This window comes from Bicyclus anynana, chromosome 25, assembly GCF_947172395.1.
Source record: "Bicyclus anynana chromosome 25, ilBicAnyn1.1, whole genome shotgun sequence".
In the NCBI taxonomy this organism is placed as follows: Eukaryota; Metazoa; Arthropoda; class Insecta; order Lepidoptera; family Nymphalidae; genus Bicyclus; species Bicyclus anynana.
Window position 1 is genome coordinate 5,323,378 of NC_069107.1, and position 72,089 is coordinate 5,395,466.

The 72,089-nt window shown below is 37.5% G+C and overlaps 3 non-coding genes across 3 annotated transcripts; all 3 read left to right on the plus strand.

Moving 5' to 3' along the window:
• The first annotated feature begins 29,766 nt into the window (after positions 1 to 29,766).
• Trnap-ugg (transfer RNA proline (anticodon UGG)) lies at positions 29,767 to 29,838 on the plus strand. The gene has a single exon. It is a non-coding gene; the product is annotated as a tRNA-Pro (tRNA).
• A 91-nt stretch (positions 29,839 to 29,929) lies between these two features.
• Positions 29,930 to 30,001, plus strand: Trnap-ugg (transfer RNA proline (anticodon UGG)). Its single transcript has one exon. It is a non-coding gene; the product is annotated as a tRNA-Pro (tRNA).
• An 82-nt stretch (positions 30,002 to 30,083) lies between these two features.
• On the plus strand, positions 30,084 to 30,155 carry Trnap-ugg (transfer RNA proline (anticodon UGG)). The gene has a single exon. It is a non-coding gene; the product is annotated as a tRNA-Pro (tRNA).
• Positions 30,156 to 72,089: the final 41,934 nt, after the last annotated feature.

Consider the following 72,089-nt stretch of genomic DNA (forward strand, 5'->3'; position numbering starts at 1 on the left):
AAGAACCAAAGTCACCGACATAGCTCAACGAGTTGCGAAGCTGAAGTGGCAATGGGCGGGGCACATAGTGCGAAGAGCCGATGGACGTTGGGGTCCCAAAGTGCTGGAATGGCGACCCCGCACTAGCAAGCGCAGTGTTGGCCGACCCCCCACCAGGTGGACTGACGACATCAAGCGAGTCGCAGGGATTCGCTGGATGCAGATGGCTCAGTATCGTGATGTTTGGAAGTCCCTACAAAAGGCCTATGTCCTGCAGTGGACGTCCATCGGCTGATATGATGATGATGATGATGATGATTAGATGTGTTACTAGGTCATGAAAAATGAGGCGCTCAAAATAGGAAATTTCCACATCTCAGTTTTGTAGCCTTTTATTCGGATCACTCTTTGCGGTGATTTTGTAGGGACGTAACCGATCTATAGAATAAAATTATCATTGTAACCTCCTAAACACTTTATCTGTTTATAATATTAGTATGTATTTTATTTGGTTTGGATTTTTTTTAATACGTAATTGGTGCAAACGTCAGCTATTAAAAAGTTGTTATTACGAAACAAGCAATGTAAAAGAAATTTGAAGCAATAAATCAAATATATTCGTATCTTTACGGGCAATAAAGCCAGTGACCCACATAACAGCTATAATATTACGCGGCTAATGCAGGCCGTGACCTCACTTTGCTATTAGTGGAGAAGGAAATTTATCTTAGCTAGCGTGCGATGATAAGACCGGTGTTAGTTGTAGCTTTTACCATTATACACGTGAAGCAAGAACTTACCTATATGGAAGGAATATTATCTTTACTAATATTATAGTGTTTGTGAGGTTGTAGGACAATGATATTTTATACTAGAGATGGGCCAATAACGCATCAATACTGAGGCGGACAAATGTGGAAAATTTACTTAATTTCATTTAGTCGCTTATTAAATAACGAACGTTATTTAAACAAATAATACCTAAATATCGACTACAATGTCGAGTTGTGAGTTCAGGAAGTGTAAAAACTATATATATATATATACATAAAATTGTGCATGTTTCCGCTCAGTGGTGTAGCTAAATTCGGATCACTTTTTGCGGTGATTTTGTATGGACGTAACCTATCTATAGTATACAATTATTAATTTATTTATTTATACTTTATTTGTACACCACAACATAAGAAAAAACAAATATTAAGACAGAAAAAATAGTACAGAAGTAAGATACAAAATGCGGCCTTATCGCTACGTAGCGATTTCTTCCAGGCAACCTTGGGTTTAGGAATGTGCAAAAACACGAGAATGCAGGTTGTAGAAATAAAATTAAAAAAAAATATCATCGTTGTAGGGCATAATCTCTGGATCTACTAAACCGAATTCGAAAGATATATTCTCGCGTTTCATCTCCAAAAAAATATAGTCTGAAATTGGACACGCTTGCCTAGAAGACGACCACGCTTGTCATTTTCACGTAGTAATTCCTAGTACTTCTAGTTTGAATTACTTAGTAGTTCCTTTTCTGAAGTCCATTGGAAAGTATTAAAAGTACCAGATGTTTGATGGAGCGTGCTATAATTAACCCGATAATTGTTCAATTTGGCGCGCAAAGTGGGTCGACCTCATTAGAGCTTTTTTTTGAACCCCCAGACGGTAATGAAGTATGCTACGGTACGTTATGCCAGGGTTCTAAGCTTACCTACTTACATGGATATACGTATCTACCATTCGTTGTGGATGTGCGCAGTGGTATTCGCGGTGGATTTAGAAAACGGACGTTCTGGGATCGATCCCCGGCTGGGTCTATTGAGGTTTTCTTTATTAATACAGGTCTAGCTGGTGGGAAACGCACACAGAGAAACTTGAAGCATAGCTCGCTCCAGAGTCTTTAAGTCTTTGAGTCTTCTGTATTATTATATACATACTCGTAGCCTCAATAGCACAGTGGTAAAACCGGAACCAAATTTGACGGCCTCCGTTGGTCCAGGTCTGGCTGGTGGGAGGCTTCGGCCGTGGCTAGCTACCGGCAAAAACGTACCGCCAAGGGATTTAGCGTTCGCTTCCTTCTTAGACTGCATCATCACTTACCATCAGGTGAGATCGTAGTGAAGGGCTAATTTGTAAAGAATATAAAAAAATTCATTACCGAGAGGTGGTGGTTCGATCCTCGCTCGTTGGACTATTGTCGTTCCCTGACGGATCCTACGGATCTCTGGCTCATCATCATCATCATCATCATCATGGACGCCCACTGCTGGACATAGGCCTTTTGTAGGGACTTCCAAACATCACGATACTGAGCCGCCTGCATCCAGCGAATCCCTGCGACTTACTTGATGTCGTCATTACACCTGGTGGGAAATCGGCCTACACTGCGCTTATTAGTGCGAGGTCGCCATTCCAGCATTTTCGGACCCCAACGTCCATCGGCTCTTCGAACTATGTCCCCGCCCATTGCCACTTCTGCTTCGCAACTCGTTGAGCTATGTCGGTGATTTTGGTTCTTCTGCGGATCCCTGACTACTCATTATCAACCTATATTCGGCTCACTGATGAGCTCGAGTCTCCTCTGAGAATGAGAGGGGTTAGGCCGATAGTCCACCACGCTGGCCCAATGCGGATTGGCAGACTTCACACACGCAGAGAATTAAGAAAATTCTCTCGTATGCAGGTTTCCTCACGATGTTTTCCTTCACCGTTTGAGACACGTGATATTTCATTTCTTAAAATGCACACAACTGGAAAGTTAGAGGTGCATGCCCCGGACCGGATTCGAATGCACACCCTCCGGAATTTGAGGCAGAGGTCATATCCATTGGGCTATCACGAGGATCCCTGACTATTAAAATGGTCAACGTATTAACGTACGTAAATCAAAGTGTGATACCAATGAAATTGTTTTTTTTAATAATATTTGCCATACCATTTTAATAGTCAGGGATCCTCGTGATAGCCCAATGGATATGACCTCTGCTTCAAATTCCGGAGGGTGTGGATTCGATTCCGGTCCGGGGCATGCACCTCCAACTTTCCAGTTGTGTGCATTTTAAGAAATTAAATATCACGACGTATATATAATCAAAGGTATTACAGTTTTATTTGTATAAATAAAGTTGTATCTATTTAGCTGGCACTGCGTCGATGCTATAATGACGGGATTGAAGCCCCTGAGCGGGAATGGATGCAATTTATTTGACGCGCTCCGCTGGGTCACAGGTTACGCTTTGAAGTGCACTGATGAAGTAGATCCACTTGTGAGCGGTATATGTATCGTTTGTACGTGTTGACAGATACAAATTGTTCATATATATGTGAACAAGCGGACGTCCGCGACTTCGCGTGGAATTTTTCACAAATCGCTCGGGAACCATGGATTTTTTCGGGATAAAAGTAACCTATGTGTTAATCCAGGCTATCGTCGTCGTCGTCATCAACCCATATTGGGCTCACTGCTGAGCTCGAGTCTCCTCTCATAATGAGAGAAGTAAGGCCAATAGTCAACCACGCTGGCCCAATGCGGATTGGAAGACTTCACACACGCAGAGAATTAAGATAATACTCCGGTATGCAGGTTTCCTCACGATGTTTTCCTTCACCGATTGAGACACGTGACATTTAATTTCTTAAAATGCACACAACTGAAAAGTTGGAGGTGCATGTCCAGGACTGGATTCGAACCCACACCCTCCGGAATCGGAGGCAGAGGTCATATCCACTGGGTTATTTCAGCTAATTCGGTTCAGTAGTCGAGGCGTGAAAAAATAACAAACAGTCATATCATCAAAATCATCAGTTTTCGAAACCATGGATTTTTTTCGGGATAAAAAGTAGTCTATGTGTTAATCCAAAGTAGAATCTATTTTCATTCCAAATTTCAGGCAATTCGCTTCAGTAGTAGCGGCGTTAATGAGTTACAAACATCCAAACATACATCCATATATCCATATAAACTTTCGCGTTTATAATATTAGTAAGATTATAATCTAAATATGTATATATTATAGGGTACTGGGGAGTATTACCTAATATTTTTTGGAAGTCGGTTAAAAAGCGACAAAACACTCATCTCGAAATGGCTTAAATCCCTTGACGTACAAAGATGAAATTTGGCAGAGAGGTTTATACTTAGACGGCCTCCGTGGCGCAGTGGTATGCGCGGTGGATATACAAGACGGAGGTCCTGGGTTCGATTCCCGGCTGGGCAGATTGAGATTTTCTTAATTTGTCCAGGTCTAGCTGGTGGGAGGCTTCGGCCGTGGCTAGTTACCACCCTACCGGCAAAGACGTACCGCCAAGCGATTTAGCGTTCCGGTACGAGGTAGGTAGGTAGGTAGGTTCTGCCTTCCGAACCGGTGGTAGAATCTTTACAAATAGTTAACTGACGTATCAAAAGTGCTTGTATACTGAGCCTACTTGAAATAAATGAATTTTTGATTTTTGATTTTTGAGGCCGTGTAGAACCGAAAGGGGTGTGGATTTTCATCCTCCTCCTAACAAGTTAGCCCGCTTCCATCTTAGACTGCATCATCACTTACCATCAGGTGAGATTGTAGTCAAGGGCTAACTTGTAAAGAATAATAAATAAATAAAAATAGTAGACTTCTTCCACGCTCTGCTACTATGCATAATTCCCAGTGAATAAGGAGACAAAGTAGACCATAATTATGCTACTCTCTGGTAATGTAGATTTCTACTGGTGAAAGGATTTTTCAAATCTGTCTAGGTCTCGGTAGTTTTTGAGTTTATTCGTTACAGACTTAGATATGTTTAAACATTACACATTAAACTTAGATATGTTTAAACATTAGACATTAAACTTAGATATGTATAAACATTTGACATTACACTTAGATATATTTAAACATTAGACATGACACTTAGATATGTTTAAACATTAGACATTAAACTTAGATATGTTTAAACATTACACATTAAACTAAGATATGTTTAAACATTACACATTAAACTAAGATATGTTTAAACATTACACATTAAACTAAGATATGTTTAAACATTACACATTAAACTGAGATATGTTAAAGATTAGACACATAGGTCATCCACTGTACCAACAAGGCAGAAGGCGTTGCTTAATACTAAATTTTAATGGAAAAAAACATTTAAACCGCGTAGAAATACACCAAAATCCAAATTCCCTCTAGTAATCCGCTTAATTCTAATAATTGTTAGCGTAATCTGTCCCTTTATACTGTACACCAACGCGCCCTTTAATTAAGGGAATTGAGATAAAAACCGTCCTAAACCTTCCCCCTGGGCAGTGAAAAATTAGTTTTGGATTTATTACTGCGGACGTCCGCCATTGGGGTACTGGGAAAGCGTGACGTCGATTCTTGCTGCTCACGTCATTTGCATTATTGAATCATTAACAGCCTATTTTAACGGCCCACGAGAGGCCAGGCCTCCTAAATAAAGAAGAGGGGATATGGAGCTTAGATCCACCATACTGCTCTTATGAGGGTTGGGGGGTTTTTTTTTAATTTTTTTTAAAGTGATGATGCAATCTAAGATGAAAGCGGGCTAACTTGTTAGGAGGAGGATAAAAATCCACATCCCTTTCGGTTTCTACACGACATTGTACCGGAATGCTACATCGCTTGGCGGTACTTCTTTGCCAGTAGGGTGATAACCAAGCCACGGCCGTAGCCTTCCATAAGCCATATCTGGACCAATTAAGAAAACCTCCATCAGTCCAGTAGGGGATCGAACCCAGGACCCCCGTGTTGTAAATCTACCGCGCATACCACTATGCCACGGAGTGATAAGATTTGTTTCGAATCCATACGGGTCCCTTAGTCATGAGCTGGTTCTTGCAACGCGGCGCGTGCTGTCACTCGCAGCGCGCGTTGAGAGATGATTGGAGGAGGTTGACATATTTTGCCCACTTAAGTGGAGGAGGCGAAAAGATGAAAATTTACTATAAAATTGTGATACTTACCAGAACCAACCTTACTAACTTACAAACACACTAACTCACAAACTTTACCTCTTTATAACATTGGTATAGGTTCAAATTCAAAAAATCAAAACTTAGTACTTAACTTAAGGTCTAAATTAAACTACCATCAAAAAGTAACGGGTATAAGAAAACAAGTAGGTAATTTGTAAAAAAAAGCTTTTGTAATATAAGGAAAAGCGCTTACAAGATAATATCAGAGTAGTGAAATTATGGAGGGTTTCAACCCTTCCCGCCTGTGGATATTATAATAGACTAGCTAATGTTCACGACGATGCTTGGGTTTAGATTAATTTATTATCAAAGATGTCAACAATACAACATCGGATTAAGCGACTAGTTTCGAACCCATATGGGGCCCTCTTTCATGAGCTGGTTCTTGCAACGCGGCACGATTCAAACTGCGACGCGTTGGCGCGTGCTGCCGCTCGCAGCGCGCGTTGAGAGAGGAGTTGAGAGGTGGGAAGTGAAGTTTTCGTTACACTCTCCGATAAGTCGTGAACGTCATTTTGATTGGACCCGTCTTCTTGTAAACAAACTGAAGTAACTCTATCTTGCTCCAAGTTTTTTATTAGCGATATCTAATGATAATAAGTGGTTTACACGCCAATGGCAGTACCTGCCCATGATCACAATCAAAATTTGGGTGACAACTAATTTGGATTTAGATTGAATACGTTACGGAGTCTGTCCAACTGGTTTGGAACCCATACGGGGCTCTTATTCAAGAGCTGGTTCTTCCAATGCGGCACGATTCAAACTGTCACGCGACGGCGCGTGCTGCCTCTCGCAGCGCGCGTTGAGAGAGGAGTTGAGAGGTGGGAAGTGAAGTTTCCGTTACACTCTTTGATATTTCGTGAACGTCATCTTGATTGGACCCGTCTTCGTGTAAACAAACCGAACTAACACTATCTTGCTCCAAATTTATTATTTGCGATATCTAATGATAATAAGTGGTTCACACGCTGGCAGCACCTGCCCATGATCACAATTAAAATTCAGGTGACGACTAATTTAGGTTTAGACTGAATGCGTTATACCTTCGTGAATCGTTGACGCTCGAAGATGCTTGAAACTCAAGATATAGGTGCTTGAAAGACCTTACAAAATGCTTATGGTCAGCAGTGAACGTCCAACAACTGATTATGCTAATAATGATGATAGAGGTTTAATTTTTGAATCTTCTAATGTTCAATACCTCTTAAACTTAAGGGTAAATTATACAAAACGGTTGTAAGGCCTGTCGTGCTGTCATTATTATCATTATCAGCCGATGGACGTCCACTGCAGGACATACTCCTATTGTAAAGACTTCCAAACATCACGATCCTTAGCCACCTACATCCAGCGAATTCCTGCGATTCACTCGATGGATGGATTCCACCTGGTGGAAGGTCGACCAACATTGCGCTTTCTAGTGCGGGGTCGCCATTCTAGCACCTTGGGAACCCACAGTCCATCGGCTCTTCGAACTATGTGCCCCGCCCATTGCCACTTCAGCTTCGCGACACGTTGAGCTATATCAGTGACTTTGGTTCTTCTGCGGATCTCCTCATTTCTGATTCGATCACGCAAAGATACTCCTGGCGCAGCTCGTTCCGTCGCTCGCTGTGTGACTCTGAGCCTTCTTATGTCGTGCTGTAGCCTGTATGGATTAGAATGTCGGGCGGTAAAAGGGACCGATAGAAGAGGAATGCATGTGAACGTATCTTGAGATGGATGTGTGGTGTGACAATAATGGATAAAATAAGGAATTAATTTATAAGAGGAACTCTGAAAGTGGTGGCAGTGACAGAAAAATTAAGGAGTAAAAGTTTAGCTTTGTTGGATGGACATGTATTGCGGAGGGATGAAAGTCATATTATCAGAAAAATGTTGAATTTACAAGTGGAAGGACACAAGAGGAGAGGAAGGCTAAAGAAGAGATGGTTGGAGTGTGAGAAAGGGGACTTCTGTGTAAAGGGAGTGGATAATGAGTTGATGAGTAATAGAGACGAACATTGACATATTTTGCCGACCCCACTTAGATGGAATAAGGGAAAGCAGAAGATTTACTAAACAGTTAATCAGTCAATTTGTCAGTCACACAGACAATCAGTCAAAACAAATCTTTTATATGTAGACGGCGGAAAAATGTACCACAGTATGATACATATGTAAAATTTGATGAAGGGCGGCAAAGGGTTAGGCTTAGGTTCGGGCGGACGTAGATTTTTATGATAACTGGACCCTAGGGGCAGCCCAAGATATTCTTCACTTTTACTAATGATTTCTTTCTTTTGTAACTTGGCTGGTCAATTATTATAGATAGAACTAGCGGACGCCCACGACTTCATCCGCCCTTAGATCTCCTTAATTCGGCCCTCTTGCAAAATCCGTCCTTAGTGATCATCTACAAACTGTAAACTACCTCCCTGCCAAATTTCATCTTTGTACGTCAATAGGTTTTCGTTATTTCCTGATGATTTCGCATTTCTATAAGATAATGTAACAAAGATAGGTGGAGAGTGGTATGCACAAGATTTGTAAGTAGATTTGCATCCAGAGGTACATCCTCTGGACTTGCCTTGCCATTTTACTTTTTTTATGTTTAATGTAATATTAAAAAAAAGAGATGAGTTTTGTGAAGGAGTAACAAACATATACACTTACAAACATAAATTTTGATCTAATAATATTAGTGTGATTAGATAAGACAAGCTTTGTTTAGATTTAGATTTCTTTTTAAATTTAGTTTCAGCTTCACGTTATTGCTCGCAAATGATTCGACAGATTTTCCCCTACGTCTGTTAAAAATTCAATTTCCACCCCAAGGGTACAAAGCTTATATTATTTTCAATTATATACAGATGTTAGAATATACAGCATTTTAAAAAAATATATTATTTTTTTGGCTACAACGTAACACGAGGAAAAAAATAATGTAGCTGTGTGTATTTTCTCAAGTTTTACTAGTACTTAAATCTAACTTCGCCAAAGTATACAGGGTGCTTGGGAGTATTTGCGATAACTCTAGGGTTATATTTTTTAAGGAAAATTAATTAAAAATATCTAAGGAATATGTGTTCTATAAAAAAATTCAACCGACTTCAAAAACATAAATGTTATCGCCGCGTTTGCCACTTTTAAATTCACATGTTTTTAATAAATAGTGTAGGAAATAGTAGTCTGTGACGGATGTGACATCGATCGATATCGTGTTGGCTTCAGTGTGCTCGTGGCGTTCGAGCCGTCCACATCTCTTGTTGTGTAATTCTTTATGGGTTACTTGGGATAGGCGGGGAGAGTGACTTGAGTGGAAAAGGGGAGTGTTTGTTAACAGTCAAAGGATCCTTTAACCCTACACACATCGTTCACAAGTACGTGACTCTACTGAAGGTCATTTACTGCCATTCTAGGGTCTTATTTTGGTTACAGTTTGATTTGTTAATACACTTCTCCTGACAAGTGTTGTGAATCATAACCTTTGTTCGACATTAGTTTTCTTATATTTGTAATCACTTTTGAGTCTTATAATATAAAACATACTGACTAAACTTAAAAATGAAAAATAATATCATTCTAAGTTCTTTAAATCATATTATGTACTAACTGATGATCAGTTTGAAGGCGTATATGATGAAAGTTGTAGCTAAATAGCCAGTAAATCAACAAAGCAACTGCCCTCAGTATAATCTTGTTAAAAAATAATAATAAAGGGCCATGAGTGGAGAATCGACCGTCGAAAATTTAATTCGTTTCAAAGTTGCCAGCCTAATTCGTTTACCCATACGGGAAATTAAATAGATGGGCAATTTGACAACCCCATTAGTGGGGTGTAGGGTGCCCTAGGAGTCAGAACTAGGGTCAGATTTATGCGACTGTAATAGTTTAGCTTTGAGTTTATGGATGACTAAGTATAATCGTAGTTTGTTGGATTTGATGTATTACCACCACCACGAGTTAAATAATAATTAATAATTGATGTGCCTATTGAAAACCATACAGCATTGTCTTGAAGATCGCATTTGTGTACCTTACCTTTCTATGGTCAGAACATCGATACATACTTAGTTCCTTCAATCTACTAAAAGAGGTGTAGTTGTTTCATCGTGCTAGCCAGTGTGTAAGCACTGACATTTTAGCTCATAGCATTGTGTACTGTCACCGCGTACACAAAAAAATTTGAAATAATATCTTATTTTTCTAAAAAATATTATTTTATACGATTTACAAATACAATAATACAGCGGTAATAGTGCATATTTTATTATTGTGGTTCGATCAATTGAGTTTCTTAATGTAAACCACGTGCACGAAAAATGGCGCACGGAGCATGGAGACAACGGAAGCCAATCCTTCTGTTGGTTCGCACTCAATGGCGCCTGAGAGGAACTCCATACAACGAGGATACTTCGAGTTTCAACAGCGGTTCTAACAGTGAGCAGGAACGAGAGAAACCTCAACAGGAAAAACGAAAACTGACCTCACAGGTAACGGTCGATCCTCGGATCGACGCGTTATGCGAACAGGTGAGTTTGCTCACTAATTCTATTATGCATCAATCCTGTGTGTCTAATATGACTTTGAATCAGAATGATAGACCTACTGGTTGAAAAACCAAATGAAAACAATAACGATTTCTTAACAAACCCGTCGATAGCATGAAAATCCTTATATTTAGGTTTTTTGTAAGACTGACCTGGACGATAAAAATATTCTACAGCCAGGTAAAACGCTTACGTCGTTTAATCGAATTGCAACATTTTTATTCACCTACATGGCAACATATAGGATATACGAAAACGTTAACAGATATGTTAGCTACACCACTACTAATGTTCTGCTATATCAAAGAGAGCTATTGCAATCGGGTTTACAAGAAATCATCGGTTGGGCTAACATAAATCCAACCTACCTAAATATACCCTAAACATAACCCTCTTTAATAAATTTACTAAAACTTATGGAAAATCGTCTTTGTCTTACAAGTTATCCGAACAAAGTTTACATATAATTGTTTGCGATAAAAGAGCCGAATGTATAGAATCAAGGTGCAATAGTTATGATAATAAATTCTGGATAAAATTATCCAAGCGGCCCTTTGCAATATACCCCTAGTGGAGTGTTCTCATTTGATAAAACAAAATTGGTATGCGCTTATTCTCTTGGTGGCCCACATTTCTGGCTATCACCTCCGCAATCTTCTAACAATAGAAAACAGCTGAAGAGAAAATACAAAGAACATACATTTATGGGTACAGTCACAAAGTAAAAATAACTTACACGACACCTATAAGCAACAAAAGACAAAGCAAATATACAAGGGTAAAAGAGAGTGCTAACAAGCAAAACATAATACAACTAAGGAAGCAAATAATAATAATAATAATATCCGATAAACTTCAGAGTTACTTTCAAAAATCGGTGGCAAGTTCTGGGCGCGAACAGTTTTTAACTTCAATAATAACGGGCTTTCGAATACCCTTATACAAGAAACCTCTTCTTTCAATGCCCACAGAAACAATAATGCGTCAATATGCAACCAAGGCGTCACCGGCCATGACGAAAGTGATACAAGAATTATTAGACCAACATATACTGGAAGTAGTTCACAGGAAGATACTCAGCTCTTTCTCAAAGCTTTTTCTCCGGAACAAAAAAGGTGGCGTCCGAGAACTAAACAAATTTGTAAAAACAAAACATTTCCGTCTGATCTCTCATGCTTCAGTTCCCAGCTTTATACAACCTGGAGACTGGATGATAAAGCAGGACATTTCTCAGGTCTATTTCTACATACCGGCTGCATAATCACATCGACCATTCCTGAGAATCAGCTACAAAAGGCAATTGTACCAGTTGACATGTCTACCTTTCGGTCTGGCGCCAGCACCTCATCTTTTCTCATCTGTAACATGTTGGGTTGCGGAAACCCTACGTGCGAAGGGCTGTCGGGTTCTGGCATACCTAGACGACTCCCTTCTGGTCAATTATGACCAATCCAAGTTATGTCTTCAGGCTGCGGAAGCCGTGAGGCACTTGGAACATCTGGGCTGGCTCTTCAATTACCAAAAATAAATCTTAATACCTACCCAAGATCTGGATTACCTTGGTATTCATTGACAGACCTCCAAAAAATTCAATATCGTTGCCCACAGTATAAACATTCTCAACAAAGCCCTGAGAAATTCGACGTTGAAAGGTCGCATCACCCTTCGCGAATTACAACGGTTGGTGGGCCAATTAAACTTTGCCGATTTTGTGATTCTCAGACGCAGACTAGACGGTCGCAATATTCAAAGATTCCTCAGAAGTTTCGACAGGAAATGCCCCCGTCTATAACAACTGATTTCACAAGTAGTGGAACAGGAGATAAAATAATGGCTCGGAGCCACATGACTCAAGTGGCCAGTACATCTACAACCTGCATCCCACTTCCTGGCAACGGATGCCTCAGATTCAGGTTGGGGTGCTCAATCAAAACTACTGTCAGGAATTTGGTCAGCTCAGCTAAAAACGATGTTGATGAGCTCCACAAAAAGGAGCTGTATGCAGTTATAACGGCGATCAGAAGGAACACAAAGGTTCTACAAAATCCCCATGTTCAATCAGACAATCGAACATTTGAAGCGTACGTTCGGAAGGAGGGTGGATCAAAGTCATTGGACTGTTGAATCTAAAGTTCGATCTCTTACACATGACAAACAAGTTTCAGATCACGTTATCAGCTTATTACCTTCCATTCCGCTACAACATTATCGCAGACAGACTGTCTCGCGAAAAACCGCCCGCCGAGTGCCATCTACTTCCTCAAGCAACAAAGGAAATCTTCATAAAATGGGGACGACCCGAGATAGAATTGTTTGCTACACAACATTGCTGTGGTATCGAATTACGTCTCGATAGACTGCAGAGATCATAGACATACTACATAGATGCCTTCAGCAGACCGTGGAGACATCAACTAGCACGAGTGTTTCCTCCTTCAATTTTATTGCCAAAAGTACTGACACATCTAAACAATGTGACAGGAACGTCGCTAATAGTGGCACCCGAGTGGCCGCTTGCTTTTTGACTGCAGAATCTGAAAGCTAGAGCATTAGATCACCCACACGAACTACAAAGCCTACCAAAGACCTTGATAGATGCCACGTCACAGTGTCCACCTCAGGTGCACACATTGACCCCGAAAGTCTGGACAATTAGGGGTGGGGTGCCCAAATAAAAGAATGGTCTACTCAGGAAAGAAAAAAGTTAAAGACAATCAACCTTGTCAACCTACTTACCAGCCATCAGAAAATGGTTAAACTGGTGCGAAACCTCCCAAGTAAATCCTAAATCTCCCCAACCTGCAGAGTTAACAAAATGTTTGATATATTATTTTTTTAAATGAGAAACTATCTTATAGCAGAATCTTAGTAAATAAATCCGCTGTCTTAATTTTCATAATAAAACATGCCCTTAAGGCTATTAGTAAAGCTAAACCTAAAGTCGCTAAGTCAATTTCCATATGGGATCCCGAGGTTGTGCTCAGATGACTTTCATCACAAATCCACCTAAAGATACCCTTTTTGAAATGTCTAGGAGAACGGCTACATCAGCGTGGTGTCTTGCAACACAGGTTTTGTACCCGGTGCGAGCACCGTTCCCCACATTATCACATAATGAAATTGTAACCTAACACAGTTATATTGTTGTACATATCATGGTGTGGAGAGGATAAATAAAATTTCAATTTCAATTTCAGCTACGGTTTTGTTGCTAGCATCGGGTCGTAGAGTTCACGACTTTACTTTGCTAAAAATTGCAAAAGATAGTTTTTGTGATACTGGGGAATATATATACTTAATACCGGAATTTGGTTCAAAAAATGATTCTCACTCATATAGACAATCGGTATGGAAACTTTCAAACATAACGACATATAGATATGCCCAGTAACGTTAGTCAGGTCTTTGATTGTTAAAAGTAAGTCTAAAATAGGCAAAGTTGAGAACTTAAATAATCTCTTTATTACATATTACATACAAGGTATTACACCTAAAGCTGCTTCTCGTTCTGTAATAGGGAACTGGGGTCAAACAGTTCCTATCCAAAGCGGCATTGACGCCTCCCCAGGCAGTTGTAGATAAGTAGTAGCATCTTTATGATGGTCAGATTACCAGCCGATTGACGATATATTATTGTGCGAAAACTGGAAATCATCAGTCACATTTTTTAATCATTATTGACGTGAAATTGATTTTCCTAAAAATAAACATAATAAATATTTTTAAAACGTTCAGCGCGGTGTGATTTTTATCAAATAAGTGTTACGCTTTTGATCTTAGTTTATTTTCATACAATTAAGATTGCTTAATATTTTGGTTCTTTTTATTATCGTACGATTTTTCTTCAAAAATTTAATTCAACTGTAATAATACAAACGCTGGTACAATTTTTTTATTTTACATTTGTAATCAAAGTACATAAAAATTGATTTATTTTAAGTAGCAAAACCATGATAAAAATTATAAGCAAAAGTCAAATACCTAGTTAAATTAACAATTAATTTGATGTCAGATCTTACTATCGACATCATCATCATCATAGCATTGTGTCTATAATATGTTTCACCAGCAGATAACAAACACGTCTTCAAGACAATGCTGTATGGTTTTCAATAGGCACATCAATATAACGGTTTTACATAACAATAAAACCGATATTATGTGCCGAGAGGAAAACCATACAGCATTGCAGGAAGATCTTCCTGGTGAAGACTATGAGCTAAAATGTCAGTGCTTACACACTGGCTAGCACGATGAAACAACTACACCTCTTTTAGTAGATTGAAGGAACTAAGTATGTATCGATGTTCTGACCATAGAAAGGTAAGGTACACAAATGCGATCTTCAAGACAATGCTGTATGGTTTTCCTCTCGGCACATAATATCGGTTTTATTGTTATGTAAAACCGTTATATTAATTAAAAACAAATTATCTACGAAAATTTAACTGTTTTGGGCTGTTAGAGAAGTAAAATTAATGACGAGAAATCTTTTATTTTTTAGTAAATCAAAATCACCAAAAAAGTGTTGATTTAATGATTGATTTGATTCGCGAAGGTTACTGAGCGTGTCTACTGGCAAGGAATTATAGTGAAACAAGTCTGAGTTCGAAATAATATTTAATCGAATGCAAAGGTAAAAATAAATAAAATAATAAATTACCAGATACTTTACTTTACATATTTTTTAGATTAAATTACATAACTTTGTGCCCGCCCATTGCCACTTCAGATTCGCAACTCATTGAGCTATGTCGGTGACTTTGGTTCTTCTGCGGATTTCTGATTCGATCACGCAGAGATACTCCTAATATAGCTCGTTCCATCGCCCGCTGTGTGACTCTGAGTCTTCTTATGAGTTTTATTTTGGTCTTTATTACTTATTAAAATAAACGTCAAATCAACTGAGAAATGTCATCTACCTACTGTATGATATCCGCGAAGGGTTGTCAGCAGGCACCGGATGACATTTATTACATACTAGCAGACGCCCGCGACTTCGTCCGCGTAAAATTTAGTTTTTCACAAATCCCTCGGGAACCATGGACTTTTTCGAGATAAAAAGTAACTTATGTGTTAAACCAGAGTAATATCTATTTCCATTCCAAATTTCAACGAAATAGTAGTTTCGGCGTTTAAGAGTAACAAACGTCCATACAAACTTTCGCGTTTAAAATATCAGTAGGATGAACAATTAAAAGAGTAACTCTAAAAATTAAAGAGTTTCCATACAAATTTTCAACCCCCAATTCAATGATTCAATTGGTCAATTTGACCCCCTTCTATTTTTATTTTAGGGTCAAAAAGTATCCTATGTATTGCTCCAAGGTCCCATTTACGATCATATCAAAATTCATCTTGATCGGTTCAGCCGTTTAGCCGTGAAAAGGTAACAGACAGAAAGACAGAGTTACTTTCGCATTTATAATATTAAATATAGATAATATATTGAATCATAATTTCGTATATGCCAACTAAAAAATACGTCAAAGTTAGTGAATTAGCCTGCTAATCCAGTTAACAAGGATTAGAATGATTGCTGGACCGATTTACAATACGTTCGTTACACTTAAACCTTTTATCTATCATTCAAATGATTGTAACATTGCAATAAAAGGTTGTTACGAATTCAAAAGGTAAAGCCTTAAATTAACAGGCATCGAATACAGATAAACCTTTCGGGTTGTATTTAACAAGGTGGGGAGATCGCAATCTTTAATGGGTGCGGTCCAATTGTGAATTTATTTGATTTAATTTGAACATTCCTACTTTAAGACTGTGCTAAAGACTTGATCTATGAGATTTTGTCCGAAATACGGATATCTGGTCGTCCTAGCTTTGCACGGCGTTTCTTTTCTATTAAACCGTATTTTATTGTAGCGCCGATAATAACTACCAAATATCAGAATAACTATTATAACACTATAATAATAGTAAAAAACGAAATTGAAATTTTAACACTCAATAAATCATTGTTTTGTTTACTGAATAATAAGAAAAGAAACATCGGTCTCTTTTTCGTACCGTCGCAACGAAAGAGCGAGCTATATTTTTGACTAGCTGACGCGGCGCGGTTTCGCCCTCGTGGTTCCAGTTCTTGTAGGAATACGGGGATAAAATATAGCCTATAGCCTTCCTCGATAAATGGGCTATCGAACACTGAAAGAATTTTTCAAATCGGACCAGTAGTTCCTGAGATTAGCGCGTTCAATCAAACAAACTCTTCAGCTTTATAATATTAGTATAGATATTGCTGTTGGTCGACATATTAATATGCCTTTTTTATTATATCTTTTACGGTAGTGGCGTAACCATAGCATGGCAGAGTTCGCTAAAATTCCACAGGCCCATGGAACTCTTGGGCCCTAACTAATGAATCATCTATGGACCTCCGATGGTGTCTATATCCTCATCATCATCATATCAGTTGATGGACGTCCACTGCAGGACATAGGGCTTTTGTAAGGACTTCCAAACATCACAATACTGAGCCACCTGCATCCAGCGAATCCCTGCGACTCGCCTGTCGTGAGTCCACCTGGTGGGGGTCGGTAAAACTGCGCTTTCTAATTCCTAGTCGACATTTGAGCACCTTGGGACCCCAACATTTATCGGCTCTTCAAACTATGTTCCCCACCCATTGGCATTGCTGCTAGTGGAATGATTTTTTAGTGATGACAACAAAGTCAGGACTCCTAATATTAGTATTTGTATAAATTATTATTTGCATCTTTAGTTTATGCTCAATCAAGGGTATCAAATCTCTACTTAAATACCCGGAGCACTAATACCTACTGAAATAGTCAATTGGCAACAAAGTCTAACGATCCAAAATTTAAGCTTCAATAATATTGTACTGAGGACATTTACTTGAATGATACAGATGTATTCAAGGTCCCTAATGTATTGATACAGATGGAGAAAATATTAATTGGTCTGGCTATATAGTTTGTTACGACCTAGCCAACATAGGTACTGAATAAGAAGTAGGTATATCAATAGCAACACTAAATCACTGTCAGTGCAGTGCACTTATAGATGCAAAAATGCACTGCCTGTGGTCTCATCTCGAACTAAAGAAGAAATTTTCTATTTTGTACGCACAGTGCCTACGCCAGTTAATGACCTTGTGCACGCCACTGATCACTATGCGGCACCCATCATCAATGGCGGTACCATAGAATAGGTACAGACGGTCCTTTTTACCATGAATAAGGTTAATTACTATACTACCAGCAAAGTAAAAATTCTACTTAAAATATCCTTACTTCTTACCAATATTGAATCAGAAGTTCATTATAAATGACTCATTGATTTATATTGCTACTAGCGGAGGCCCGCGAATTCGTCTTCGTGGAATTTAGTTTTTCACAAATCCCTTGGGAACCATGGATTCTGGGATAAAAAGTAGCCTATGTGTTAATTCAGGCTATAATATATCTCAATACCAAATTTCAGCTAATTCGGTTCAGTAGCCGAGGCGTGAAAGAGTAACTAACATTCATATCATCAAAATCATCAGTTTTCACAAATCTCGGGAAACTATGATTTTTTCGGGATATAAATATGCCTATGTGTTAATCCAGAGCAAAATCTATTTCCATTCCAAATTACAGCCAAATCGCAGCAGTAGTTGCGGAATTAAAGAGTAACAAACATCCAAACATCCATACAAACTTTCGCGTTTGTAATATTAGTAGGATTATCCGCTAAGACTTTGCAGCTGAACGTTAAGTCAATATCTTCTGAGGATGTTTCGATTTCAGGGTGAAATGTAGAGGATTTTCTATCGGATCTGGGTGACTTATCGTCGGTTTTTGCGGAAACTACCAAAATAAATCAATTAGTCACAGTTAACTTATCCAGGCAGGCAGGCTGGAATCCTGCATCTGCGTTGAAATTATTTACAGTTTGACACTGCGACTTGCGATTCTATAAATAATCTAAGAAAGTTTCTATTAATAAATTTATATAATACTAGCTGACGCCGCGCGGTTTCACCCGCGTGGTTCCCGTCCCTGTAAGAATATGGGGATAATATATAGCCAAAAGCCTTCCTTGATATGTGGGCTATGTAACACTGAAAGAATTTTTCAAATCAGACCAGTAGTTCCTGAGATTAGCGCTTTCAACCAAACCAACATAATATTAGTATAGATTTTTAAATCGCCATGTTAAACGCAGAATGCAAGTCCACCACAGTTGCATGCATCAATGTAAGTATACAAAACTTAAGGCCGAGGACACACAATTTCGCAGACGACGCTCTAAGCATAATCCAATATAACCTCTAATATAACACTTATTATGACAAAGCGTCTCGACGCCCGCCGTCCATAAATTAACCAGCGGGGAGTGTGCAATCGCCCTAATGCGATTCAATTTATCTGCGTTTTAAATACATTACTCGCAAATAAAGTTTTTGCGTATCCTCTCATTTGAAAGCATTAATAGAGATGAATAGCGCCTGGACAGACGCCAGATCGACCGTGGGTTATGGGCGCTACCATCGGTTTCCAATTACTCACGAACGTAAATGATTCGAGTCCTGTGATAATCAGTGAAGTGTTAATATAGATTCAAAAATGCATTAGGCAATGCATCCGAGAACTTCCGAGTTGCGAAGCTGAAGTGCCATTTGGCAGGGCACATAGTTAAAAGAGCCGATGGACGTTGAGTTCCGAGACGCTGGAATGGCGAAAACGCATTGCAAAATGCAGTGTTAGTCTAGTACTAGAGGGATCAAAAACATCAAGCGGGTCGCAGGGAGCCCCTGGATGCTGTCGACTCGAAACCACAATGTTTGGAAGACTATGCAAGAGGTCTATGTCCATCAATGGATGTCCATTCGCTGTTTATGATGATGACGATGATCATGGAGTTTTTCATTTTTTACAATTTGTATGCATTGTATCTCCTCTAAAAAGTTCTTTAGCGTTGATTGTGATTTCCATTTATAAGAAAGAATATTGTATGGTCCTTCTTGTTTTATTTTTCTGGTAACTTTTGTCTTTTTTTTGTTGTACTTAAATCAAAAGATTTTCCGCGAGACATATCTTCCAGATGATTTTCGAGTTCGAGTCGAGTTCGATAGAAAACAGTAGGTGTTTTAGTTCAATGCCTTTGTTAGGGGATGCGGAGAGCTTGTTAAATTATTTCATGTGGCGCTAGACACATCCGGATGGAACTTTTGCGAGTGGACGATTAACTTTGCGTCTAGACAGGCGAAAAAATGCACGAAAATTAAGCGTTTAACGGAAATATGCGACTATATGAAATTTTGACGGCCTCCGTGGCGCAGTGGTATGCGCGGTGGATTTACAAAATGGAGGTCCTGGGTTCGATCCCCGGCTGGGCAGATTGAGATTTTCTTAATTAGTCTAGGTCTGGCTGGTGGGAGGCTTCGGCCGTGGCTAGTTACCACACTACCGACTAAGACGTACCGCCAAGCGATTAGCGTTCCGGTACGATGTCGTGTAGAAACCGAAAGAGGTGAAAATTTTCATCCTCCTCCTAACAAATAAACCCGCTTCCATCTTAGATTGCATCATCACTTACCATCAGGTGAGATTGTAGTCTAGGGCTAACTTGTAAAGAATAAAAAGAAATAAAAAAAATCGAATTAATTTAAAACACTCTAAACACTCTTACTTAACCTCCACTTTAATTGTGCACCTTTACAGAATTATAGTGAATAAAATGCATTCTATTTTATACAATAAAACTCTAAAATGCAACAAATAAATGTAAATAAAACAAGAGCAATTGCTACGGTAAAACAAACAATAATTTGTTCTAAAGAAATTATTTGTAAATTCCAGACAATACTTGTACCAATGATAGTAATATAAGCATGTCAAAGTAATGACGTCATCAATATGTAACCGCCCGCCGCTGATAGGTGGACGACCGCCATGAATATAGGAGCGTACACCGGACAGCGTTCTGAATTTAAATTGTTTAGTAAATTCATATAAAGTTCCAAATTTACAAGAGATCGACCATTTTTCATACCAGTTTTGATGAATGACTTGTCAGACTCTGAAGACTCGATACAAATCTATGTTGGATCACAGAATACATAGTTAGACCACAGATTAAAGAGTTATAGACAGATAGAGCGCAGGGAACACAGCAGTGATGCTGCCATTCCAAATAGAAATTCAAAAACGAATACATTCTCGAGTCAGTACGACATAAAGCGTCGCATCAGCAATGTTCAATATTATTGAAAAAAATAGTGTTTTATACTTTTAAATATTTTAAAAACTGTTCAAAAAACTAATGTAATTATTGACTATTTAGTCTATTATGATATCAATTTACGTAATAGTTGTTAGTGTTAAATCTTGAAATACAAATTATGAAAAAAGTTTGCTTATGCGGATGTCAAGGAGACGCGTGACGTTTGTTTTTTTTATGATTTTCACCAGCCTCACCGCACTGCTTGTAAAGGCTCATTCTGTATCATTCTTTATTCTGTGAGTTAGACAAGGAATTTTCCATTTCTTACTTATTGTGCATACCCTAGTTAAAAACCCTGTGCACGCCACTGCGTGGTGTGTCTATAATACTCTAAAATCCCTTGTGCTACAAGGATGCCTAGTCTTGCATTATACTGATGTTGATGAATTATCTTACTAACCAAATAACTTAAATTGGAACAATCCATTCTGGGCAGGGTCGTCTTTTCGCCGTAGAGATGAGTCCCTCACTCATGAGGCGCCTCGTTTGAGGTACTCGTGATTGCAAAATGAAAGAGTTCCTCAAATTTCAACATTGAACCACCTCACTTTACTCTTCAGTCCTCACTTGAAAATTGACATTGACAAATTGAGTATTGACTTAATACACGATGTATAGACGCGAGTACGAGTGAGTATTGAGTCGAGCGATTGAATGCACTAAGTGAGCGAGTGACAGTGAATCGCCATTGTTCATATTTCTATTTATCTTATGAACAACCACCTGCTTATTTATTGCGTAGTACATTTCTCTATGTAATAATAAAAATGTTTCTAAAATAAAATAAAATAAAATTCTCAAGTAATAATTTATATACAACATTTTTTAATTATTTAATATTATTTCTGTAAGCATTCATAATTTAATTTGACGTATGATATTGAATTATGAACCCTAAAAACATGAGTATTAGATTTGTAATCTAGTGTCATTGATTCGTATTTCGTTTATTTTTGCAGTCAAAAAATAATAACTGAAAGAAAAGATGTGTGGGAGAGAGACGAAAAAATCCTTATCGCAAGTTATAGGAATTGACGCCCCCGTCCGCCCCTCGCCTCGCCTCCGACATTCCACTGAATATCGGCCATCGGCGAGTTCGGCGCGTCGCGATGCATTGCGTACGACTCCTCGCCTCAAATGAGGGGTCCTCACGAGGTCCTCGCGAGCACCTCACCTCGTCCTCCCTCAACCTCATGTAAAAATAATGAGTTACCCATCTCTATTTCGCCGTGGGAAACGATAAGCATTATACCCTGAACGTATGAGCCTTTATTCACAATTTAAATTTTGACTTATAATTATCATTACAACAAACGGTACCGCGGGGTAGCATACTACTAACGCCATCTAGAATTACATTTGAGAACTACGAAATTAGACACATTCCATACACTATTTAAGCAGCTCTAAAACTCTAAATTTGATAACTGGTCTGACAGGCAATATTTTATTACAATAATTCCATCAAAATGCAACTGACCAATTTAATTTATTTTAACAAAATATATCCATATGATTTTGAATCGTTATTATTTGATTGATAAACTGATGGATTGTTAAAATATTTGTATGAATTCACAAAACATGCAGGAGTAAGCAATTATAATTCCAAATTCTAACGTACATTTTTATTTTAGAATTATTCAAGCATAATATCTTCTTTATGTTACCATGTATTCACCTGTATGATAAAGTTTGAATTTGGAATAAACGTAATGGTCCTTTGAATGGATTTAACGGAATTTCTATAGTTAGCAATTTTTGCATATTAAAAAACTTGTTTATATGAGTATTTTTTAAATAAATATCTGTTGAATAAAATTATACTTATAACAATCTTGATCAACCTCCACTATGCATATTTACAGTACAATATTGAATATAATGCATTCAAAAATAAAACTCTAAAATGCAGCAAATCAATGAAAATAAAAAGATACAACTACATGTAATTTCTACGATTTTCCCTCCAAACTTATCTTTCGTTCTATTAGTTTAAGTCAAATTTAACGTTAGAAAGATGTTCTAATTTAGTTTTAAAGATGTGATCTACACATCAAAAAACGAATTTCTGAACGAATAATACCCATTCATATGATTCTGATGCATGATCTGTTAATCCCAAATGAAAATTTTCGAACGATGTTCGAAATTCAAACACGCACGTTTAATTTCAGTTAGCAATGATTAGCGATGTGATTGATACGTGACTACTGACTGCCGGCCTCTGATGAATTGATCAATGCTATCGATATTAATATGAACGTTGAGATCTTTAAAAATAACATATTTCACAGAGTAACAAGAAAAGCCTTGACAACTGCATATACAAATTTTTTTCATTATTTGTATTTCTAAATTTAACACTAACAACGATATCGTAAATTAATATTATTATAGGGCTCAAAAGTGATTACAAATGTGATAAGAAAACTAATGTCGAACAAAGGTTATGATTCACAGCATTTGTTAGGACAACTTAATTAACAAATCAAACTATAACAAAAATAAGACCCTAGAATGGCAGAGAATGACCTGGAGTAAAGTTGCGTACTTGTGAACGATGTGTGTAGGGTTAAAGGATCCTTTGACGGATATCAAACACTCGCCTTTTCCACTCAAGACTCTCCCCGCCTATCCCAAGTAATCCATAAAGAATTACACAGCAAGAGATGTGGTCGGCTCGAACGCCACGAGCGCACTGAAGCCAACACGAGATCGAGCGACGTCATATCTGTTACAGACTACTATTTTCTACACTATTTATTCAAAACATGTAAATTTAAAAGCGGCCAACCGCGGCGATAACAATATAATAATCAATAATTGCCAATAAAAAATACTCAATCTTCTTTAGTTTTTGTGAACAGTTTTCAAAATATTCAAAGACGCCATTTTTCTTGAATAATATTGATAATTACTGATGCGACGGTTCCTGTCGTACTGACTCGAGAATGTATGAAATTTGTATTTGTGACGGGTACAACACCGGCGTGTTCCGTACGCTCCATCTGTATATTATTGATTAATCTGTGATTACAAATATTAAAGTTCCAAATTCAAATTTCAAATTTTTTAATTGACATATATTATTCTACTGTTAAAATAGTTGTGTGCATTTTAAGAAATTAAATATCACGTGTCTCCGTTAAATATCACGGTGAAGGAAAACATCGTGAGGAAACCTGCATATCAGAGAATTTTCTTAATTCTTTGTGTGTGTGAAATCTGCCAATCCGCATTGGGCCAGCGTGGTGGACTACCTATTGGCCTAACCCCTCTCATTCTGAGAGGAGACTCGAGCTCAGCAGTGATCCGAATATGGGTTGATAATGATGATGATGATGACTATTAAAATAAGTAACTGATTTTATGAGTACCTCTATAACTCGTGATAAGTATGCAAAAGTGAAAATGAAATGATACACTTATTAGTGAATAAGTTATATATAATAGCTATTATTACAATTAATTAAGTTTGAAACATTACAACGTGCACAAGATTGGGAACAAAGAGAAAGAGTCATAGACAATACAACCGACTATAGACAGCGAATATATATTTTTTTTTAATTTTGAATCTATTATATTTGAGTTACAACATTTTTAGACAACCAAATATCATTATTGTACATCTACATCATCATACATATGTACATCATCATACATATGTATAGCATTGATTAATATTTAACATCGCTAAAATTCAAACTTTAACCACCAGTTAATCTTGACACATCTGTAACGGCTATTAATTTCAAAGTAAATAGTTGTGTATTTGAAGTTAAACAGACTACGGCACTGGACTGATTGATCGGAATAAGCAATGGCTGACGTGATGACGTCATCAATATGTAACTGCCAACGCCGGATTGACGCTATGAATATTAGAGTATAGCGGGTTGTTTTTAATTAAATATTAATAGTTTCATTTATACAAAATATTATTAGACGCCCGTGATTCCGTCCAAGTGACTTTCAGTTTTTCACAAATCCTGAATCGGTATGCGAGAAGAATAGAATAGAAAGTAGCTAGATATCGTAGCTGGACATAAAGTAGCATAGTAAGTTATATACACAGAGTAACCAGAGAGAGTCTTAACAAACTGCGTGCTAAAGCCAGTCCAACTCATAAAAAAAAAAACAAAAGTCACGCGTCTTCTCACACGTCTCCTTGACAAACGTTTTTCGGGCTCAAAAGGGCTAGAACCCAGAGCTGTAAAGCTTATTATTAAAAAAAAATTTTATAATTTGTATTTTAAAATTTAACACTAACAACAATTACGTAAATTAATATAATAATCAATAATAACCAATAAAAAATACTCCATCTTATTTCTTTAGTTTTTGAGAACAGTTTTTAAAATATTTAATATATAGGATATGACGCCATTTTTTACTTTTTTACTGATGTGACGGTTCGTATCGTACTGACAAGAGAACGTATTCGATTTTGAATTTCGTATCCGTGACGGGTACGACACCGTCATGTTCCGTTCGCTTCATCTGTATATTATTGATTAATCTATTATATATACATACGTACATAAAATTATCCTATCTTGATCCTCAAGACCTTAAATTTTATATTAAGAAATCTATTTATTCAAAGGATACATAGTTAAGCAAAGCTCATTATTGTACCTAATATTATTAAGCCAAATCGGCAGTAAGCCAAGCGGGCATATTAGTTACTTAAACTTAACTGTGGTTGGTCGAGCGACAGATATTGATGACGTCATCGCTCAACGCGCCAATCAGCGGTGAGCGCCGGGCGAGTGATTTCAGTTCTAGTTCCAAATTCAAATTAGGAAGTTTGTAGAACTATTTTACAAACTAATTCTTCGGTTTTAACAAGGTTTCAAGTACTGAAACATTGGTTCATAGTTGAAGACCGGGCGCTAGAGGTAAGTGAGTATGCATAATATGAGTAAAGAATTTAAGTGAAGAAAAGGTTAAAGAATAATAATGTGTATCTTGCTGGTAAATTTTTTGGTCCATTTTTCGTAAAGTACATGATTTAAAATCATTTTATTGTTTATTTCCGTAATTATTTATAGATTTTTTTTATTATTGGTCGTGTTGAAATGTTTGTTCTCTAGAATATTTTTTAACAATATGTTTTAAGATTTAACACTTTCGTAATAACAATAAATTGATATGATAAGGAATAATAATCCTCTAAGGAGATCTTTCGAAATGGTGATAACAAAAATTAAACCCTGGCTCTGTTCGTAGTGGGCTCTTCACGGACCAAAGTGTGTTTGGGATCCTCTTAGGCTTTTTATATTAAAATATTATCAAATTTTAAACGAACATATTAAGTTCATAATGGAATAAACCATTTCCTTTATTGTCTACTATCTGACGCCGCGCGGTTTTACCCGCGTGGTTCCCGTTCCCGTAAGAATACTGGGATAAAATATAGCCCATAGCCTTTCTCGATAAATGGGCTATCTAACACTGAAAGAGTTTTTCAAATCGGACCAGTAGTTCCTGAGATTAGCGCGTTCAACCAAACAAACAAACTCTTTAGCTTTATATTATTTGTATAGATATTTTACTTAAAACTAAAGAACCAATCATTACATTTTCTCCAATATTGCAAATAAACTAATTTTACTTAATTTAATTAAAATCTAACGAACGAAAAAAGTTTTGCCGAAACAACATTTGCACTAAAGTCTCTTGTTTAATAATATTATAATTATATTCAAGGGATTATAATATTAAGATGTCTGAAGAAATCGCTACTAAGCGATAAGGTCGCCTTTTGTAAACTACTAATTACGTGTAATGAAAAAACTTGACACTTGGCTGCCAGACACAGCCAAACAAACACAGTAACTAACACGGTAGAGTCCTTTTCGTGAAAGAAGTCCCGCGGGTAAAACACAAATGACTACTAAACTAATTTGAAGGCGTGCAAATTTATAATAAATTACCTGTGGATGTGAAGAATGCCAAATCGATAAACACATTTAAAACTAAATTAAGAAAATATATACAGTGGTATTACCACTAACACTTACACTGTGGTAACGATTTCGCACCGAACATCGTACATTTCTGTAGGTAGAACAAAAAAAAACATGTTTGCTTTCAGCTGATTGTAAAATATTTAATAAGATTTATTTATAGTTGTTTCTCTGTAAGTGAATGTAAATTCTTTAAGAGAAATCAAGATTCTTTGACCACAAATGACAATAAGACCGCCATTACCAAATGACAATGGGCGCCATTAAAGCATTAGCGCTGCGTTTGGGAGACTTCTTTTTTGAAAAGGACTATAAGTCCAAACATCATCCGAGTCAGGTGTCAAGTATCTTCTGTAGTAGATAGTATTCAAAACATTTGTTAATAAGATGCATGCATTAACAAAAACATTCCATTTACTTTGGACCCAAAACAAATGATTTCATTTGACGCCAAACATATTCCACTCATTTTCCAAGGGACACCTAACGGCTCGGAAAAATTCCAACCATAGACCGAGACAGATATACAAAGATATTACGTGTTAGAAGAGGACGGTTATATTTTGTGTGTTGGGGTGTAAAGGGAAAATGGTTTGACTGCCATATTGATGTCATACATTGTGCTTAATAGTAGGAGAGCTGAAGAGGGGACTTTTGCAGTTATTCGAGCGCGTCAGATGAATATAAAGGAATATACCTTGCACGTTGTTGAGTACCTCCACCAAGTATGAGCCTTTTTGACGGCCTCTGTAGCGTAGTGGTATGCGCGGTGGATTTACAAGACGGAGGTCCTACTAGGTTCGATCTCCGGCTGGGCAGACTGAGATTTTCTTAATTTGTCCAGGTCTGGCTGGTGGGAGGCTTCGGCCGTGGCTAGTTACCACCCTACCGGCAAAGACGTACCTCCAATTTAGAGTTCCGGTACGATGCCGTGTAGTAACCGAAAGGGGTGTGGATTTTCATCCTCCTCCTAACAAGTTAGCCCGCTTCCAACTTAGACTGCATCATCACTTACCATCAGGTGAGATTGTAGTCAAGGGCTTACTTGTAAGGAAAAAAAAAAGAAAAATATTGGTGGGTACGTTTAAGGCAACCAAAAAAAAACTTACTTCAGAAATACTCAACCAGCACGTGAGATTAAGATAAAGTAGGTGAGTTGATAGCTAAAAGGTGTGCATTTCGTAATACTGACGATTTGAGCGTAACGTAATGAAATGGGAGGGTTTTAAAATTACAAAATAAAACTTTTATATTTTAGTTTTCGAGTTACGAGCGCTAAAATAAGTAAAAAATTAATTTTTACTTATTTTGAAGGAAATAACCTCCTAATTAATCGATAAAATTTTCTGTCAATTTCAGTAAGCCAAAGTATTAAAAATTGCTTTTAAAGTCTGTAGTTTTTTTTCTACCGCTAAACCTACCCTAAAGCCATACTCGAAGATACATCGATACATACCCTCATTTCTAATTTGTTTACTAACAAAGAAATTAGAAATGAGGGTAGAAAACCCATGTCCCCCATTTCGAAACGTTTTTATTTTAAATTATATATTTTTTATTATAAAATATTATTTAAAATATATTAGCTATATCTAATTGATTTAAGCTTAAATCACATTTATTTTCATTAATTTAAGAACAAGTTAATTATAATTATTATTAGATGTGAAATGACTAGCGATTTGTACCCTCATTTTTAATTTGTTTGTTGGTAAACAGTATTCCTCGAGTATGGCTTTAGTATAATTCTTAATTCTTCCTATAATCTACCAAATATTGCATTTGCAGTCCCCATGAAGCTCAAATAACTGCAAATTTAGCATCCCGGGCTCCCTTAATGTCATACATTGTGCTTAAATGTGAAGCAGATGTGGTGGGGTCCTCTTAAGTTAGCGTCGAGATATTCTCTCTACTATTATGTTGGATAATTTCGTAAAGAGGTGTGGCTTTAAACAAAGACGGGCTAATACAACATTTACAAAGTACCTTAGCTAATGTTACATGACATTTTCAACATAGGGAAATTCATTTTCCATGGGTGGATCATTTCTTTAGGGGGGTATTGTTTTGGGCCTGCATTTATGTTTAGATATCTGCTATTTGAAAAAAAATATCGACTGACCAATTTTTTAGAATAAGAACTTTTTATAGAAGACTAGCGGACGCCGCGACTTCGTCCGCGTGGAATTCAGTTTTTCACAAATCCCGCGGGAACCATGGATTTTTCCGGGTTGAAAAGTGTTTATCCAGAGTAAAATCTATTTCCATTCCAAATTTCAGCCAAAACGTTTCAGTTACCCGCAGCGTAAAGGAAGAATAAACATACACACTTATACATACACTTACTTACAAACTTTCGCCTTTACAATAATAGTGTGATTTTAATATGATTTTAGAACCCTCGTAACTTTAATTTTAAGTATTCGACTTTCATTACCATTAAATCACGACAACTTCACGTTTCAAAAGTGCTTGTAAACTAAGCCTAATTGAAATAAATGAATTTTGAATAGAATTTGAAAGAGATTGTATTCGGCCTGATCTGGCCTAGATAGCCTAACTACTTAGATCCACCGCCTCTTAATATTTTTTTCATTCTTTATAAGAAAAAATGTATGGAAGATTTTAGTATGTACATTTTTTTTTTTTGGAAATTCAGTAACTAGCGAACGCCCTGCGCTTTCACCCGCATAGTTCCCGTTCCCGTGGGAATACGGTGATAAAATATGACATTCACAAATAATGTAAAATAATTTTCAAAATTGATTCAGTAAATCCAGAGATTAGGTACTTCTACAATGGCACAAACTTTACCTCTTTATAATATTTGTATATAGATATATAATACAAACCTCTTTGTGACTGTACTATTATTTGTAGCCAAGGGTGCCTGTATATATATTATAGAATTTTGTTAATGACTGGTTAAGGTTATTTATTCAGTTTATTATATTTGTTCAGTTGGTTTTACTAATTATCGCTTAATTGTAAATCAATTAAGTACGAGTAGGCAGTAATTTACTCAATACTATTGTTAATTTTTAAGTAAATACATAACGGCTCGTTGGTCTAGGGGTATGATTCTCGCTTTGGGTGCGAGAGGTCCCGGGTTCAAATCCCGGACGAGCCCTGTTTTTTTTATAGATATTAAATAATTTTAACATTTACTTAATGATCTATTTACAATGTGTCAATACTTACTTTACACAAGGCAATCTATCGGCTCGTTGGTCTAGGGGTATGATTCTCGCTTTGGGTGCGAGAGGTCCCGGGTTCAAATCCCGGACGAGCCCTGTTTTTTATAGATATTAAATAATTTTACTTAACATTTACTTAATAATGTATCAATACTTACTTTACTTTGGGCAATCAACCGGCTCGTTGGTCTAGGGGTATGATTCTCGCTTTGGGTGCGAGAGGTCCCGGGTTCAAATCCCGGACGAGCCCTATTTTTATAGATGTTAAATATTTTTCATATTTACATAATGATATATTTAAAATGTATACTAGGCCAATCAATCGGTTCGTTGCTCTGGGCCCTAGAGCAACCCCCTAGAGTATAGGTGTACGATTCTCACTAAGGGTGCGAGAGGTTCCAGGTTCTAATCCCGGACGAGCTTTATTTCTTTGTACTGCACACCATTTGCAAAATGCATTACTTCCATAGTAGGTTGAGGGTTAATAAATGGCACAAGGTCTAATTCTTCGATAGACATCAACATTATATTGTAATTTACGTCTACTGTTCTCCATCAGTAGTGTGCACAAGGCTTTTAAATAGGGTAGGCACTGTACGTACTAATGGTACAAACAAATGGCTTTTTTTCTCTCCATACAAGTTCATAGTAAGTCGTCGGGGTTAGTCAGTGGATTGTTGCATCTATGAAGTGCATGCTACGCCAATTACTAGCGGCTTCCTGCAACCTTTCGACGGCCTCCGTGGCGCAGTGGTATGCTCGGTGGATTTACATCACGGAGGTCCTGGGTTCGATCCCCGGCTGGGCAGTTTGAGATTTTCTTAATAATTGGTCCAGGTCTGGCTGGTGGGAGGCTTCTGCCGTAGCTAATTACCACCCTACCGACATAGACGTACCGCCAAGCGATTTAGCGTCCCGGTATGACGTCGTGTAGAAACCGAAAAGGGGTGTGGATTTTCATCCTGCTCCTAACAAGTTAGCCCGCTTCCATCTTAGACTGCATCATCACTTACCATCAGGTGACAATGTAATCAAGGGCTAACTTGTAAAGAATAAAAAAAAATGACTTAGTTCGTGATGGGAGACAATTAGGTATCTCAACATACCATGAGTAATTAAATTACGGCTGATTTTTTATTCATGCCTGTCTCTTGTCTACTTATCTAGAAGTTTTCGTACTTTGAGCGTCCGAACTTTATAGTAGCGGAGCCCGGGATGCTAAACTTGCAGTTACTAAAGCATCATGGGAACCGATTTGATTTGGTATATTAAATAATAGGAAGAATAAATGTTTATATCATTTTTTCGTTTACAGCGGTGGGGAAAAAAATAACAGACTTAAAAGATAAATAATATTAATAATACTTCGGCTAACTGAAATCGTCAGAAATGATTAGCGTTTATTAGTATATTTCCTTCAAAATAGAAAAAAATTAACTGCGTTCGTGGCTCAAAAACAAAAGCTTTATTTTGTACTTTGGAACCTTACCATTCCGCAAAGTTACACTCAAATCGATAGATTTTCGAAATGCACACCTTTTATCTATTAATTCCTTTTCCACTCAAATCACTCTCCCTGCCTATCCCAAGTAACCCATAAAGGGCATGTACACAAAACTGCGATGCGACATCGCATCGTAAAAACCTACGAGCTCGCACAACGCATCGCAAGAACTTGCGAATTGATTGATTGACGCGCATTCCTGCGATGTTTCGTCACACTTGTTGACGCCATTTTTAGCACGGTCTCCTAAGCAATAACAGAAGTGCACACTTCTTTTTACGATCCATGTCACGACCTAGTTTTCTATTCAAAATACGTTCAGTACGGTTGATGGTTGTCGAAGGAATGGTCACCCTGGGAGTTGCCTTGCCGCACGAAATCGCATCGCAGCAATTCGTGTCGTAATTTTCTGCGTTGCGAATTCGCGTCGCGTCGCATCGCAGTTTTGTGTACAAGCCCAAAGAATTGCACAACAAAAGATGTGGACGGAAGATGAATATCGTATGTTTTTTTTAAAGAGCAAGTGTTGAGTTTCTTGCCGGTTTCTTCTCAGCAGAACCTGCCTTACGAACCGGTGGTAGAATCATTACAAATATACAACTGACGTATCAAAAGTGCTCGTAAACTGAGCTTACTTGAAATAAATGAATTTTGAAGTTTGATGATGCAGGAAATGCGGTACGTACGGCATCTAATGTGCGATCAGCTTATAGATACACATAATGAAGTTGCGGAGACGTTTTATTCATTCAACAGTCGCGTCTCCTACTTATCTAAGAGAGAACCGTTCACGCCCGGCAAAGAACTTTATTGAATAACTGACCTATAAGTTGCAAACTTGTTCCAACTAGTTCAAACTTGTGCGAACTTGGACAACGTGCCCGCTGTCCTTCTATGCATAAACAATGCTTTTTGAAGGCTCTTGATTGCTTTTTGTGATAACTTAATCAGAAGACATTGTTTATAGTAGGGGAGCCCGGGATGCTAAATTTGCAGTTACTCGAGCGTCATTGAGCCCGATTACATTTGGTAGATTAAATTATAGGAAGAATAAATGGTTATTTACTTTTTCCGCTTTTAGCGGTGGAAAAAAAAACTACAGACTTTAAAAACAATTTTTATTTTGGCTTACTGAAATTGTAAGAAAATTTTAGCGATTAATTAGGAGATTATTTCCTTAAAAATAAGTAAAAAATTAATCGCACTCGTACCTCGAGCACTAAAATCACACGTCATCAACCCATATTCGGCTCACTGCTGAGCTCGAGTCTCCTCTCAGAATGAGAGGGGTTAGGCCAATAGTCCACCACGCTGGCCCAATGCGGATTGGCAGACTTCACACACGCAGAGAATTAAGATAATTCTCTGGTATGCAGGTTTCCTCACGATGTTTTCCTTCACCGATTGAGACACGTGATATTTAATTTCTTAAAATGCACACAACTGAAAAGTTGGAGGTGCATGCCCCGGACCGGATTCGAACCCACACCCTCCGGAATCGGAGGCAGAGGTCATATCCACTGGGCTATCACAGCTCAGCACTAAAATATAAGGGTTTAATTTTGTAACTTTGAAACCCTTCCATTCCATTACGTTACGCTCAAATCGTCAGATTTTCGAAATGTGCAGTTTTTAGCTATCAACTCACCTACCTTATCTTAATCTGACGTGCTGGTTGAGTATTTATGAAGTTAGTTTTTTTTTTGGTTGCCCTAAACGTACCTACCAATATTAAGGGCTCATACTCGGTGGAGGTACTCGACAAAGTGTAAGGTATAGTCCCTTATGTTTATCTGCCGCGCTCGAGTAACTGCAAAAATCCCCTCTTCGGCTCCTCTACTATTAACTTAAGAATGAATCTATAAGTTTGAAGTTTTAAACCCATGTAAAGTATGTGTTTTATTTACTCGATGCTGACACTTTGTATTCTATACCTACGTATAGCCTAGTGGATATGACCTCTGTCTCCGAACCCGAAGGGTGTGGGTTCGAATCCGATTCGAATTAAGAAATTAAATATCACGCGTCTCAAACGGTGAAGGAAAAACATCGTCAGGAAACCTGCACATCTAAGAATTTCCTTAATTCTTTGAGAGTGTGAAGTCTGCCAATCTGCATTGGGCCAGCGTGGTGGACTATCGAACATTCTGAGAGGAGACGAGTTTTAAAACTCTGTGTCTAATAGACACAGAGGGTTTAAAATCCGCCTGGGAAGCAGGGAAGGAGGTGACGTGATGTGTCACTTCACTTCGTATAAAGAAAGATTTAAGGAAATCCTGTAAAGAAATTAAGCTAGTAACACACTTATAATATCAAACTAATGTTATCGCCATATTGCAACGACTTGCGGTACGGGCGGCTTCAGTGTGCTCGTGGCGTTCGAGCCGTCCACATCTCTTGTTGTGTAATTCTTTATGGGTTACTTGGGATAGGCGGGGAGATTGACTTGAGTGGAAAAGGGGAGTGCTTGTTAACAGTCAAAGGTACTTTAATAATAATAATAATTGTTTATTTGCAAGAATACAACATTCCACTAAATTAATAGTGTGCAAATATAAAAAATACAAATAGTCACAATTACTAAATTAAATGAAATGAGATTAAGAAAAAGATAAATACAGTCACAGTTACTAAATTAAATTAAATGAAATTACAAATAAAAAAGAAAAAATAACATCAATAGTCATAATTACCAAATTAAATTAAAAATGAAAATAAAATAAAGTTACACTTGCAATACAATATACAAAATTCATTATTTTTACAATTAACATTTTTACAATTATTATTTTAATAGTTCTTTGACATTATAGTAGGTTTTACTTATCAACCAGTCGTATAATTTTCTTTTAAATTGTGCCATAGGTAACGCTTTAATATCTTTCGGAATGCGGTTAAATATTTTGATACACATCGCAGGACAATTCTTTAAGTATAATTTAGTTCTAGGAGAATAATTCAGCATCAAGTTATGAGGGTTTCTTGTATCACTATAGTGCAAATCAGATTTTTTACAAAAGAGGTACTCATACTTTTTTATAAAAACGCAGATAGTGAAAATATACATACTTGGCAATGTTAACACATTCAGTTTTCTAAACAATGGTTTGCAAGTGTCTAGAGGCGCCGCACCACACATTGCTCGTACACATTTCTTTTGGGCAACAAATGCCCTGTTGATATCGGTACCATTTCCCCAAAATGGCAACCCATATCGTAGGGTGGAAGCCTTTTAACCCTACACACAACGTTCACAAGTGCGTGACTTCACTCAAGATCATTCTCTGCCATTCTAGGGTCTTATTTCGGTTAAAGTTTGATTTGTTAATTAAGTTGTCCTGACAAATGTTGTGAATCTTTGTTCGACATTATTTTTCTTATTTTTGTAATCACTTCTGAGTCTAACTAAACTAACGTGTGACGTGTGACTAAAACTAATGTGTTACGTTTTACCAATTACAGTTTAATTTCACATCTAGCTTAGAATTAACAGCGGATTAAAAGAGGAAATGAGTTGTCGTAGTAATAAGTCATCAGCGAGAGCGCGCGGTTGGATGTTGTTGTTATGCGGAATTGCCGCGTGACGCCCGTAATTTATTGATGACGTCACAATGAGCTCCTGCCACGTAATTAACCGTTAGCTAATCGTAGTTGCATAAGACCTTAAAGAGGACCAAATGGGAACCAAAATTTTACCTCATTCATTCATCCATCATCAGCCTTTTTTTAATAGGACATAATTCTATCAGGCTTCTTTTGAAGGAACAGATAAAGAAATCAACTTAGGTAGTTAAGCTAGTACCATAATTAAGCTTAATCCTACGTTCTATAAATTGCAGTGTAATAACTTCTAGCTTAGAATTAACAGCGGATTAAAAGAGAAAATGAGTTGTCGTAGTAATAAGTCATCAGTGAGTGCGTGGTAGGATGTTGTTGTTATGCGGAATTGCCGCATGACGTCGGTAATTTATTGATGACGTCACAATGAGCTCCCGCCACGTAATTAACCGTTGGCTAATTGTAATTGGCTTAGATTGTAATGAGAACCAAAACTGGACAGACTAAAAAGAACAACTTTTAGCTGGTGGGAGGCTTCGGCCGTGGCTAGTTACCACCCTACCGACAAAGACGTACCGCTAAGCGATTTAGCGTTCCGATGTCGTGTAGAAACCGAAAGGAGTGGATTTTCATCCTCCTCCTAACAAGTTAGTCCGCTTCCATTTTAGATTACATCATCACTTACCATTAGGTGAGATTGTAGTCAAGGGCTGACTTGTAAAGAATAAAAAAAAAAACTACTTTTTAGTCGTCAGTGTTAAAAAGAGGAAAGAGTAGTGATGACCTACAGATCCGAGACTTGGTCGCTAACTACTTGTAGGGGCCTTATTAGAAGGCTCAAAGTCACTCAGCGGGCGATGGAGTGAGTTATGCTCGGAGTTTCTCTGGATGATCGAATCAGAAATGAGGAGATCCTCTGACAAACCAAAGTCATTGTCATAGCTCAACGAGTAGCAATGGACAGGCCACATAGTTCGGAGAGCCGATGGACGTTGGGGTCCCAAGGAATGGCGACCCCGCACCGGAAAGCGCAGTGTCGGTCGACCCCCTTACTAGGTGGATCGAAGACATCAAGCGGGGTGCAGGGAGCCGCTGGATGCTGGCGGCTCGAGACCGTTGTTTTTGGAAGTCCATGCAAGAGGCCTATGTCGAGCAGTGGAATTCCATCGGCTGATGATAATGATAATGGTGATTAAAAAGGGGTGTTAGGTATAAGTATAATACACAAACATTATACTTGTGATACGTATATCTGTTCGTGTAGTATAAAAAATCTGGTGCATACCTAATAATATTTAAGCGTACGTACGGAGGGACCAGCGGCAGCTACTTGATTTTATACTACGTTTTTTTTTTACAAGTCAGACCTTGACTGCAATCTCACCTGATGATGCAATCTAAGAATGAAGCGGGCTAACTTGTTAAAAGAAGTATGAAAATCCACACCCCTTTCGGTTTCTACACGACATCGTACCGGAACGCTTGGCGAATAACGAATAATATGTGGCGAATCGCTTGGCGGTACGTCTTTGTCGGTAGGGTAGTAAGTAGCCATGGCCGAAGCCTCTCACTAGTTAGACCTAGACCAATTAAGAAAACCTCAATCGACCCTGCCTAAGTATGTTAAGTTAGGAGCCGTGATAGCCCAGTGGATATGACCTCTGCCTCTGATTCCAGAGAGTGGGGGCTCGAATCCGGTCCGAGGCATGCACCTCCAATTTTTTAGTTGTGTGCATTTTAAGAAATTAAATATCACGTGTCTCAAACAGTGAAGGAAAACATCGTGAGGAAACCTGAATACCAGAGAATTTTATTAATTATCTGCGTGTGTGAAGTCTGCCAATCCGCATTGGGACTGCGTGGTGGATTATTGGCGCCTCTCATTCTGAGAGGTTACTCGAGCTCAGCAGTGAGCCGAATATGGGTGGATAATGATGAATGATGCAAAGTTTAACTAAATTTCTAATTTATGTAAACAGCCTATTTACATGCTTCAATTTATTTATGTAACGAATTCCTATATACCTACTCCAATTACAATTAATAAACTAACCGTTAAAATTATAATGTATCTACATATATTTGTAATTTGCATTTATAATCTAAAAATGTTCCGCGCAGACTTTTCTGCATTTCTCTATTTGAAGCCAATTTCTATTAAAATGTCTTGACCATAGATTACTTTTTTACAACAAAGAGCATTTTAATTGTAAGTATGATTGCTGTATACCGAATAAGGGCATTAAGATATTAAATAAGCGAACGCGGCGTTGAAATTTAATTATTAATTTACTAAAATCAGTAGCATATAATTATTATGTTGATTCATCATCATCAAGTCCTTTCTTTTATCCTACAATTAAGTCAATTTTCTCCATTCGTCTCTATTACTCGTCAACTCAGCATCCACTCCCTTTACATACATGTCCTCTTTCTCACAAACCAACCATCTCTTCTTTGGCCTTCTTCTCCTCTTATGTCCTTCCACTTGCATATTCAACATTTTTCTATTAATATGACTTTCATCCCTTCGCAATACATGTACTTACCAATACTAATCTTTTACTCCTCAATTTTCATGTCACTGGCACCACTTTTAGAACAATTATTATATTATTTAATGATACCAATTGATAAGTTACTTTGACAAGTAAATCGTCAACAAACTTTTGTCTTTACACATCTACACTATACTATATATGTTTTTCTCAAGTTTGGTTTTGTCAGGTTTTCCTCACTAATAATCATCATCATCATCATTTTTACTCTATCATTTATTTATATGTCCTTTGTAAATTATTAACAATGTCAATACAAAACACTATTAAAAATTTATAAAAAGAAAAGCAACCGGTGGTCAGGGCTCTAGAGTGAGGAACCTCCTCACAATACGCGCAATGTCAAGAATCATTGCCTTCTGTATCCGACCCTTGATCCAACAGTTAAGTGAAAGCTTCTTAAGGTGTTGGTCGAAGCTTTTCACTATAAGACCATTGACTGAAACAACTATCATCATCGCTATTATCAACCCATATTCAGCTCACTGATGAGCTTGAGTCTCCTCTCAGAATGGAAGGGGTTAGGCCAAGAAGTCCAATAAGCTGGACCAATGCGGATAGGTACAGTGATAATAATAAAATTAATTACACAATTCAAATAACTTTGAATACTTTTTGTGGTGCGTGCTGTATCAGATGAAGATGCCCTTGAAAGGAAGCCAGAAGTCCTACGTAATGTGCTATCAAAGTTTTATATCATTCGTATTGTATATCTACTTTGTTATATCAATGTGCTGACTTCGAAGACATCTATACAAAGTTATCGCTTGTATTCTGACGTGCGATTCAAGTCATGTCTACATACGGGAGTTCATACATAACCGCCTTCTGTTTTTGGTCAAAGCGCAGATCTCGCGGAGATCCCAATCAAACAGGACCTCTATTTGGCTGTTCCCTGTTACCAAGTTACGTCTTCTTCAAGTATGTAACTCGTTAAGCCGTTTGATCGGCTGCCTATTGAACGTGCAACAAATATGGTGGTGTGGAAAATATGTTGGAACGCAAGAAACGCATTTTATCACTTTTGTTTATTTCTAAATTAGTTATTTATACACCATGTACAAATCACATAAAGTATACAAAAAAACCTAAACTATTAATTGTATCTTTTTTCATGTATCATTTATGGCACACTCTTTATGCTAAACAGTTTGACGGATTTTGGTAAGATGATATATATACGTCCGTATATCATCAAGCCTTATCCAAGTCCACTTGTTCGTAACAAGATCACTTGTTACGATCCTGGCATATCTCTTCAATCCTTTCGTACAATTTTATCGGCTTAGGGTACTTTTGACTTGGCCTTGTCTTTATTAGAAGGAGTGTCCTGGATTTCAAAACCAAAATTCATTTATTTCAAACAGGCTTAGTTTTCAAGCACTTTTTAGATTTGCTCAAGAAACGTCGTTCACTCTCGTCTTAGAAGTCAATTTTTAATCGACAGAATTGAGGAGGTTTCCAATTGCACTGTACGTTTTTAATTTTGTTTTTGTATGTAAGTTACACGAAGACGTCTGGACCGATTTGGATAGGTAATTAATTATTTTTTTAAATTATATTGTCAATCACTACTCTACGTGTCCAAACCATTTTAGTACATCCTTCTTGATTTTGACATTTTCTCAACATGAGATTTACATGAATAACATATGTACGATGTTTTAGTCCCCGTTTCCTCTTAATATTTAGTTAATTTTAAAAAAATATCCAGGAATAAAATTCCGAATTCAAATTCTAGAGTTATGTTCGATCCCAGCCAATAAACTTTTGTACAACTTTTCATTTTTGTTAGTTATTGTATTTGGGTGTCTATTTCCGCTAACGCCCATGCATCGCCGCTGCCTTAGATACAAGAAGTTATTGCACATCGTTAAGACATATCGCAGAACGCCAGATGCGGACTGTTGTTTATGGGCGCGCTTTATTGCTATCGCTTTAAAGGAGTGGAGTGACAATCGCAATCATTGTGATAAGACGTGTTTATCCAGACGCGAGGAAACAAAGTGTGTAATGATTGCTTTAAGTAAACTTATTGCAATGTCAAACAGAGATGGCATATATATCAATTTCGTAGAACGAGAGCTTGTAATAGCCAGACATACCTTATTTTAGGAAGGTTGAAAGTGTGTCTGTCCCCCCCCCCCCCACACACACTGGCTATTAATCATAGGTACCTAAAGTCAAATGGCATTAAAAGGTGGATTCGAAGGTGGATTCAAGAGTTTTCAAGGGTCAACGTTTACGGTAAGCAATAAAGGAGATGGTGCATTTCAGGCCAGGTCTATGTATGTACCACTAGCGGACGCGACTTCATCCGCGTGGAATTCTGTTTTTCACATATCCGCGGGAACCATTGATTTTTCCGGGATGAAAAGTAACCTATGTGTTAATTCAGAGTAAAATCTATTTCCGCCGCTTTAGCTTTAACGACGCTGCGTTAAATAGTAACAAATATACAAACTTTCGCGTTTATAATATTAGTAGGATTAAAATTAAAAAAAATATATTTCTTTTTTCTAAGAAATTTTCAGTTCAATTGTCTGCAATTGGAAAGTTGGTGGGGTTACATCACCGTGCCTCGGAGAGCACGCTAAGCCGTTGTTTTCGGTCATTATCATTAACATAGTAGATCATTATCACCCTAAGCCCGCCAACCCATACTGGAGCAGCGTGGTAAGTCTAAGCTCTATAATCCCTCTCCTACAATCTCTCTCTCTCTTCTCTCAGAATGAGAGGGGTTAGGCCAATAGTCCACCACGCTGGTCCAATGTGGATTGGCAGACTTCACACACGCAAAGAATTAAGAAAATTCTCTGTTATGCAGGTTTCTCCACGATGATTTTCCTACACCGTTTGAGACACTGAGTATTCTTTAAAAAAAATTAGGTTGATAACAAAATGATGGTCTTTCTCCAATGTAGGTAGGTATATGTTTCTCCATTCTAAATATGTTAATTGTCTTAGTTAATATACATACGGTTTAGCACTCATCAATACTAATGTAGGTTTTAATTACCACGTTCTCGGAGCAATGAATTTTTCATTGCCATCTATAAAAATCTAATCCCTTTTTACGATTACATAAAATTCCAAATTAACGTTCTCCCCGGCAATGCATAGCAAAATGGCAATAAAACTAGTCGATTTGAATTTACCCCGACATAGCTACGACCAGTCCGACCTCGACGAGAATTGACTTGTGGATGACGGCATCTCTAAAGTATAATATCTAAAATATACGGTCAATTATTCTCACGTTTCTGCAGCGCAAACGGCAGCGAAGACGTTTCATAAGTCGAGCCGTCATGCAGCGACTAACCCACGATCAGTTATAGTCGTGGGTGCTGCAGAAACGTGAGAATAATTGATCGTCAATGGCGTGCATTAAGTAGTTATTGCTTGGCTAATTCGTTCGTAGCACTCCCGATGGTCCGCAGGGAGGGGGGTAGCGATGCCCCGCGCGCACGACTTCATACCCGCGCAGGCCTTCCCCTCCCGTCGCCCGCATATCATGGAAGTGTCATCAACGAACTTGATTTTTATACAAACTTAGTTATACAATTTAACAGCCACATTGTCCTACAAATTACGTGGAACATTATCTCGTTCCGACGCTCAGAAATTTTTATTTCCTGGTTCAGTTAGGTACCAGAATCAAGAGTTTTTGTAAATAAAAAAGTTGATCGTCTCATCGAGATGAAGCTACTCACAAAAATTAACTTGTTAGTAATCAGGTGTGTTCTACGGATCCCTGACTATAATTGGTCAGTCCTTTTATTCCAGGGGAAAATCTCCTTCGGTAACCTAGTTTCGGGGTAGAGATTCGTCGGGTTACGTAGGAGTCATAGCCCGACCTAGGACTCGAACCTAGAACATCGCATCGCATTATGCTTAACCTGAATATCCGTAACATGGTTATGGAGGTATTAATTGTGGTTATTGTGGTAATTTAGTATTAATGATAACCACAATAAGGCGTTGAGTATTATAAAATGAAATTAAAGACAAGATTGTGCATGTGTGCACTCATTGGTGTAGCTAAATTCGGAACACTTTTTGCGGTGATTTTGTAGGCACGTATCCATAGTATAAAATCATTATTGTTGCAGATTATACATTTTATAGACTCATAAGAAGGCTCAGAGTCACAGCGGGCGATGGTACGAGCTATGTTAGGAGTATCTTTGCGTGATCAAATCAGAAATGAGGAGATCCGCAGAAGAGCCAAAGTCACCGACATAGCTCAACGAGTTGCGAAGCTGAAGTGGCAATGGGCGGGCCATATAGTTCGAAGAGCCGATGGACGTTGGGGTCCCAAAGTGCTGGAATGGTGACCCCGCACTAGTAAACGCAGTGTTGGTCGACTCCCCCGCCAGGTGGACTGATGACATCAAGCGAATCGTATAATGTCGAACAGAGGTTATGATTCACAACACTTGTCAGGACAACTTAATTAACAAATCAAACTGTAACTAAAATAAGACCCTAGAATGGCAGAGAATGACCTTGAGTGAAGTCACGTACTTGTGAACGATGTGTGTAGGGTTAAAGGTACCTTTGACTGTTAACAAACACTCCCCTTTTCCTCTCAAGTCACTCTCTACACCCATCCCAAGCAACCCAAAGAATCACACAACAAGAAATGTGGACGGCTCGAACGCCACGAGCACACTGAAAACGTCCGTGCCGCAAGTTGTTGCAATGCGGCGATAACATATAGTATAAAATGATCATTGTTGCGGACTATATATTTAGAAAACATAGCAAAAATACAAATAAACCTGAACTTTATCTATTCTATTCTACCTTACAGGAATGCATTGCACAATTTCACAAAAGTTACTAACTCCAAGGTTATCAATTATTCAATAAAGTTCGGACACTCCGTCGCGTATGGAAAGTTCTAGATAAGTAGCTCGGCGGTGCAATGAATAAAACATCGTCCGTAATTTCATTACCTACGGACTGACGTCACGGGGCGTGACAAGTTTATAACTTTGCACAAATTGGTATCTAATGGCTGTGGTATGAAGATGACTTTTTAATTACGTAATTACAAACTTTGAATTATATATTTATTTTGCTAGTTTTATAAATGAATGTTATCGCCGCGTTAGCCGCTTTTAAATTTATATGTTTTTAATAAATAGTGTAGGAAATAGTAGTCTGTGACGGATATGACGTCGCTCGATCTCGTGTTGGCTTCAGTGTGCTCGTGGCGTTTGAGCCGACCACATCTCATGTTGTGTAATTCTTTATGGGATACTTAGGATAGGCGGGGAGAGTGACTTGACTGGAAATCGGGAGTGTTTGTTAACAGTCAAAGGTACCTTGAACCCTACACACATCGTTCACAAGTGCGTGACTCCACTCAAGGTCATTCTCTGCCATTCTAGGGTCTTATTTTGGTTACAGTTTGATTTGTTAATTAAGTTGTCCTGACAAGTGTTGTGAATCATAACCTTTGTTCGACATCAGTTTTCCTATATTTGTAATCACTTTTGAGTCCTACTACATGACTTAGAGCCGTGATAGCCCAGTGGATATGACCTCTGTCTCCCATTCTGGAGCATGCACCTCCAACTTTTCAGTTGTGTGCATTTTAAGAAATTAAATATCACGTGTCTCGAACGGTGAAGGAAAAACATCGCGAGGAAACCTGCATACCAGAGAATTTTCTTAATTCTCTGCGTGTTTGAAGTCTGCCAATACGCATTGGGCCATCCTGCTGAACTATTGGCCTCTCTCATTCTGAAAGGAGACTCGAGCTCGGCAGTGAAGGTTGATGATTATAATGATGATGATGATAATTGACTTCGCAATTGATGATTGGAGAGTTAACATCTCCTGAGGATGATTCAGTAGAATCTTTCAACTTTTTAAAAGTGCTTGGAAACTATACATAGAAATAAAGAATTTTAGTATAATATATCAAAAAATATCACCCGACTTGCCTTCGCCCATTCAAAATATTCAATAAATAAAATTGTTTTCAATAAATACCTCTGCCTACCAAACATCGGCCCACGGAAAATGGACCTTGAAAAATAGCTGGAATATTTCCACGTAAAACGGACAAAGGGATTCTTAGTCAAAGTATACCACAGTGGTTATTATTATATAACAGGTATTAACCTGTTATATTAGTAACTAACTGACGCCGCGCGGTTTCACCCGCGTGGTTCTCGTTCCCGTAGGAATACCAGGATAATATATAGCCTATAGCCTTCCTCGATAAATGGGCTATCTAACACTAAAAGAATTTTTAAAATCGGACCAGTAGTGCCTGAGATTAGCGCGTCCAAACAAACAAACAAACTCTTCAACTTTATATATTAGTATAGAGTATAGATATAGATTTTTTTTGTAATTACAAACGAACAATTTAAGACAATATAAAAAAGTGTCAACTAGCCAACGATATTTTATACTATAGACATGTCACATGCCAACAAAATCACCACAATAATTGATCCAAACTCAGCAATTCTACTGCGTGCACACATAAGCATTTTTATGATCACTTACATCATATTTTAATGTATATATTGTTTTGACACTACCTGATCGAAGAAATCGATATTGTAGACAATATTTCATCACCATTAACAACCTATATTCGGCTCACTGCTGAGCTCGAGTCTCCTCTCAGAATGAAAGGGATTAGGCCTTTGTCCACCACGCTGGCCAAATGCGGGTTGGCAGACTTCACACACGTAGAATTAAGAAAATTCTCAGGTATGTAGGTTTTCTCACAACAATTTCCTTCACCGTTATTATTTGTTTAAATAACTTTCGTTGTTTAATAGGTGCCTAAATGAAATTAAGACAATTAGCCACATTTGTCTGCCTCAGTTTCGACGCGCTAGTGTCATATCTATACATATATTAACATTATAAAGCTGAAGAGTTTGTTTGTTTGTTTTATTGAACGCGCTAATCTCAGGTTTTGAAAAATTCTTTCAGTGTTAGATAGCCCATTTATCGAGGAATTCTATAAATTATCCCTGTATTAATATTATAAAGTTGAGGAGTTACTTTGTTTGTTTGGTTGAAAGCGCTAATCTCAGGAACTACTGGTCCGATTTGAAAAATTCTTTCAGTGTTAGATAGCCCATTTACCAAGGAAAGCTATAGGCTATATATTATTCCCGTATTTCTATGGGAACGGGAACCACGCGGATGAAACCACGCGGCGTCAGCTAGTCTAGTATAAATTATTAAACTAGCCTATTTACGCAGATGAGACTGAACTACTAGTACATTTATAACCTTTATATATTTTATCCATAGTATCTTACAAAACATACAAAACGTATTCAAATTGGCCATTCTCAGTTGATATTCATGCATAGTTGACATTCAGCGGCACATAGCTCGCGGTTGAGCTAATTCGCGGCACACCGGCTTGCATGCGTGGCATTCCAGTACAGGTGGCCACATATATAATTTGATACCTCATATATCGCTTCTCATATACGCTTTGGAATGGATTCGTCATTAACCCATATTCGGCTCACTGCAGAGCTCGAGTCTCCTCTCAGAATGAGAGGGGTAAGGCCAATAGTCCACCACGCTGGCCCAATGCGGATTGGCAGACTTCACACACGCAGATAATTAAGATAATTCTCTGGTATGCAGGTTTCCTCACGATGTTTTCCTTCACCGATTGAGACACGTGATATTTAATTTCTTTAAATGCACACAACTGAAAAGTTGGAGGTGCATGCCCCGGACCGGATTCGAACCCACACCCTCCGGAATCGGAGGCAGAGGTCATATCCACTGGGCTACCACGGCTTTGGAATGGATTATGAGGTCGGAATATGAAATGTTGATGTTTTTTGCCTTCTAAGAATTTCTGAAATACATGTAGAGAGAAGATTATAATTTTCTTTATTTTGAATTCTCCCGCTTCACGGGACATAATGTCTTCGTGACATTACGTTCCTTGGTTTGCATCTAGTATCTATGGTGAAGATGTATTTACTATTAGTTATATCTGTGATCTGTCATTGTCATATGTTATTTGTTTTTTGCTTAGATATATAGTTATATATATGTGTCAAAGGTTTGTTGTCAATGCCTGTGATGTGTGAAATGGTGGGAAAACTCTTAATAACAAAAACTGTGATTAATACGATTTACGAAAATAATATTGTGATTTGGATTTAGTAATAACATTAAATGTCATTTCATGTTTAATTACAGGTACGTAAAAATCCACTTTTTGGCTAAGATTGTAGATTGAATATATACGATACCTAACAATAAACTTGTATAATTACAGAGAAACACATTCTTGTTTTATTGCCGAATCACAAACTACAAAGATTCTTAAATAAAATATGTTATATACATATATGAGTTTTTCTTTATACCCCGCGCTACAGACGTTCAGTTTTAACTGAACAATTCGACACTTCAATTTGTCTGTGTGTATTGTTCGTCTTCGGGCCTCATCAGGCGAAGCTTCTGCGCTCGTCCAAACGCTGTGACGGCTTTTTTTTTTAATTTTTACAAGACTACAATCTCACCTGATGCAAGTGATGATGTAATCTAAGATGGAAGCGGGTTAACTTGTTAGGAGGAGGATGAAAATCCACACTACTTTCGGTTTCTACACGACATGGTACCGGAACGCTAAATCGCTTGGCGCTACGTCTTTGCCGGAAGGGTGGTAACAAGCCAGACCTGGACCAATTATTAAAACCTCAATCAGCCCAGCCGAGGATCGAACCCAGGACCTCCGTTTTGTAAATCCACCGCGCATACCACTGCGGCACGTAGGTCATCAAAAATAATTAATATATGCACCTATAAGCAAGGTGTCCAAAAGTGTTGGCGTAACTACCTCATGATAGCAAGGATTATGCATCAAGCCAGAGCGTAAAAAATGTTCCTTAAAAACCCCTGTATAATAAGTCTCCTAAATTATCCCCTCTTAATGCTTCAAGTTCCGGTATTAGCCCTAAGCCTTGTGGACACGGGGAGTCATAAATTAATGTAAACACTCATAAAAGTGATCACTTCACAAACTTTGGGGACCAGTGCGTTGACCCTTCATTCAATATCCGCTGTGGGATGTTTTAAATGTATCTTTGGGTTTTTCACGATGTAATTTAGGGCTATGCAATTGTTGAGTTTCTTGTGAACTCTTTTCGGAACATGCCTATCAAACTAGTAATAATTATCCATGTAATTTACTTTGTTTAAGTAATATACTTTTGTAACACATTAGATGGTAATAGTGGTAACATTCCGACAGGGCCCACTATTTTTTTTTATTCTTTACAAGATAGCCCTTGATTACAATCTCACCTGATGGTAAGTGATGATGCAGTCTAAGATGGAAGCGGGCTAACTTGTTAGGAGGAGGATGCAAATCCACACCCCTTTTTGGTTTCTACACGACATCGTACCGGAACGCTAAATCGCTTGGCGGTACGTCTTTGTCGGTAGGGTGGTAACTAGCCACGGCCGAAGCCTCCCACCAGCCAGACCTGGACCAATTAAGAAAATCTCAATCGGCCCAGCCGGGAATCGAACCCAGGACCTCCGTCTTGTAAATCCACCGCGCATACCACTGCGCCACGGAGGTCGTCTAAACCTCCACTCCTCCTCCACTACCAATGATGTGCCCATTTAACCGAAAGATGGCGCTTAAAAAACCCCCCTAGTCCAGCAGGGGGTCGGTCATAAAATCACTAGCCAAAACCATTGATAATTTGTCAAAACAAAAGATTGCCATATCTTTCCGACCCCACTTAAGTGGGATAAGGGAAAGGAGATGATGATGTTTATGAAGTAATATACTTTGTTCTCTTTTCCTAGGGTTCCGTAGTCCTAGCTTATTAACATATATGTATTATTATGTATTATTTTATACTTTTATGTAATATTTTTGTATATTGTATATTATTATAGTGTAGATTTTGTAAAGTATATTTTATTGAGTTTATGTTTATCCTATTCTATTTTTCTTTTAAATAATTTAGTAGTAAGCACGGTGCACGTTAGACCGTTGTAACGGAGCAAACTGAAAATCAGCGCTGTGCACTATGCACAGCAGAAGGCTGAGTTTGCGACCAGTTGCCATGTTACTAGGTAGGCGAGTAATAATAATTAGTTTCTTTTCTTTTTGTTTAATTTATGCATTATAGCTTAAGCACAATAAAAAAATTAAATAGAGTTTATGTATGCCTAGTAATAAGAATGGTAATAAAGATTATTTATTATTATTATTATTATTATTATTAACTTATAGTTTCTTCACGTCTATCTTTCTGGGCGTCGTCCCCGATTTAGCTCAGATTTCATGACTGCGGAACCCTACAGTGCTTGTGGTTTGCTGTTGGCTCCGTGGTAAAACGAGCGAGTGGAGATGCTATGCCAGAGTCGAGTCCGAGGGTTAGAATAAAGTATGGGTCATTCCTTTAAGATTATCTCCGAGCGGAACTCAGAAATTTTAGGAGTTAATTGGTCCAGATCTTTAGCGATTTAGCGTTCTGGTACGGTGTCGTGAAGAAACCGAAGGGGGTGTGGTTTTTCATCCTCCTCCTAACAAGTTCGTTTCCATATTAAATTGCATCATTACTTACCATCCGGTGATAATGTAGTCAAGGGCTAACTTGTAAAGGATTAAAAAAAAACAGTAGCATCTTGGTTGTAGTTCATCGAGCTTTGTTACAAAGTGCTTGTCCTTATATTGGTTCCAATATCAAATTAACTTGATCTTGTTGCAAAGTATAGCGAAGCTGAAGTGGCAATGGGCAGGCCACATAGTTCGAAGAGCCGATGGAAAGCGCAGTGTTGGTCGATCCCCCACTAGGTGTTCTGAAGACATCAAGCGGGTTGCAGGATCCTGGTGGCTCGAGACCTTTGTGCTTGGAGGGCCATGCAAGAGCACTGTGTCCAGCAGTGGACGTCCATCGGCTGATAATGATGATGATGATAGCCTAGAATAGCCTAGCTCGACTACATAAGCTATATGAAAATAAAGCTGCGTGCACACGAGCTAGATCCGCTTATTTAACTAAAACAGTTCGGGGTAATGAGACGGGACCGTGTGTGCGTGACGCCACCACTTTATTATTTTGTCTTAGGCATGTTGCGTAGTGAGAGATAAGATTTTGTATTGCTTACTTATGCTATAAATTGAATTAGGCTTCGTAATTATTAGATGATTATTGTAGCTAGATTCAGAATCAATAAAGCAAGCGAGTTTCGATTCATCTTCGATCTTTCCGAATTAAGTAAATAAGATCCATCTAAATACGTGGGTGATTTCAATTGACTTGCTGCCAAAATATCTCAACAGACCTTCATTTTGGAGGGTTTTCATCAGCGCAACAGGGCCATTCCTCACCACCTATAAGCGAGAGAATAAAGGGCTAGAGGTTCTTGATTTTCAAATTAGTGAAAAGAATTTTCTTGCAAATTTTAACATTTTTTTTCGTATATGCTTGGCTTTATCCAAGTGAGGTTCAGGACGAAAAATGTCAAAAGATTGCTTGGAAAGAAATTCATTGTTCATCATTATTAGCCGATTAAGGGCCGTTTTCAAGGTCAGGCCCTCCTCCTTACAGGAGAGGAGATGTAGAGCTTAGACCCACCACGCTGCTTCAATGCGTGTTTTGTGCCTTCGTTAACAGGAGCGTAGTTTTTGTGGCTTCATTAGCAGATGCGTAATTAAATACAACAAAATCAATAACAAATAAATTAATAATAATTGTAGAGGAATTGACAAAAAAATTATGAAAACGCGGTGAATTTACAAGACGGTCCTGGTTTGATTCCCGGCTGGGCCGAATGAGATTTTTCTTAATTGGTCCAGGTCTGGCTGGCTTCGGCCGTGGGTACTTACCACCCTACTGGAAAAGACGTACCGCCAAGCGATTTAGCGTTCCGGTATGATGTCGTGTAGAAAACGAAAGGGGTGATTTTTATCTTTCTTATAACAAGTCATCTCGCTTCCATCTTAGATCGCATCATCACTTACCATCAGGTACGTACTTTACCATCAGTCCAGGGCTAACTTGTAAATAATACAAAAAAAGATTAAGTCTCTAGTTACAAAAAAGGTAACATGAAAAAGATAGGTAAGCTCCATCATTAGGCTAAGATCGAAAGCTAAAATATTGCCACGAAAACCTAACTTTTAAATCTCCACAGCTTCGCTAGCAGCTGTGTCACAAGGCTAACGTATAAAGCTCGGCGCACACGTGGCTGTAATATCAAACAGGCACGCACGCTGCATATTTAACCCTACAGCCTCGCTTCACGGCTGAACGTGAACGTTCTTAATATGGAAAACTGAAGTTTTGATACGGTCAGCGTTAAATTTATTTGGATACTTAATTACTAAGTTATAATTATGATCATTATCATTAACAACGCATATCTCGCTCAGTGTTGAGCACGACTTGCTTCTCAGAGTGAGGAGTTAGGCTAATAGTCCACCACCTAATGCGGATTGGCAGACAACACACACGTAGATAATTAAAAAAAATCTCAGGTAAGTATGAAGGTTTTCCTCATGATGTTTTTCCTTCAGTGTGATATTTAATTATTGAAATGCACTCAACTGAAAAGTTGGAAGTGCATGCCCCGAATCAAAGGCAGAGGTCAAATCCACTGGGCTATCACGGCTCTTATATTTTCCAATCATTAGGAAAATCCAAAAGTGCTCGCCTTACACCCATAGGTTCATTATCACAGCCTCCGTGGCGCAGTGGTATGCGCGGTGGATTTACAAGACGGAGGTCCTAGGTTCGATCACCGGCTGAGCCGATCGAGGTTTTCTTAATCCAGGTCTGGCTGGTGGGAGGCTTCGGCCGTGGCTAGGTACCACTCTACCGGCAAAATCGTACCGCCAAGCGATTTAGCATTCCGGTACGGTGTCGTGTAGAAACCGAATGAGGTGTGGATTATCATCCTCCTCCTAACAAGTTAGCCCGCTTCCATCTTAGACTGCATCATCACTTACCATCAGGTGAGATTGTAGTCAAGGGTTAACTTGTAAAGGCGGGACGCGGAGTCCTGGGCGTCCACTAGTATCCTCAATGTGTAAAAATAGACTTCGTAAATCCTATAGAGTTAGTTTACATCACGTTGTCTAACCACCTAATAACAATCAACTTCTCCAAGGACAATTCAATATAGCAAAGCCCCAAATAACAAAAGTACCGTGTAACAGAAAACATACAAGTGAATTAATCCGTTTCGTATGAAAACGTTGGATTACGCACCGCTTCTCGTTAACAAGGTTGTTTTTGATAGCATTTGTAGTGTTGTTTACCCGAGTACGGGGAAGCCAAAAGGAAGGGATTTTGACAGTCTATATGCCAGTTTCTTCATGTACAGCTAAAGTAACAGTAAAAGTAGTAAGTAGTAAAGAATACTTTATTTTTCAGTGAATAAGACCGCCACTTTTGATTTATGACGTTACTTTGACTGTTACTTGCGATGAAGAAACTGGACGTATGTATGTATATATGTTCCACCGTAGCGCCTAAAATACTGGACCGATTTTAATGAATGAGGAGTCAAAAGATTTCTAATAATACAAATTGAGTCATAAGCTATTATAAGTTTATAAAAAAAATATTTGACGGAATTTAAACCTCATTCTAACCTCGAAAAACCGAGATAATCACTATGAGTATGGTACCAAAAGAAAGGTCTTGGCGAGCACATTTCAAATATGTATATATATATCATATTGTTTACATGAAAATATATGCTTTACAACTTACTAGACTACAATCTCACCTTATAGTAAATGAAAATGCAATTTAAGATGGAAGCGGGCTATCTTGTTAGGAGGAGGATGGAAATACACAACCCTTTCCGTTTCTACACGACATCGTACCGGAATGCTAAATCACTTGGCGGGACGACTTTGCCGGTAGAGTGGTACCTAGCCACAGCCGAAGCCTCCCACCAGCCAGACCTGGATTAAGAAAACCTAGGTTTGGCCGAAGCCTCCCACCAGCCACACCTGGAACAAATGAGAAAACCTTTATCGGCCCAGCCGGAGATCGAACCCAGAATCCGTCTTGTAAATCCACTGCACGACGGAGGTTGTCAAAATGAAAAGTCAATCGATAAAGAGGGAGGCCTTATGAAAGAAAGAAAGATCTTTATGTTTAAGTAACGCCACATATTACATTCTTAAATTCTAAATTATTACATAGCTTAATTGTCCACGCAAACAGTGGAGCAATAAAAGAACAATGCCTTGCAATATGTGGCATAACCTAGAAAAAGGTCCTAACTCAGCACTTTGCCACGTACTTCGTATACAAAAAAAAGTATGCAGCACTGATTTTCAGTTAGGACCCAGTTCAGGTGCCGCCACGCACATAGCTCAACATCCTATGTTAACTATAATACAATATGCTATGTGCCGTGATAGCCCAGTGGATATGACCTCTGCCTCCGATTCCGGAGTGTGTGGGTTCGCATCCGGTCCGGGGCATGCACCTCCAACTTCTCAGTTGTGTGCATTTTAAGAAATTAAATATCACGTGTCTCAATCGGTGAAGGAAAACATCGTAAGTAAACCGGCATGCCAGAGAATTATCTTAATTCTCTGCGTGTGTGAAGTCTGCCAATCCGCATTTGGCCAGCGTGGTGGTGGACTCGAGCCCAGCAGTGAGCCGAATATGGGTTGATGACGACGAAATTTATATACTTGCAAAAAAGTATTAAAAGAATTCTTAATAACAAAAAAATTATGAAGAAATTAAATGTCTACTAAAGATTATTACATAATAAGAGTACAAAAATAACCTAACACAAAACACACACACACACACACACCCATACATATGTTTTTAGTTTTATTTATACCTACCCACTATGATTAATTTTAAATATGTTTAATTACGGCTTGTTATGGAAGAGCGAAGCCTTCTGACACAGAAGTGTACAACTCTTAAAATAAGCCTCTAGCCTTTAATTATTTGTTATTCGATTGATGTTACTAAAATAGACTATTTTTTTTTAATAAGAATCAAATTAAAACTAATAAGGTAGGTACATTGATTTAAATGATTATGATGATCAGACTAATAAGTCTGGAAACCCTTTCCGTCTAGGGTTCCGCCCCAAGCACAAAAAGTATCTCATAGGAACAGACGAATATGGATATCCACGTGGCCGTTCTATTTAACTGTCGGACGATGACCCAACGGTAGTAGCGCTGGTTTCATGTTTCAGGAGGGTTGGAGGACTCCTGTTGGTTTAGGGTAACGTTGCAATGTCTATTGTGATATTATATTGTTTTGAACTAAATGTGATTACGATTAGAATTTGTGTAAGTTCTACAAAGTTACAAGATGAAGGAATAATAAGAATTAAATGAATAGTCCAGTGGGTATGACCTCTGACTAGATTCGGTGGGCGTAGGTACGATCGGGGGCATACAATTTTTGTGCATTTTAAGAAATAAAACGTGTACTTCAAACGGAGATGGAAAAATATCGAAACCAGTGTGCCTGCGAATTTTCTTAATTCTCTTCCTGTGCAAAGAATGCCAATCAGCATTGGTCCAGCGTGGTGGAATATTAGCCTAACCCCTCTCATTATAATAGGAGAGTTGTGCTCAACAGTGAGCCGCATATGGGTTGCTAATGATGATGATCAGATGACATATTCAGATGGCTCTCCTGATGATAAGTGGCAAATCGTCGCCTATGACAGAGACCTAGCAGGATATCTTAAGCAATCTTGAATAGCAATTTCTTCTAATACTACTTCATAATTGTAAAAAATTCAAATTAGTTCAGAAAAAATGCATACCTCTAGAAAATTATAAAAAATAAAAAATAAGTAAAAATTTAAATTAATATGACAGTAAATAAATATTGTGTATAACATAATATAACAATATGTAAATATTTTATTTACTTTTTCATCGACATTACATATTGGTAAATAAACATTTGTGAAGTCAGACTAGGTTAAGTCCATTTGGTTACTTTCCACCAGTGTAAACATCCTCAGCTTAGCACGACTAGAAAAAGTTATTGTATTACATTACCTTATCGAAGTTCCCGTCAACCATATCAACAAAATATATTCCGTTCCACACTCTATTTAGATTACGTTTGTTGCCTTTTAATCTCGAAAACTTGTATTTCATGTACGCCTATTTATATCAGTATGGTCATTAGGTACGTTCGTTCACTTTTGTATAAGATTTATAAATTGACACGCAACAAACCTCCTTGGCGCACCCCACATAAAGGTTACATTCGTGTTATAAATTTCGTGTGCTCGCCTTAGTATACAACGTAAGTATGAATTGCAAATATGTGGGTGGGGTGTAGGCTTAACAGACAGGGTGTCCTGTTAAATGATGTAGACGAGGCTTAAAAATGACTTTCATTTGCATCTTAGTTCTTATACCCACGGAATAAGGCACATATCTTCGTACAATGCAGCTTAAATGTGGTTTAAAAGATGCGCTGATGGATTTACAGGATGGGATAATAGTGCTTGTATCATGAGGTTTAGAGGTTGAAGTCGCTTGGATGTTTTTAAAATTTTTAAATATTGTGAGCGGTTGTACAGTCATATTTATTCGTATGCAAAGAGAATTTATAACATTATACCATTGTACGGTGTCGCTAATTTGTTTGAATGCCTGAGAAATGTTGAAAGTGCTATTTGATAGCGTTATTTATGGCAAAACGATTGTATTTGTAACGAGGTGGTAAGAAAATGTTGCAATATTTATGACTAGTGACGTGCAAGACTTATGTGCCGAGATATGTTCCCCTTGATATATTATCATCCGAATACGATGCCAATTGAATATAAATCAACATTTTTGTTATTCTATATCCCTTAATGTGCTAATGAAAATTTATTGAACACTAATATTGAAAATGCAAAAGTGTTTATTTGTGTGGATTTCACGCTTATCTACATGCTCTGCCATGAAATTCTGCTTATTCACGGTATCAGGGGTATCTAGAGAAAAAAAGAGAACCATACTAGAAACAATTTACTAGTTCTGAGGTATATAAAAAAATAACATTTACAAAGAGAATTCGCGGAAAATAGCTTGATCAATATAAATGAAGACATTCTATTTCTTAATTGTCTTACGAGTATCTAATAAAATTTCTTTAAAATGAAAATGTTCTGCAATTACTAACAGCTAATGGTTTTTAAACGATATCATAATAAACGTTTTTTTTTTAAGTTGTGATTTACTGGTATCATATTATAATAATATCATCTTCAATCAAATATCATTTTTAATTGTACAGTATACTGCCTTCAGAGTTAGCCGACAGAAACTTGAGTGCTGCCGGATTTAAGAATAAGATCAAAGAATTATTGCTCAAGAAATGTTATTATTCTATTAAAGATTATTTAATTGACATTTTTTAATAAACTTTGACGTAATTGATTGACATTTTAGAGAATAAGACATTTGAAATTACATAAATAAATATAATGCGCATATGATATTGTAATAAAAGAAATTAAATTTTGTATTTATTTTGACTAGTGATTTTTAGATAGTGTTTTAAGTAATTTGCATGCCAATTTATGGCGAATTGTATAATGTACCTACTTCAACATTTATTGTATACCAGCTAATGTACCTAACTATACAGTTGCAAATAAATTAATTGAATTGAATTGAATTGAACCTTTTATTCATAGCTCAGAAGAGACTGTACGGTTCATGCCTCTTACCCCGTTTGATAAACGTTATAATAAAATAATAAAATAATAAACGTTTGACAATAACTAATTCATCGTCTTTCCATCGCACTGCAAGACATCGGGTTTTCATCCCTATGTCATAGATGCCTCTAATGAGTTGACCGCACACATCGTGATAATCCGAATGTTCCCGTTATATCGACGTGTGTGGCCAAACATTCGCATATACTTGAAGAAGAAACAAGCACTCTGACTTCGCGTATATCGTCTCATATATTATCACAGATTGTGGGACCAAAAAGATTCGAGCAAATTGTTTCGCGTTGTTCATTCTCATGCTTTCCCGAATTAGTTCACTTGATTCTTACAACTTACAAAGAGTAACTTAAGTCACTTAAGACCGTGTTGTTTGGCATTTGAAGAAATTAGTCAGCTGTCTAGCAGTGGACGTCCATCAACTGACAATGGTGGATGACGAGGATGTGTGAGTAGAAATTTTCTAATAAGCTTTCTACTTTATCCTACATTTAGGTAAAACTTACTATTAGGTAGTACTAGACCTACTACTACTACCTTAGTATTAGGTAAGTGCTTAAAAATACATTGGAAAATGGCGTCAGTTCATAGTAGTTGTATTAAGAGTTATTAAAGGTTCCCAATGTCGTATTCGTCGTTCGTTAGTCGTTGTCCTGAAAAAGTTAATAATAAATTCCTTAGTTCATTTAAAAATATTTATATTGGAAATTATGCGTTGTAAATAGGTGGTTTGGAACTAAGCAAACTCAGCATAGGACGTCTGCCGACGAGATGGGCAAATAATATAAACGACAGGGTATCACTGGAAAAGGGTAGCACAGAATCCACCAGAGTGGAAAAGACCAGAGGAGGCCTATGCCAACAGGCACTCTACAAATTCATAATAATAAGAAACCTAAATATTAGATTACTTAGAGGGCTTATTATTGAGTATTTACAACAACAAAGAGTTATTAGAGTTATTTAGAGTTTCCCAATGTCGTAGTATTCCAATAAAGCCTCCCATCGCGCGTCCGGAGCGCTGGTCGGGAGATGGAATTAATAAGTTCCGTAGATCGTGACCGGCGATGATCGCCGCCTCGTATCAGCTATACATCATCGGCGCAACGGCGATTGGACACGGAGCCATAATTTATGGATAAGGTATGCACTAATTACAATCTTTTGTTTTTTTGACGTGACAACGTCTTATAATTCGATGGAGCCGGCTGCACAGTCGAAAAAAGATGACGTCATGCGTCGTTCTCTCGCTCTAGGTTTGCCATCTTTTTTTTACAAAAAATAAAGTATATTCTGGTCCATTAAGATTATTAAACAGTATTTTAGAAAAACGAACATTTTCTTTTAAAAAATGCAACCATTCCATCAGTATTATGATGTTGTCACGTTTAACTAAACCGACTTTACAGACAACCGATTTATTTTTACCTACTAGTTATAATTTGATCTGACCGGTGGTAGAGTCTTACAAATAGTCAAATTTGACGTTTTAAAAGTGCTTGTAAACTTTGTAGATTTTGTGTTTTTAACTATAATCTATAGGAGGTATATGTAGATAGGTACTTGTTGATACATGGGGATGACATTTGTTCTCAGAACTTTTGGAATCTTTCAAGGAAGTAAATGTTATGATATACAATTATATTTATTTATAATATTATATGTGTGATTTAGTTTCATTGTGTGGTTACAAATAAAACCAAATCTGCTCAAGTAACATACATACTCCTGTCCTCCAGTCAAATTAAATGATAAAACATCAAACCTGACTTTTCAAAAGTGCTTGTAAACTAAGCCTAATTGAAATAAATGAATTTTGATTTTTGAATTTTGAAATATGTTCAAAATTCAATTTTGATTTTTGAATTTTGAAATATGTTCAAAATTGTCAACGAAACTAAATCACACATATAATATTATAAATAAATATAATTGTATATCTCTTACTACTTCACGCGGCAATTACCGACCTAATTTGCTCAAAAGTCGCCTAAAAAAATATAAAGTCCTGGATTATGACACATGGACATGGATAACTCCATCGGAATTTGTAAAAACCTGAATTTATAAATCCACATAGATTAACTGTAACAAAACAACAAACATAAAACAAAATACCAAAATACCACATCCGACTGTTATACACATCCATATAAAACTCTGATGACATCACCATCACAATGGTGCGTTATAATAAATGACCCGCAAGAATTAGCCGCGGATGGCTAATCGAACCGCTATTATCTATCCATGAGTATCATTTAGGTACCCTTGTCAACACAAAACAATCCACAACAACCCTATTACCATAGCAACAGAGTTCAATATCGAGCAAACGAGAAAATGTCGGTAAATGTTTTTTGTATACCGTTTCTAGTATTGATATCTAACGTTTAGATTTATATTAAAATTATTGTTAATTTAAAATTGATTTGATGTACTGATTTGTTCAATGTTAATTTGTAATTATCGAGGTTTTTTAGCAAAACCGTTATGCATGTTATATGACGTAGACCAGGGGCGTATCAATGATACGGGGACTTCAGGACTGCAGGGACCCCTTACGTGTGAAAGCTAAAATTAGTAAAATGTAATCCTCAACCTCCTCTGGTTTAAAAAGCCTATGAATAGGCTACTCGCCTACTGTATAAAACTAAGAAGATTTTTTTGCATATAGGTAGTTCAGATGCCTTTTATTTCGCGGGGGAAATCTCTTTCTGAGATACCCAACATACTGGGGGCAAGATGGGTTATGTGGAATTATAAATACTACTAAAACCCTAAATGAAAAATAGGGGTTGAAAGTTCACATCGATTTTCACGCGGACGAAGTCGCGGGCATCCACTAGTCATTAATTATAAAGGCGAAAGTTTGTGTAAGTGTGTATGTTCGCTCCTCCTATGTGCTGCGGCTACTGAAGCGATTTGGCTGAAATTTGGTGTGGAAATAGATTTAACTACGGATGAACCTTTGACTATTTAGACTATGGACCTGTTTCGCACCCAAATTCACCAACAAAAAAGTCTGTCGTTTTTTGAGGGGGACGAGGTAAACTCACACATCGAAAATATTTAACACCATTAAATATATTCGGTGTCCATACACTACACACAACTATAAATTTGACTCGAAATACACACACGTGTAATTTTTACACACACTAACAAACACATCGCTTAGCCTATCCACAGAATATTCGATCACTTGATCGATTTTTGCTGTTCCGTCAAAATAATCGATAATTTTTAGAAATTGTTTTTGTTACAAATTTGATAAAATTAAGGTACAAATACTTACAAATAAAACCTTACTTCATCTTTTACATGATTTTGGCCGTTTTTTATGCCATTCAACTACACAAACCGGCATTTTTAGGGAGCTCTTTACTCGACGAAAAAGATTACAACAATGAAACATCGATTCTATAACAACAGTATTTTACAAACGCGTTATTCTATAAACGCGTCATTGATCTTTACCAGAGGGGTAACAGTTTGCGAGGCAGGTCCTGTTATTAATGGTCGAAGGGATGAATTCCACGCGGACGAAGTCGCCGGCGTAGGTACCTACGCTATTCTAAGGATAACTCCACATGCATCTTATGTTATCTAGGTCATAGGAATCCTCCTTAAGAGCTAAAGTCTTAGCGTAATTGTTATATATTACAGTGGAAATAAGAATTTATGTATGTACAATGTACAGGGTGTATTAAGCTGATAGTTTTCTACTGCGCTTGGATGTGTTAAGTCACGCTTGAGTTATGTAGCAGTTTAACTTAAACATAGCTGTGTTTCTTTGTTACAGGGACATGTGTTTGTTTGTAGAAATACATGTGAAGAGTGAATGTATACATTATAATTGTTCTTTATACTCCTGGGAAAATGGGAAAAGTTACTCCATTTTTAAGCTTCCGTCGCGTGTGCAGCCTTAATGGGTAGGGTAGAGATAGGGTAGGATAGGGTAGAGGTAGGATAGGGGTAGGGTAGGGGTAGGGTAGGAGTAGTTAAAAGTTTACATCGAAGTTCACGCGGACGAAGTCGCGGGCGTCCTCTAGTAAATAATTTAATATGCCTTATACTACTCGTACTTAGGTTTTGGTTTTGACGAGACAACGCTCCAGAAGTTTAAGACTGTGATGAGTGTATCTCTGTTTTCATATAATTATTATGGTATATAAACTATTTTTTTTTTTTTTTTTTTATTTATTAAAGGAAAACAAACAGCTTTACATATTACTTAAAATTAAACATATATTTTATAGTGTGTTATACAATATACTATACACTAAGCTGGCTGCAAAATTTGGTTCTATTACTATTTCAACACTGAGCCGTGATAGCCCAATGGATAAGACCTCTGCCTCCGATTCCGGAGGGTGTGGGTTCGAATCCGGTCCGGGGCATGCACCTCCAACTTTTCAGTTGTGTGCATTTTAAGAAATTAAATATCACGTTTCTCAAACGGTGAAGGAAAACATCGTGAGGAAACCTGCACACCAGAGAATTTCTTAATTCTCTGCGTGTGTTAAGACTGCCAATCCGCATTGGGCCAGCGTGGTGGACTATTGGCCTAACCCCACTCATTCTGAGAGGAGACGCGAGCTCAGCAATGAGCCGTATATGGGTTGATAACGTAACTATTTTAATGTGTATCGCAACATTGCTAATAATGAGCATGCTACTTGCTGCGCGGGTGGAAGGGGGCGTGCTTTTAGCGCGTCTGAACAGGTTTGCTTATTGAGTATGCTAGCAGATCAGCATTGCTATTCTGTGTTCTCTTCACGTTCATCTCTCAATGTCTAACACGATACTAAAGACAGAGAGCGATAGTACAAACTAGCATGTGTAATTTGAATGTTTGCTTTGAGCATGCTTATTCAGGAGCATAATTAAAAATAGCATGCTTATTGCTAGCAAATGTAAACTGATGATAAGCATGCTCGTATTTAGCATTCTTAATAGCACGTTTTTAGCATGCTATTTTAGAGCATGTGTAACAGTACCTAAACTTTCAGCTTTTAAATATCGAAAAATGCAACTTATCTTTTAATGACAGTTGTCATAAAATAATACCACAGCCCGTTTACATTGAAACCGTTAACAACAGTCGTAAATCATACAGTAAGATTTACTCTAGTTGTATGAATTCAATAATAGCCAGTGGTCGGAACATATTTTACCGGGACGTGATTAATGTACCTATAACCAGTTCGATACCGGACGCGGCTGTCCTATCAATTTATTACACAAACTGTTTTGCTATAAGTCTGTAGAGTCCCTGGTTTGACATTGGTTGGTCCCAGATTCGAGGCCCAGGTGAAAACAGAAAAAATTTTAATAAAAAAATTCAACCGACTTCCAACTCAAAAATTAACCTAAACTAAAAAGCAAAAAATAACATCTTACCTATGTGCTATCTTCTGATCAGTTTGAAGGCGGTGCCAAGCCAGTGATGTTTTAATTTAAGCCTTTTAAATTACAAAATTTCTGTGGTTCTTTCAGAAATGGCTTTAATTAAAACATGACACTATATTGGCACCGCCTTCAAACTGATCAGAAGGTAGCACATAGGTAAGATGTTATTTTTTGCTTTTTAGTTTAGGTTAATTTTTGAGTTGGAAGTCGGTTGAATTTTTTTATTAAAATTTTTATTTTTTAATTTTTAGTGTTAGCACACCTACTGTGTGTGTGAACAAAAATTAATAAGCAATTAGTTGAAACGTTATTTTTTATAATAAGTATCTAAGTCCTACAATCCCAATTTTAAAAATACTACCTTAACTCATATACTAAATTTTACTCCCCCTTTATCCACACGTAATATGAATATTCAGAAAAACGTGAAAGGTGACTGTCCTCCGTCTTCATCACCAGACCCCTATGCAGTCACAATCCATATGGTTGGAAAGTTCTCATCAATATAAAATTTATCAAGTCCAAACACAAGGTAGCTACTGTGAACCGTCGAGGAGTTCCCTTAACTCTCCTTCATCTTCATGACCAGACCCCTAATACAGTCACGACCTATCCAGGTGGAAAGTTCTCATCAACACAAAATTATCAAGTCAAAACACAAGGTAGCTACTGTGAACCGTCGAGGAGTTCCCTTAACTATCCTTCGTCTTCATCACCAGACCCCTAATACAGTCACAACCCATCTAGGTGGAAAGTTCTCATCAATACAAATTTATCAAGACCAAACACAAGGTAGCTACTGTGAACCGTTGAGGAGTTCTCTTAACTGTCCTTCGTCTTCATCATCAGACCCTTAATACAGTCACAACCCATCTAGGTGGAAAGTTCTCATCAATACAAATAAATCAAGCCCAAACAAAAGGTACCTGCTGTAAATCGTCGACGAGTTCCATCGTCTGTGTTTTGGCTCCATCATCAGATCAACTCCAGACCTTCATAAAATTGCAGTGGTTTAAAATACCTTATGGAAACACTAACAAACGCACTAGCCGTCCCTACAATTTTCGAAAGTTCCCCTCGATTTCTCCAGGATGCCATCATCAGATCCTGACATGAAAAAAATGGGACCACCCTGGAATCAAACCCTTTAAAATAAAAAAAGAATTTTTAAAATCGGTCCACAAATGACGGAATTATCGCTGGACATACATAAAAAAAAAAAAAAAAAAAAAAAAAAAAAAAAAAAAAAAAAAAAAAACATACATACAGTTGAACGTAGAACCTCCTCCTTTTTGGAAGTCGGTTAAAAAGGAGGACCTTCTCAATTTGACGCGTATGATATTTTTTTTATTGTTTGTTACCTCATAACTTCGTCATTTATTAACTAATTTTGAATAATCTTTTTTTGTTTGTAAGAACATACTTCCAGATTGGTACCAGTACATTTTCATGAAAATCGGTTCAGTAATTTTGTGTTAAAGTCAAAATAACTGAAATGCGTCTTTGAAGTCGGTACTATTTTTATGTTAAAAAATGATTATTTTAAATATTAACCATGATATTGTATTCTCACCGTGACCAAGTTTAATTTTCTTTTATTTAACTTCCAATATATGTGTCTATGTATGTTTGTATGTATGTTTGTTTGGATGAAATCTTGTAGTTTAATTGTAAAGCAGACATCTCCAACCAATTGAGCTGAAATTTTCTATACTTATTCAATTTGGATGACAATATGCATGATTAACTTTGTGATGTTGTTCTAAATCCAACATGGCGGCACGTCTAGATTACTGACTAGTTTTTTTAATGCACTTCTACAATATGGGTATCAAATGAAAAGGTTTACCAAGAATAATTCGAAAAATAAATGGACGTCAGTCTAAATCCAACATGGCGGCATATCTAAGATGGTGATGGACTAATTGTTTTAACATACTTCTACATTAAGGGTATTAAATGTGGCTTGCTTACGTCAGTCTATATCCAATATGGAGGACTTCTAAATTGGAACAATGTAACACAACAAGCTTTATATCATTAAATTATGATATGGCTTATGTGCGAGTGTTCTTAGATATGTTTGATGAAAATCGGTGCCGTAAAAGTGAACATCGGGAAGAATAACCGAATGTCTGGAAATATGCTTGAGTGGGGTCTCAAATGAAAGAGAATATTAATGACTTGATCGAAAGCGTATTTAATAATTTCATAACCTTCGGAGGTTTTCAAGATTTTCAATTTTATGTTATTATCCATCAAAACCATTTAAACTCGTTCAAACCCTTTTACAAAAGTAATTTATTTCCTAATCTGATAAACACTCCTATCTCATGACCCAGATGATAGATATTACTATCGAGTCGTGGGAAAAATCGATAAAGAGAGAAATGGTATGAAAATATTTGCATGTTTACTTAATAGCTCATAAAGTTTACATAGCTACGGCCGCGTGGCGCAGTGGGTAGTGACCCTGCTTTCTGCATCCACGATCGTGGGTTCGATTCCCACAACTGGAAAATATTTGTGTGATGAGCATGGGTGTTTTCCAGTGTCTGTGTGTATTTATACATTATATAAGTATTTATATGTACATAATTTATATACCCATAACACAAGCTATTCTGTATGCTTACTTTAGGGCTAGATAGTGATGTGTATTGTTTAAGTATATTTATATTTATTTATTTATTTATTTTATCAGATATCATATCAATTATTATGATTATGATGTAATATTTATTCATTGTACATATTGTGATTAATCGAATACAGTGAGAAGACTTAAACGGACGAAACCATTTGAGTTAGTGTTTAGTGACTAGTGATAGTGTAGTGTTAACTGCTACATGAAAGATCACGTGAATACATTATAAGTTTCGGTTAAAGGTAAATTACTAATTAGTCACATAAGTAGGCTACAATAGAGAAAAAAAATCGTGTACTAACGTATATGCTTACGTTGTCATCTACAATAGAGAATGTTTTAAAAGAATACTTAAAACAGCAATATTTTTTTATTTATTATTTTTTTTTATTGTTTTCAAGTTAGCCCTTGACTACAATCACACATGGTAAGTGATGATGCAGTCTAAGATGGAAGCGGGCTAACTTGTTAGGAGGAGGATGAAAATCCACACCCGTTACGGTTTCTACACGACATCGTACCGGAACGCTAAATCGCTTGGCGGTACCTTTGTCGGTAGGGTGGTAACTAGTCACGGCCGAAGCCTCCCACCAGCCAGACCTGGACCAATTAAGAAAACCTCAATCGGCCCAGCCGGGGATCGAACCCAGGACCTTCGTCTTGTAAATCCACCGCGCATACCACTGCGCCACGGAGGCCGTCATTTATTTATATACTATTGAGTTATTCAAATATTATTTATATGAATAATTCAAAATATATGTTATTCATATAATATTGAGTTACTTTGGCCATATAGCCCGTCGCCTTCCGTCTGGATAAAGTAATAGTGGTGGGCAAGGTTGAAGCGAAACGACCACGCGGCCGATTACCTACCCTCTAGTCTGACCAGGTTAAGTCACTCACTGGACTCCCTGTAACAGCAGCCATTAGAAAAGCTGAGGACCGGACTGTGTAGAGGCGGATTGTTAACAATGCATCGAAGGGACTGCAGGGCGGACTCGACCTTCAGCAATGAAGAATGCGACCAAGAAGAAGAGGTTTATTCATATACATATCGTGGTTAATCGTGTAATTGTACTAACGTCTGTACTTTCGTTGTCATCCACAATAGAGAATGTTGTATCTGATCCGAATTAAGGACTGAAGAATACTCACAACAATATTTTTTATCTATCCAGTTAAATAATAATCCACTAGACAGATTTTAAAAGTTATTTTACTGATGAAAAGCGACAATATCAGCCAGTAAAATGCGCTATATTCTAATCTTTTATTATATATACGGGAATACTCATCCCGAGTGGGGGGGGATGGTAAGCCGTGATAGCCCAGTGGATATGACCTCTGCCTCCGATTCCGGAGGGTGTGGGTTCGAATCCGGTACGGGGCATGCACCTCCAACTTTTCAGTTGTGTGCATTTTAAGAAATTACATATCACGTGTCTCAATCGGTGAAGGAAAACATCGTGAGGAAACCTGCATACCAGAGAATTATCTTAATTCTCTGCGTGTGTGAAGTCTGCCAATCCGCATTGCGCCAGCGTGGTGGACTATTGGCCTTACCCCTCTCATTTCGAGAGGAGACTCGAGCTCAGCAGTGAGCCGAATATGGGTTGATGACGACGAATACGGGGATAATATATAGTCTATAACCTTCCTCGACAAATGGGCAATAACACTGAAATAATTTTTAAAATCGTACCAGTAGTGCTTGAGATTAGCGCTTTCAACCAAACAAACAAACAAACTCTTCAGCATTATAATATTAGTATAGATTACCTCGGGAACGGGAACTACGCGAGAATTATTATGAAAAGAAACTTGTAAATGAAAACTTCATCAGATCAGACAAAAAACGCTCGGCAGAATTGATAAATTAAACCTGCTGACGTATGCCTGTGAGTTCGGGAAGCCAGACATAGTGATGCCGTAACGCGTTACGTTACGAAGCGGTTTACTCTTTCATAAGCAGTTATCACTTCAAAAAAACTAGCTCTAGCAATTCCACAGGTCCAACTAACGAACGAACTTAACAAACCACAATCACATATGAGTTACAAGAACTGTTTAAGGTTGTTTGTTCAATTATTGTTGTAGTAAATTTTTTTCAAAAGGTATCCTTTTCATTCGATACATTAGGTACGGTCAAGCTTGGTTTGTTGCCTTTTGAAAAAGCGTCGATTCATCTCCGCGGCAGCCTACTTAATATCAAAACTTTTTGTGATTGTACAAAGACGTGATGATTAGGAAAATAATGTAGAACAGACATCTTAAACGGAATCTCCAAGACCACTTGACGTACTATAATGAAATTTGGCAGGGAGGTAGCTTATTAGCTAAGCTTAGTAATTAGACGTCTGTAAAGAACGGATTTTGCAAACGAGCCGGATTAAGGAGGTCTAAGGGCGGACGAAGTCACAGGCGTCCGCTAGTATTGTATAGTTATTTTACACTTGGAAAGCTGATTCGTACGTCATATATTAGTTAATATTTATATCATTATTGCCAAACATTAATAAATATTTGAAGGTAATAAGGATCTCTAAGTAACTGTTCATATGCGGATCTCCTCATTTCTGATTCGATCACGTAGAGATACTCCGAGCATAGCTCGCTCCATCGTCCGCTGTGTGACTTTGAGCCTTCTTATAGGGCCCATAGTGATCGGGCGACATCCAGCGAGTCGCAGGGATTCGCAGGATGCAGTCGGCTCAGGATCGTGATTTTTGGAAGTCCCTACAAAAGTAACTGATGATGAAGATGAAGTAACTGTTGTATAATTTAAAAATTTTAATATTTTAAGTATGTTCGTTATTGAAATAGAGTTTTTAGTAAAACTATTCGAAAATTAATTTAGACGAAATGTTAATGGTTAATTAATTCGTCATGCTTTCTTTCACAATTGTATTTTTATCAATATTGAACGATGACCTTGAATTTTCTTACTTGAAGAGTTAAAACAAAATTATTGAGTTGTAAATAATAAAATGCAGAACAACTTAAATGTGAACAGGGGTTGCGCTTTCGCTATTTTACACTAGTCGACGATCTTTTCGCCCACAACACATCTTATTCGAATTTCAACTTATCTTTATAAGAAGCCAGAATTAAAATGTCGCTAACAACGAAGTTGCTATGAAAACGAAAAATACTCGTATATAGCACTGTAACTTTACAGAATGACAGATGGTTAGGTACGTCTGTTCATTGTATAATCTTTGCCGGAACGGCGATTCGAGTTTTTATAGCATCGAATAACATTCAGAGGTTTTTTTTTCTGAAGATGTCATTAGGAATTGTGGCGGGCTTAATTATTGTATTGGTCGATATTATCTCGTGCTTCGTTGAGATGCTTTAATCTTTGTAATAAATTTGAATTATTCGTGCATTGTTGAATTGGAGATACAGTTTTAGGTGCGGAAATACAGGTGCACTGTCTTTTCATGTACCCATCAATACGGTTCAGGTCGCGAAGCTAAAGCAATGGGCAGGGCACATAGTTCGAAGAGCTGATTGACGTTGTGGTCCCAAGGTGCTGGAATGGCGATCCAGTGTTGGCCGACCCCCTACCAGGTGAACTGATGACATCAAGCTAGTCAAGGATTCGCTGGATGTAGGTACAAAAGGCCATGTTCTGCAGTGGACGTCCATCCGCTGATATGATGATGATGATGATGATACGGTTCCTAACCTGTAGGTGTAGCATGCGACCAACGATATTTATCGTGAGGAAAATAGACTTTTTGTCTATTCAACCAATGACGGCATCTCAAGCCGGCGTCGCAAGAACCAGCTCATTACTAAGGGCCCTGGGTTCAAAACTAGTCGGGCTTACTCCGACCTTACGACCGTTAGCTTAAAACCACTTGAGTTTTAGCCGTGTTTCATAATCAATTATTATGAAAAACACTCGCGATAGTGTAAATTCTAAAACAGTTAACTTAACTAAATCTGTATTTTCGGTGACACCAAAAATAATAGATAACACAAATCCCTTAAATACTTTAGATAGAACAACTGAAATAAATGCGCTAACTAACGAGGTATTTAGAATGCATTTTATGTCAAATAGAATAACACGTGCTCACACAATAAATAGATCTTGACGACGATTGGGCTTGGTGCAAGTTACAAGAGCCAGAGGAGAAGGATGGAATTTAGATGAAGATAATGATACAAACTCCGGTTTCTTATATATCTAGATACAGTACAACAATGAATATGCATGGATTTTTAAAGGTAACCCGTCGGGAATCGGCTTGCATGAACTGTGGAACTAGAAATAGGATGAAGATCCACACTTCTTTTGGTTTCTACACGACATCGTACCGGAACGCTAAATCGCTTGGCGTTACGTCTTTACCTAGTGTTAACTAGGCCACGGCCGAAGCTTTCCACCAGTCAAAATACCAACGTACTAAAATACTTAAACGTTCTATTATATTTGATGAAAACAGATGATATATTATAATGACAAATGAAATTCCTATGCACACATGTTATGCAAAGTAAAAAAATCTTGAAAGTATTATAGCTTTAAATATCATCACATACTTCAAATGTTTAAAAATAATAAACCCTAATGTTTTGGAGATTTAAGGGGTTGAATAGTGTAAACAGAATAAATATAAAAATCCAAAAAATTTAAACACAGATGAAGAAACAGACTTAAGAAACTAATATAAAAACAATGTTAAAACATCATCATCATCATATCAGCCGATGGACGTCCACTGCAGGACATAGGCCTTTTGTAGGGACTTCCAAACATCACGATACTGAGCCGCCTGCATCCAGCGAATCCCTGTGACTCGCTTGATGTCGTCAGTCCATTAAAAAGAATTTTAATAATCAGTTCAGTATATTATCCAGAAATTACCCCAATACCACAAAGTTTACCTCTTTATAATATGATAGTATAGATATAAATAAACGCTATAAGCGCCGCTAATCGCTCCTCCTCTCACTGTGGTATCGGTGTAACAGTTAGCGCTTTGAACAGCTGCGTTCACCAGCGGATTAAAACAATTGATTAATTCAAGTGCAGTCTGAATGGACGCTGGGCGGCTTCCAGCAGACATGCGACTTGTATCGCGCCATCTCGAGTGTTCGTTATAAGTCTTGGCAGCGGATATAGTGGACTTTGTTAGTTTCGACTGTTACATACTGGGATATTCATTTAATTGTTACTAGCAAACGCCCGCGACACCGTCTGCGAAGACATGCGACATATATCGCGCAATCTCGAGTATTCGTTATAAGTCTTGGCAGCGCTGAGTATAGTGGACTTTGTTAGTTTCAACTGTTTCATACGGGGATATTCATATAATTGTTACTATTCTTAATTATTTTCTTGTAGACACAAGAAAATAGATGTAAAGTTTCAAAATCAAAATACATTTATTTTAAGTAAGCTCAGTTTAAAAGCACTTTTGACATGTCAGTTGACTATTTATAAGTTTCTAGCATTGGTTCTGCTGATTCTGCTAAGAAGAAACCGACAAAAACTCTACAGTTGCTCTTTTTTTTTAAATTATACAGTATTATAATTTACAATTGATGACAACATTATAATTTCTTATAAGTTGTTTTACTTCTTGTGGGACTGTGGAAGCTGATCCAATGTCCTCCAAGCACCTTTATCATTGAGGTACTCATCAATGGTGTAGTAACCTCGACTAAATAAATGTTTTTAACACATTGCTTAAAGCTATGCATTGGCTGGTCCATCAGTCTTGGGGATCTTGTTATAGAAGAGGAGGATTCATTAATAGTGCCCTTTTTTTTAAGGTGGAATAGGTAAAGTAAGCTTATTAATAGAGATACATAATTGCGGACTATTTTGTAGATCTATAAAAGACGAATATCCAAACATGCATTTTTTTTGTTATATTAACTCTAAGGGCAGAGTTTTCGATGAAAGTTCTCAGGCGGTTTGACTCTTTTTCCGATACTTCAAACAATTATTGTTATATTTAAAGTCATTTACATGAAACCTTGACAAATTAAATACATAAACCTTCGCCAGGAATCATGAATTTGTGATTACTGCATGGAAATTAATTTAGTATTTTTTTTTTATCGCGAACATACTCAGAAGGACAGACGCGGTGGAGGATTTAGTTATTAAATATTTAATTGTTAAGTGTTTAGTACTTATTTATTTATACTTTATGTGAACTAGCTAAGCCTGTTTGACTGAATTTTATATCTTATTCGCAGATGTTCCGCGTAGTTCCCGTTCCTGTGGGAATGCAGGGATATAATATAGCCTATGTTAGTCGGTGAAGATGTAGCTTTCTAAATGTTTTGATGACCAAAGTGGCGCTGTGCAATGCGCGGTGGATTTACAAGACGGAGGCCCTGCGTTCGATCCCCGCCTTTGCTGCTTGAGATTTTCTAAATTGGTTCAAGTCTGGCTGGGAAGGCTTCGGCCGTGCCTAGTTACCACCCTAAAAGGCGAACCGTCGAGAGTTTTCGGTGTGGATCTTCATTCTCCTCCTAAAAAGTTTAGCCCTCTTCTATCTTATATTGCATCATCACTTACCATCTAGTCAGATTATAGTCAAGGGCTGACCTGTAAAGAATACAGAAATGTAAAATAAAATTCTATTTTAATCCAGCTTTATACCAAACACAAATAAGATAACAATAAGGTAATTAATACTAATTTATCTTAATTTCCTCTCATTAACCTGACGTATAATTAACTTAGCAACGGTGTTTTACCGACTATTGATGATGCTGAGTTAAATTCATTACCACGTTGTTAGTACCATCTAACAATATTGGATAGAAGCGGGCGTTACTTTGCGGAAGTTCATCATGATTATATAATGATTTATTTATTTTGCTATCATCCGCGAAAAGTCGACGAACCCATGCGACAACGTCACCCAGGTCCGACAAAATACTCTCTAAAAGACGTGCAATTGCACGTTGTAGAGTCAACATCTCCTGAGGATGCTCCGGTTTCGGGGTGAAACGTACGTAGAGAGTATTTTGTCGGACCTGGGTGACGTTGTCGCATGGGTTCGTCGACTTTTCGCGGATGATAGCAAAATAAATAAATCATTACATAATCATCTAAGAATGTTAGATTACGGTGATGAAATTTGCTTTTATAACACAGTTGCTCGTAAAGTATCTCTTATTTCACCAATTTCAGTATCGTAATATTACGACCATCATCATCATTATCAACCCATATTCGGCTGACTGCTGAGCTCGAGTCTCCTCTCAGAATGAGAGGGGTTAGACCAATAGTCAACCACGCTGGCCCAATGCGGATTGGCAGACTTCACACACGCAGAGAATTATGAAAATTCTCTCGATGTTTTCCTTCACCGTTTGAGACACGTGATTTTTAATTACTTAAAATGCACACAATTGAAAAGCTGGAGGTGCATGCTGCGGGCTGGATTCGAACCCACACCCTCCGGAATCGGAGCCAGAGGTCATATCCACTGGGCTATCACGGCTCAAATTACGATATGAGATGCATATCTCATTACGCACATGAGCTGTAATGTAATGTAAAATGCACATGTCGTATCATCGTTATCATATTCAGCTCACTGCTGACCTCGAGTCTCCTCTAAGAATGAGAGGGGTCAGGCCCTAGTCCACCACGCTGGCCCAATGGGATTGGCAGACTTCACACACAAATAACAAAGATATTAGTAATTTTGTTTGAACGCCCATACAAATCTAACGATCATTATGTACCTACGACGTCATTAATTCGTGCCATTTTGTATGGGGCGTTTTTCAGGGATCCGTGGCAGAGCCGCAAATCTGACCCTTTAAATCCCTGTAGCTCCGATAGTAATGATCGCAGATACACTGTTACTTTTACAAAATTGCTTTACTATTAGCCATTTTAGCATACTCTTAATTTATATACAATTTAAAAAACTGTCATCATCCATATTGCAGGCCCTTAGTCCAAAACTGTTATAAAATCAAAAAATGTCCAGCCCAATGTAGCAAAAACTCCGTCTAATTTTCCCGAGGTCATCGCACTGTTTCGCGAAAGTTGTTAACTTTTATGATACTTTTAACTTTAATCGATTCCCTTTGAGATAAAATCGAGTAATTATAGTCATTATGCATTTAGGGAGTACTAATAAGGGATCTTATAAGATGGAGGAGTAATATAACTTTATAGAATACGTATATTGCTCTTCGTTTATAACATTGGTTTGCAATTTATTTAACTAATATCATAAATGATTCATATATTTTTAAGGGTTAGACTAGACAAGACTAATACATGATATCTTAAAAAACTGAAAGACCCTGAAAGGGTCTAACGACCCTTGACATGATGTGATTCTTGAGATGATGTAAATTTTGAAGAAGCACTTCAAAATATTCAGTAAAAGTAAAGTTTAATTGAAAATGTGGTAATTGCTAATGCATCAAAATCTTTTTGTCGTACCAGAATATGTGATTACTTTAAGTAGCATAATTAGGTAGTCTTTACACCAAATACACTAATTTATAACTATGTATGTGTAATTGTATACACACATTAGTCGTTATATTTTTCACTATCCCCCACCCATATCCCGTATTCCCCGTATATCCCGCTTTCCCGTCTAAGACGCGTTTTTAGTTGGATCCCTGCGAAATAGTATTGTGTGCTTTTAAAAAATTTTCAAAATCGGTTCAGTCGATCCAAAGGTTACCTCCTACAGTACCACAAACTTTACCTCTTTATAATATTAAGTATAAGTATAGACAGAGATTTTTCCGTCCAAGTTC